The 72,089-nt window shown below is 42.6% G+C and overlaps 3 protein-coding genes and 1 long non-coding RNA gene across 5 annotated transcripts in view; all 4 read right to left on the bottom strand.

Moving 5' to 3' along the window:
* LOC311135142 overlaps positions 1-8,383 on the bottom strand; it is a 10,445-nt gene extending 2,062 nt beyond the window's left edge. Inside the window, exons 1-8 of one of the 2 annotated variants that reach the window (XR_014613744.1) lie at positions 8,211-8,374; positions 7,637-7,794; positions 7,237-7,288; positions 6,977-7,140; positions 3,600-3,740; positions 824-868; positions 431-609; positions 1-52 (exon numbers count right to left, since the gene is read on the bottom strand). The exon at positions 1-52 is cut by the window's left edge and continues 36 nt beyond it. This is a non-coding gene — a long non-coding RNA (uncharacterized lncRNA). Of the gene's footprint in view, positions 53-430; positions 869-3,599; positions 3,741-6,976; positions 7,141-7,236; positions 7,289-7,636; positions 7,795-8,210 lie in introns of both variants that reach the window. The other variant, XR_014613743.1, reaches the window with a different exon arrangement.
* Positions 8,384-17,529: 9,146 nt separating this feature from the next.
* On the bottom strand, positions 17,530-22,551 carry LOC311101286 (membrane-associated progesterone receptor component 1-like). The gene is made up of 3 exons (XM_084142415.1): positions 22,145-22,551; positions 18,829-18,984; positions 17,530-18,331 (listed from the first exon to the last, which is right to left on the bottom strand). Exons 1-3 carry the CDS (start codon positions 22,437-22,439, stop codon positions 18,237-18,239), a joined length of 546 nt encoding a protein of 181 aa, XP_083998541.1. The 5' UTR covers positions 22,440-22,551; the 3' UTR covers positions 17,530-18,236.
* A 10,148-nt stretch (positions 22,552-32,699) lies between these two features.
* LOC311101199 (meiosis-specific with OB domain-containing protein-like) lies at positions 32,700-38,786 on the bottom strand (the record flags this gene model as incomplete). Its single annotated transcript, XM_084142301.1, has 13 exons — positions 32,700-32,804; positions 32,953-33,039; positions 33,155-33,341; positions 33,512-33,656; positions 36,530-36,622; positions 36,793-36,888; positions 36,993-37,045; positions 37,127-37,227; positions 37,435-37,630; positions 37,716-37,788; positions 37,906-38,037; positions 38,472-38,529; positions 38,718-38,786. 13 exons carry the CDS (start codon positions 38,784-38,786, stop codon positions 32,700-32,702), a joined length of 1,395 nt encoding a protein of 464 aa, XP_083998427.1.
* Positions 38,787-71,295: 32,509 nt separating this feature from the next.
* Positions 71,296-72,089, bottom strand: part of LOC311128687 (heparan sulfate glucosamine 3-O-sulfotransferase 6-like) — a 23,740-nt gene continuing 22,946 nt past the window's right edge. Inside the window, exon 2 of the mRNA XM_084160920.1 lies at positions 71,296-72,089. This exon is cut by the window's right edge and continues 515 nt beyond it. Coding sequence (XP_084017046.1) covers positions 71,986-72,089 — 104 coding nt within the window. The 3' untranslated portion in view covers positions 71,296-71,985.

The following is a 72,089-nucleotide window of genomic DNA, read 5'->3' as shown; positions in this document are numbered from 1 at the left end:
TTAATCTCCCCAGTCTCCACACACCACAGCCGTGCCAGGTTGTCAGAAGAGGCTGCAAGGCATACATCACACATTTACTCATCGGTCCTTTAGAGCATACGTCAGAACTGCCCAAAGTCAGTTAACTTAATCTAGCCACACTAGGATGGAAGTCAGTCCCTTTCCAACTGCAAAAACGATCACTTACTCTAGATCAGGGCTCTCCAACCCTGTTCCTGGAGAGCTACCCTCCTGTAGGTTTTCGCTCAAACCCCAGTTGTAACTAACCTGATTCAGCTTATCAACCAGCTAATTATTAGAATCAGGTGTGCTAGATTAAGGTTGGAGTGAAAACCTCCAGGAACAGAGCTCTCCTGGAACAGAGCTCTCCTGGAACAGTACTAGATAAAGTGTAAATACACAACTAATTTAGTAATGATTGTATTATTACCATAATACAACACACAGGAAGGAATGTAGCACTGACATCTCCAGAGAAGACAGTCTCACATCCAGCCTCGGGACGTCTCTCCAGGGTTGTTACTCTTGATACTCAGCTCCGTCATCAGAGAGAAGTTAGATGTTGTCCAGATCTTACACATCTGGTCTGCCGAGCAGGTCGCCAGCAGCCTGTGAGGAAAGACACAGTTAAGTCACATACCTAAACTATACAAGACATGCAATCAAATCTGACTACTACAGATTAGTATATGTTGTATTATGCACACATTCCTTCAAACGTGTGTGTTGTGTGGTGCACTCATGTAGAATCAGGGCTGAATTTGCAGCGGAGGGAATAGCGCTTATGAGCGGGGATCTTGGTTTTGGGGATTAGCTATGTCACCTCGTCACCTATCCCTCCTGCCAGGTTCCACACGTAACAGTTTCCCTGTGAGGTGGAGCGAGATCACAATTACTACACTGAACAAAAATATAAACACAACATGCAACAATTTCAAGATTTTACTGAGTTACAGTTCATATAAAAGGAAAATCAGTCAAATGAAATAAATTCATTAGGCCCTAATCTATGGATTTTACATGACTGGGAATACAGATATGCATCTGTGGGTCAGAGATACCTTTAGAAAAAAGGTAGGGGTGTGGATCAGAAAACCAGTCAGTATCTGGTGTGACCACCATTTGCCTCATGTAGCGTGACATCTCCTTCGCATAGAGTTTATCAGGCTGTTGATTGTGGCCTGTGGAATGTTGTCCCACTCCTCTTCAATGGCTGTGTGAAGTTACTGGATATTGGCGGGAACTGGAACACGCTGTCGTACACGTCGATCCAGAGCATCCCAAACATGCTAAATGGGTGACATGTCTGGTGAGTTTGCAGGCCATGGAAGAACTGGGACATTTTGAGCTTCCAGGAATTGTGTACAGATCCTTGCGACATGGGGTCGTGCATTATCATGCTGGAACATGAGGAGATGGCGGTGGATGAATGGCACGACAATGGGCCTGAGGATCTCGTCACGGTATCTCTGTGCATTTAAAATTGCCATCGATAAAATGCTATTGTGTTCATTGTCCGTAGTTTATGCCTGCCCATACTATAACCCCACCAGCACTCTGTTCACAACATTGACATCAGCAAACTGCTCGCACACACAACGCCATCTGCCCAGTACAGTTGAAACCGGGATTCATCCGTGAAGAGCACACTTCTCCAGCGTGCCAGCGGCCTTCGAAGGTGCGCATTTTCCCACTGAAGTTGGTTACGATGCCGAACTGCAATCAGGTCAAGACCCTGGTGAGGACGACGAGCATGCAGATGAGCTTCCCTGAGACGGTTTCTGACAGTTTGTGCAGAAATTCTTCAGTTGTGCAAACCCACAGTTTCATCAGCTGTCTGGGTGGCTGGTCTCAGACGATCCCGCAGGTGAAGAAGCCGGATGTGGAGGTCCTGGGCTGGTGTGGTTACACGTGGTCTGCGGTTGTCAGGCTGGTTGGATGTACTGCCAAATTCTCTACAACGACGTTGGAGCGGGCTTATGGTAGAGAAATTAACATAACATTCTCTGGCAACAGCTCTGGTGGATATTCCTACAGTCAGCATGCCAATTGCACGCTCCCTCAAAACTTGAGACGTCTGTAGCATTGTGTTGTGTGACAAAACTGCACTTTAGAGTGGCCTTTTATTGTCCCCAGCACAAGGTACACCTGTGTAATGATCATGCTATTTTTATTTTTATTTTATTTATTTCACCTTTATTTAACCAGGTAAGCCAGTTGAGAACAAGTTCTCATTTACAACTGCGACCTGGCCAAAAAAACAACAACACAGAGTTACATATGGAATAAACAAAACGTACACGATCAATAACACAATAGAAAATCTATATACAGTGTGTGCAAATGTAGTAAGTTATGGAGGTAAGGCAATAAATAGGCCATAGTGCAAAATAATTACAATTTAGTATTAACACTGGAGTGATAGATGTGCAGAAGATGATGTACAAATGGAGATACTGGGGTGCAAATTAGCAAAATAAATAACAATGTAAATAACAATTTGGGGATGAGGTAGTTGGGTGGGCTAATTACAGATGGGCTGTGTACAGGTGCAGTGATCGGTAAGCTGCTCTGACAACTTATGCTTAAAGTTAGTGAGGGAGATAAGAGTCTCCAGCTTCAGAGATTTTTGCAGTTCGTTCCAGTAAATTGCAGCAAAGAACTGGAAGGAATGGCGGCCAAAGGAGGTGTTGGCTTTGGGGATGACCAGTGAGATATACCTGCTGGAGCGCATACTATGGGTGGGTGTTGCTATGGTGACCAATGATCTAAGATAAGGCAGGGATTTTCCTAGAAGTGATTTATAGATGACCTGGACCCAGTGGGTTTGGCGACGAATATGTAGTGAGGGCCAGCCAACAAGAGCGTACAGGTCACAATGGTGGGTAGTATATGGGGCTTTGGTGACAAAACGGATGGCACTGTGATAGACTACATCCAATTTGCTGAGTAGAGTGTTGGAGGCTATTTTGTAAATGACATCGCCGAAGTCAAGGATCGGTAGGATAGTCAGTTTTACGAGGGCATGTTTAGCAGCATGAGTGAAGGAGGCTTTGTTGCAAAATAGGAAGCTGATTCTAGATTGAACTTTGGATTGGAGATGCTTAATGTGAGTCTGGAAGGAGAGTTTACGGTCTAACCAGACACCTAGGTATTTGTAGTTGTCCACATATTCTAAGTCAGACCCGCTGAGAGTAGTGATTCTAGTCGGGCGGGCGGGTGCAAGCAGCGTTCGATTGAAGAGCATGCATTTAGTTTTACTAGCGTTTAAGAGCAGTTGGAGGCCACGGAAGGAGTGTTGTATGGCATTGAAGCTCTATTTAATCAGCTTCTTGATATGCCACACCTGTCAGGTGGACGGATTATCTTGGCAAAGGAGACATGCTCACTAACAGTGATGTAAACAAAATTGTGCACAACATTTGAGAGAAATAAACTTTTTGTGCATATACATATGAACATTTCTGGAATATTTTATTTCAGCTCATGAAACATGGTACCAACACTTTACATGTTGCATTTATATTTTTGTTCAGTGTATATTATGTATTAGAGTGTACAGTCCAGTATAACATAATTAACTTGTTAAGCATACTGACCGAGCTATTGACTGCTGCCATGTAGCTGGCGTCAGGGTCGATGTGGACTGAGTTGATGGACACATCTGGTTCAGGAATAAGCTGCTCATTGTGATCAGTCTTCAGATCCCAGATATGGATCACACCGCTCTGGTCCCCAGCCTGGAAAATACACAAGCCCGATTGAGAATCAATTAGATACAATAAGCAGAGTTTAAAGAAGGCAAGGATTAGCCTAGGTGTTTATCAACAGTTACAGTACAACGCTGACAGTACAGTATCAGTAACAGTGCACCCTCTAGTGGTGGCATATATCGAATCGCTTTTGAGACACTGACTTACCTGGTTGGGATCAGAGCATGTGAGCGGAGTGGAGCGGGAGCGAGCGGGGAGCGCGAGCGGACGGATTTTGGACAGAGCGCAGAGCGGCATTTTTAAAAGGACAGAGCGTCGCCCTATGTCCCGCTCCAATTTCGCTCTGCTCACACCACGAGTCTGAAGCATGCTCAAGCCTGACCCAGAATCCATCTGTGTCTTGCACAGTCATCAACAGTAGACTATTTTCAGTCAAAACTCGGCTCAATAATGGAGTTCACCAAGTACTTCAAAAAGGAAAATGAGAAGTCATACAGGTGTACTATTAATATAAAACTAACTAACAATGATAATGTGGTTCAAGAAAAAGAATGTGGTGACATCGTTTCAGTCAGTAAAGATTCATTTTGGAATCTAAAAAGACACATCTCTCGAAAACACGAAAGTGTGCTACGTGAACACGCTGGGAAGAAAGCAAAAGGTTAGCAAGTTGAATAGGGTAACTTGTAACAAAAGTGTAAAGTAAATATAGCCTAATATTCAAACAAATTTGTTTTGTCATTCAAAGTAGGCCTAATATATGGTTTGTTTAATTTAATTTGTGTCGTCCATGAATTTGTATTTTATAGAGCAAGAGGAGCAGCAGCAGCAACAAGAGAAAAGGGTTGAGGAATTCAAAAGTTTCTTCACTGCACGCAAAGGCCCAACCATAACAAGGGAGAGAAAAAGAGAGCTGGATGTAGCATTTTTTAAAATGATTTACATGGACTATGAACCGCTGAGTAAAGGAGAACGCGAAGGGATGCAACACTTCGCCAGCGCAGCTCAACCGGGCTACACCCCCCCATGCTACAACACCGTACGGGACACACTCATGCCACATGCCCTGGAAGAGATGGAAGCCAAACTGCAAGACCTACTGCAAAATGGTGATGGGCTCGTTCTGTCTGCGGACATTTGGACCAGTAGAAGAGGGCACAGCTTCCTTGGCATCGTGGCCAGTTTCATTGATGGGACGTTCCGGGGGCACACGGTTTTGTTGGGCTGTGAGCACATACAGGGGCACCATACCGCAGATCGTATTTACCAAAAGTATGAAAGTGTACTGAAATATTGGAACGTGCAACGACGTGTGATTCGGGTCGTCACTGACAGTGCCAGCAACATGATCAAGGCATTTAACCTCCTCCCTGGCACTGAAGAGGAGGCGGAGGGTGAAGTGACCGCGGATGCCAGCAGCAGTGCAGAACATGAAGAGGAGGATGAGGGACCACCTGCGCCCTCGCAAGTCCATGTGGAAGTGATAACCTCTAATGTAGAAACTATGATAAATCAGTACTTTACTGTGTCAAATTTACATCTGAGATGCCCCATTCACATGCTTCAGCTGGCGATCAAAGACGCCATTAACGAGCACGACAACATTAATAGGCTGTTAGTGAAAGTCGGGCACCTGGTGAAAAGTGTACGCAAGAGCACCCTGAACACAGAGGAAACCGACCAATTAGGTGTCCGCCCCACAAATGCCTGCGCCACTCGATGGAGCAGCCAGCTGCGGATGATTCAGTCGTTAATCCGGTTGTTCCAAAAAGACCCGTTATGGCAAAACAAACTCAAGTCTAATGTTGCTAACATCACCCTGAATCAAGTACAGCAGCTGACGCACCTTGTCAGTGTACTGACACCACTAGCAGATCTCACAGACAAAATGCAGAAGGAACGGGGAACCTGGGGATGATCCTCCCTGCTGTCACAGAAATCAAATCCCTGCTCACCGATGACACTCACGCTGCACTTTCAATGGGCATCGCTGCTTTTGCAGAAACATTGGCAAACAACGTGTCAATTCGCTATGGAATATACTATACTGATAAACATCTCATTTTAGCATCAGTGTTAGATCCCCGTTTCAAGACAGAATGGATAATCCGAGATGAGTCTGTATGCAACAAACTCGGGGAGATCCGCGACCTCCTCATAAAAGAAGTTGAGGCAATGAATGCTCCCAGCGGGACACACGAGACAGACACCCCACCCGCCGCTGACCTGAATCCCGAGCCTGAACCAAAAAGAGCTCGCCTGTTCGGGTCATACTTCAGCGAGCAGCTACGCATAACCGGAGACGCCAAAGGTGAAGTCGAAAATTACCTCTCATCCCCGAGACAGAACCCAGACGCAGATGTTATTCGATTTTGGAAAGAAAACTCCACGTCTTTTCCCCGCCTGGCTAAAGTAGCTCGCATTGTGTTCAGCATCCCAAGCGGGTCTGCGAGCGCAGAGAGGGTTTTCTCCGCTGCTGGCCTGCTGTCAAGAAACCACCGCATGAGTCTGAAGCCTCAGACATTGGCCAAACTTGTGTTCTTGAAGGTGAACTCAAAAGAACTGTAGATAAGGAAAGCAATTCATTTTTTTAAATTTTATTTTAAAGTTTGACAATGGATATAAGACAATTTTAATTTTAATCCACGTGCAAGCTGCGCAAAAGTTCAGTTATCAGAATTTTGGCCTAATAGTTAATTTACTTTTAAAACTTTGATGTATAGCCTGTATATTTTTATTTATATAATTAGGCCCATTGATTCGTTTAATTTTACAGGACTTTTTGTGTATATTCCTTCTTACATAGGCTAGGCCTAATTTGTAATTTGAAATAAAACATTTCTATTTGGAAAATGTTGTCGTTGCTCTTTAGTTCTTTGGGAGGTAAGGCTGTGGTTTAAGCTAAAAGTGAAATACATGCAGATTTTTTTCCTTTTTTGGAGCGAGCGAGAGGGCGATTTGAGTGGAGCGCGATGCAAACTTCGTTGAGCGCTGAGCGATAATGAGCGGACTGGCCTGATGTGGCTTTGAGCGGGGGGAGCGGAGGGGTGAACAGCTCCGTGAGCGAGGAGCTGAGATTCTCACCGCTCCACTCCGCTCATATGCTCTGGTTGGGATGAAGACACACAGTTGATGGGAGCATTGACCTGAAAGATCCTCTGGCATTGCAGGTTCCTTGACCTTGTACCAGAGCAATGTTCAGCTTGGTGAGAATGCCATAACAGGCAGACAGACAGGCAGGCAGACAGTATCATCAACCATACCTCAGGTCCCAGATGCGAGCCATGCAGTCCTCTCCTCCTGTGTACATCCAGCAGCCATCCTCATGGAAGCCCACTGATGTAATGTTCTTACTGACACCATCATAGTTTATGACTGGGTTTGGGTTGTTGGGAGTTTAGATCATACATACGGATGTGTTGATAACCTTAGGAACAGAACACAAGACACACAGTCAAGTCCACGTTAATGATGATGATAATTATGATGAGTATGGTTTTGCATATTTTATTTCTGCACAAACCTGCAGCTGCAATCATACTTCTGTCGGGAATAACTTCGAGGCAGTTCACTTGCTGAAAGTTTTGGTTAAGAAAATAATTAAAGGTAGCTAGCTATAATCATTGTGCAACAACATCCCTATTAAAAGGTAGCTAGCTATAATCATTGTGCAACAACAACCCTATTAAATGTAGCTAGCTATAATCATTGTGCAACAACATCCCTTTGAGCAAAATACATATTTTCAAAGTATTGTGCTCACTGGGATGTTCACAAAAATATCTCCAATGAAGGAGACTTGGAGCACTTTCTAAGTTGTTACGACAAACAACGACTGGGGGTCTAGAAACTAAATGAAGGCTAAATCAGCAAGAAAGGTCTGTCTTGATGAATTTGTGTGAAACAGGTGAAGGTAAGGATACAGAGTCCTGGTGCTGGACTGTCCTGGTTCAGATGCCGCTGTGGGCCTGCCAGAACCGCACTGTGTGGTGATATCCAGCGGTGGCTAGAATCACCGGGTCACTCCACACCGTCCCCTGGACCTGGTTCACGTTCATGCTTGAGTGCAGGTATGTTGTCACTGTCAAACGAGCGATAAACAGCATCAAATATTAGAGGCATTGAAGAGCAATAATGCCAGTGAACAATAACTTTCTATCACTGTTACTTAACGTTAGCTAACAAGTATTTCTGACTCTCCAGACGTTAGCCTAGGTAGCTTTTTTAGTTCTGGTCCATGCGCAAGCAATATTGCGCATCAACCAGAGCTACATTTTGTTTTTCTCCAGCACAGTAGTAACATCTTTACTTGGATGAGTTTCTAAAGTATATTAAACAAATCATTGACAATTTAACGTGCAAGAGCGCAGAGAGGCAACTCGTATTGCTATCGCGCTACGGACCACAGGAAAGTTAGCTAACCATTTGGTGGCATGGTCCAGATGACAGCCACACAAATCGTGTATAAATAGCACCAAGAAAAATATATGATCTTACCTTCAAGATGTGTAGTAATGACACATTTTATGTAAAAACAGTAAAGAATACCCTTGCATGTGTTATTTCCGAAAATACTTAAGGGCGTCAAATAGATCCCCACTACAACAAGTACTGTACACTAAGTTCCGGCCTCAAATCTTTATTTGGTACTGGCTAGGTTCTTCAGTCCCTACTGGTGGTGGTGGTCTTCTTCTATGGTATTATGGCAGTCTGCAAACAGACGTTATAGGTGCATGCCGCCACCTACTGTGTGGGGTGAAAACTGGGGAACTTTAACGCAGAAAAACACGGGGGAAAAAAACAAAAACATACTCATAGTTTGACTTGTACAAGTCATCACCTGCGCAATAAACGCAACAAAATCAACCTTCTACACTTTCAGGATCCCTCAACTGATGAGCAACACTTTATGCAGACTGCGGGGCATCCATTGCCATGTCTTCCACATTTGCTCTCAGTGGTTCAAAAAATACCCAATTGTCAAGGTATCTTTACTTTAAAAGTAAAGATACCTTCAGTGGCGACCCGTCATTCAGGGCATGTTTTGAGCCCCACATTTTTTGCAAAAATCACTGATAGTAGTGGTGGCGCTTGGCTTGCACATGCACATTCAGCACACACAACATTCTATAATATAATTGTGTTATTTGACGTGTCAAATTAAAAGCTTATTTAACGCGTCAAATAGTATTATGTGACGTGTATCTTTTTTGACACGCAAAGACCCAAACGGTGATCCATGTGCCTCACCCTAATAATTTGGTATATTTTCACCTCTTAATTTCGCCGACTGTTCTAACTTGGTGGTGCACATGTAGCCTATAACCTGTTTTAGAGAAATGTCATCATCGAATATTGTACAAGCTTTCATTGTCTGCTTATATGCCCCCTTTATTTATCCTACGGTTCTGACTTGGTGTACAGGGAGAACACTGTAAGAACTGCCCATATTCTGAATTCTGTCGCTGTACATTTCAAAAGTGCTGAACAAATTGTTATATTGACTACGTCCATCGTAGCTCGCTCATTAATGTCTTAATTGATATTACGGATTGCCTCTTATCCTCTTGTTGTCCGTTTATGCCATAGTTTGTACATCTCGATTGTCAGTAGAAACCACATTTGTTTAAGCAAGTCAGCCATATTAGGTATGTTTTTTTTTTTAAGGCAGTAAATTAGGCTGAATGAACTGTTTCGCTGCCAGACAAGGCTCCGCTGGTAGCAGTGGTAAGGTGTCGGGACTGCTGTTGGGACAGCATTATGTAGGCCCTAAAAGTTTGTGGGCACCGTTTGTCTCCGTTATAGTGCAATTCATGTATTGTTTAGTGTTGTGTTGGGTAGTGCCTTTGCTGGCATGCATCCCACTTTATTTATTTTTTTGTCACACCAAGATTTACATGCTAAAATCGCCACTGGATACCTTTATAGAATATCACTCAAGTAAAAGTGAAAATCACCCAGTAAAATACTAATTGAGTAACTGTCTAAAAGTATTTGGCGCAGTGGTCTAAGGCACTGCATCACTGTGCCATTAGAGATCCTGGTTCGAATCCAGGCTCTGTCGTAGCCGGCCGCGACCGGGAGACCCATGGGGCGGCGCACAAGTCGTCCAGTGTAGGGGAGGGAATGTAGCTCAGTTGGTAGTGCATGGCGTTTGCAACGCCAGGGTTGTGGGTTCGTTTCCCACGGGGGGCCAGTATAAAAAATTATGTATGCACTCACTAACTGTCAGTCGCTCTGGATAAGAGTCTGCTAAATTACTTAAATGTAAGTATCAAATGTAATTGCTAAAATATACTTAAGTAAATAATTTCACATTCCTTATATTATGGAATGATTTTCTGGATTTTTTAAAATGTACGAATAGCCAGGGCACACTCCAACACTCAGACATAATTTACAAACAAAACATTTGTATTTAGTGAGTCCGCCAGATCAGAAGCGGTAGGGATGTTCTCTCGATAAGTGTGTGAATTGGCCAATTTTCCTGTCCTACTATGAAATGTAACACGAATTTTGGGGTGTCAGGGAAAATGTATGAAGTACAAAGTACATTATTTTCTTTAGGAATGTAGTGAAGTAAACATTTTAAAAATATAAAAACTAAAGTAAAGTACAGATACCCGAAGAAACTACTTAAGTAGTACTTTAAATTATTTTTACTTAAGTACTTTACACCCCTTTTTGCACTTGCTTGGGCTATTTGCACTGCCTCTGCATAGGAGACCTGGTGGACAGCCCGTATTCTTGCTACTTCGACCACCTTCACCCTTACAGTGCATTCTTGGAACTCGGGAACGTGGTTCCCACCACAATTGCAGCACAGTGTATCCACGGACTCTTCCACAACATATTTATTCCGTCTGCACACACAGTTCATTCAGCCTCATTTACTGCCTTTTTAAAAAACATAGCTGATATGGCTGACTTGCTTAAACAAATGTGGTTTCTTCTGACAATTGAGATGTACGAACTATGGCATAAGGGAACGATGAGCGGATAAGAGGCAATCCGTAATTTCGATTAAGACATTAATGAGCGAGCTAAAATGGACGTAGTCAATATAACTATTTGTTCATGTGGGTTTTAAGGACATTATGAAGGGCAGCTCTGAACAGTTGAAACTGGATTTTAAAGAGCTGATTGACTCTCTGCTAGACACTAACAAAAAACCCATCATATCTGGCCCTGTGCCTTCTCTGAATTGTGGCATTGAACGCTTTAGCAGGATTCTTGCTCTTCACAACTGGCTACGTGATTATTGCAGCTCAATGGGTGTAACTTTTGTTGACAATTTCGATACCTTTTGGAAACAAAACACGTTTTATAAGGAGGATGGGATCCACCCAAATCATTTGGGTTCCTGGATCCTTTCACAGCATTATAAGGCTGCGTTGAGACAATGATTTAGCAATGACCCAAGCCCAGATCAGCTAATCCCTACCATTGTGATGCAGAGTTGTCAAAATGCTTCAGCAAATGTATCAGTGGCGTCAGTAGTCACAATATAAGTAATCTAATTTATGTCCCTCTAACTGCCCTGAATGCCACCGCTGATCCTACAGCTATTGTGTGCAGTAATCATGTGCTTAAGAACCAGATTTATACTGTACAGCACTGATCCGGTGTACCCGAGGAGGCAGTCCACTGTGTGCAGCTCACCCTGCACTAACATAAAGAACATGAGCACATCTACTGCTGCTAAGCTTCCCAGTAAAGCAATAAAAACAAGTAAGCATTCCAGAAGAAAAGTGCTCAAAATAGCCCACGTTCACATATGTAGCTTAAGAAACAAGGTTCATGAAATCAATAATTTGCTAGTAACAGATGACATTCATATTCTGACTATCTCTGAAACTCACTTAGATAATACCTTTGATGATACAGTGGTAGCAATACAAGGTTATAACATTTACAGAAAATATAGAAATGCCAATGGTGGAGGGTGTTGCTGTTTATATACAGAACAACATTCCTGTGAAGATTAGAGAGGATCTCATGTTAAATACTGTTGAAGTAATATGGCTACAGGTTCATCTGCCTCACCTAAAGCCAATTCTGGTGGGAAGCTGCTATAGACCACCAAGTGCTAACAGTCAGTATCTGGATAATGTGTGAAATGCTTGATAATGTATGTGATATCAATAGAGAGGTATCATTTCTGGGTGATTTAAATATTGACTGGCTGTCATCAAGCTGCCCACTCAAGAGAAAGCTTCAAACTGTAACCAGTACCTGTAACCTGGTTCAGGTTATCAGTCAACCTGCCAGGGTGGTTACAAACAGTACAGGAATTAAATCATCAACATGTATTGATCATATCTTTACTAATGCTGCAGAGATTTGTTTGAAAGCAGTATCCAAATCCATTGAATGTAGTGATCACAATATAGTAGCCATATCTAGGAAAACCAAAGTTCCAAAGGCTGGACCTAATATTGATGTAAAGAATATATGTTGGTTGGTGGTGTGTAATGAGGAGCAAACAGACACGGCACTTGACACATTTATGAAATTGCTTATTCTAGTTACTAATAAGCATGCACCCATTAAGAAAATGACTGTAAAAACTGTTAAATCCCTGTGGATTGATGAGGAATTGAAAAATGGTATGGTTGAGAGGGATGAGGCAAAAGGAATGGCAAATAAGTCTGGCTGCACAACCAATAGGCAAACGCACTGCAAATTGAGAAATCATGTGACTAAACTGAATAAAAATAAGAAACTACACTATGAAACAAGGATAAATGACAAAGAATAATAGTAAAAAGCTTTGGAGCACCTTAAATGAAATGTTGGGAAAAAAGGCAAACTCAGCTCCATCATTCATTGAATCAGATGGCTCATTCATCACAAAACCCATTGATATTGCAAACTACTTAAATAATTGTTTAATTGGCAAGATTAGCAAACTTAGGCATGACATGCCAGCAACAATTGCTGACACTACACATCCAACTATATCTGACCAAATTATGAAAGACGTGTGGAAGAGGTGAACCAATTATTGTTGTCTATTAACAATGACAAGCCACCAGGGTCTGACAACTTGGATGGAAAGTTGCTGAGGATAATAGCGGACGATATTGCCACTCCTATTTGCCATATTTTCAATTTAAGCCTACTAGAATGTGTGTGCCCCAGGCTTGGAGGGAAGCAAAAGTCATTCCGCTACCTAAGAATAGTAAAGCCCCCTTTACTGGCTCAAACAGCCGACCAATCAGTCTGTTACCAACCCTTAGTAAACTATTGTAAAAAATTGTGTTTGACCAGATACAATGCTATTTTACTGTAAACAAATTGACAACAAACTTTCAGCATGCTTATAGAAAAGGACATTCAACAAGCACAGCTCTTACACAAATGACTGATGATTGGCTGAGAGAAATTGATGATAAAAAGATTGTAGGGGCTGTTTTGTTAGACTTCAGTGCGGCTTTTGACATTATCGATCATAGTCTGCTGCTGGAAAAACGTATGTGTTATGGCTTTACACCCCCTGCTATAATGTGGATAAAGAGTTACTTGTCTAACAGAACACAGAGGGTGTTCTTTAATGGAAGACTCTCAAACATAATCCAGGTAGAATCAGGAATTCCCCAGGGCAGCTGTCTAGGCCCCTTGCTTTTTTCCATCTTTACTAACGACATGCCACTGGCTTTGAGTAAAGCCAGTGTGTCTATGTATGCGGATGACTCAACACTATACACGTCAGCTACTACAGCAACTGAAATAACTGCAACACTTAAAGAGTTGCAGTTAGTTTCGGAATGGGTGGCAAGGAATAAGTTAGTCCTGAATATTTCCAAAACTAAAAGCATTGTATTTGGGTCAAATCATTCACTAAACCCTAAACCTCAACTACATCTCGTAATGAATAATGTGGAAATTGAGCAAGTTGAGGTGACTAAACTGCTTGGAGTAACCCTGGATTGTAGACTCTCATGGTCAAAGCATATTGATACAACAGTAGCTAAGATGGGGAGAAGTATGTCCATAATTAAGCACTGCTCTGCCTTCTTAACAACACTATCAACAAGGCAGGTCCTACAGGCCCTAGTTTTGTCACACCTAGACTACTGTTCAGTAGTGTGGTCAGGTGCCACAAAGAGGGACTTGGGAAAATTGATGACATGCATGTCAATCTCTCCTGGCTCAGAGTGGAAGAGAGATTGACTTAATCACTGCTTGTTTTTGTGAGAGGTGTCGACGAGCTGAATTACCGAGCTGTCTGTTTGGAATACTGGCACACAGCTCGGACACCCATCCATACCCCACAAGACATGCCACCAGAGGTCTCTTCACAGTCCCCAAGTCCAGAACGGACTATGGGAGGCGCACAGTACTACATAGAGCCATGATTACATGGAACTCTATTGCACATCAGGTAACTGACACACACATACACATGGATGTTGTATTGTAAATATGTGATAGTGGAGTAGTGGCCTGAGGGAACACACTAAATGTATTGGGTTAAATGTTATGAAATATAATGTCATGTCATATTTTAAATTGTATATGGCTGCCTTAATGTTGCAGGACCCCAGGAAGAGTAGCTGCTGCCTTGGCAAAAATACAAAAACTGTGTTCAGCACTTTTGAAATGTACAGCGACAGACTTCAGAACATGGGCAGTTCTTACAGTGTTCTCCCTATACACCAAGTCAGAACCGTAGGATAAATAAAGGGGGCATATAAGCAGACAATGAAAGCTCTTACAATATTCAATGATGACATTTCTCTAAAACAGGCTATACGCTACATGTACACCACCAAGTCAGAACAGTAGGCTAAGTTATGAGGGGGAAAGGGACCAAATTATTAGGGTGAGACACATTGGCTACTAACAGCTTACTACACAACATACACTTAGTATTGCTTTCTTAGCTACAGTATACATATCTCCCTGGCATATTACATCATTTATGCAGCAGCATACAATACATTTTTGGACTCACCGTTGTGCTGTGCTCACTTGAACAGGAAGGTGGTGCCTCGCATTCCTTCTTGTGGGCAAATTTGGTAATGAAACTTTGTCATCAAAGTCTGGCATTCTCTGTATTTATAAGGTGCTTTCAAGACAACTGGGAACTCAGAAAAACAAGGTCGAATCATGACGCCAGTGATCTTCAGGTCAGAGCTCTAGAAAGAGGCCTGTGTTCCCGACTTGGAATTCCGAGTTGGATGACCGTTCAAAACGTACTTTCCCTGTCGGAGATCGTTTTTTTCCGAGTTCCCAGTTGTCTTGAACTCACTGAAGTCTGAGATTTCCCAGTTCTGAGTTCCCAGTTGTTTTGAACCCGGCAGAAGTCATGCTGGATTGACAGTATGGACAATGTATTCAACCTTTTCTGGCCCATGGTGTTGCGTGTGAATGTTTATCCTTTTAAGCTATGAAAAGAGACCCTTAAACCCAGACTTGGACCACACACCCTTTCCACCGAATAGCAGGGGAAGCAAAAATAGTGATTGCTTTGCAACACTTGCCGCTAGCCACTGATTCCTTTCAAACCACTCATTGTTGAATTTGCGATTTCCAACTTGTTGTGTAATGTTTATGTCCAATGAGCACCGATAAGTTTTATCTATAATTTCTCTTCATATGACAAGGATTTTAATTTTTTACATTGTTTGCAAACTGATATGTGACACGTATTAATGCCAAAATAACATGCAAAACAGGCAAGAAATTACGGGTCGCCACTGTTTCTTCCATTCACCATACGGTTCAATGGACTTGCATCCACTACTCCTGGTACGTGGTGCTTTAGATTTTCAGCCTCAATTTCCACCGCGACACCAGAGATGACACCTTTTACTGGTGCCCTGTTCAGAAAATCAAAGCTTTCTACTTCATACTCTGATAATTCCATACCACTCCTGGTCACACCATACCACTCCTGGTCACACCATACCACTCCTGGTCACACCATACCACTCCTGGTCACACCATACCACTCCCGGTCACACCATACCACTCCCGGTCACACCATACCACTCCCGGTCACACCATACCACTCCTGGTCACACCATACCACTCCTGGTCACACCATACCACTCCTGGTCACACCATACCACTCCTGGTCACTTTGATTAACCACCATCTCCTTGACTGCAAATGGATCTCCCAAAAACACATATTTATCTATGAAAAGTACTCCAACAAGGAACAAGGCATTATTAAACCGAGGCCTATCTTCATTAACAACTTTGGCCCGTTTTGCGCCATTTTTCAATGGGACAGTTTTACACTCATTTCCATCAACTTTACTCAACACGCCATCCAACTCAAACAGCGCTTCCGTCATGTTTCTGACCTCGGCCTTCTTCTTCTTCTTTGGTATTATGGTGGTCCGCAAACAAATGTTATAGGTGCATGCAGCCACCTACTGTATTGGCTGTGCATCAGCCTACTATTCTGTAGTATGAATTCATTACACTTTGTGAACAAATTTGCCCTACCAACTAACCCTACACGCATTAAAAGCTACACCACTATTCCACTACTTTGGCCCCATCTGATCCTAAACAAGGCCAGCAGCCTGGGAGGATGGGACACTATTGTTCAAAACACCTTGTAACTCTTCTGCAGTAAAATCTTGTACACCCAAGTACGTCTCTGCAGCTGCCACCACAACATCTATCCTCTGTGATTTACGTTCCATTCCTGTGGTAAAGTTGACAACCAAGGCCGTGAACGCCAAAAAAACAACCTTACTGAAGCACATTATTCCTATCACTCTCTATTGACCTCGGCCTACTCACAGGGATTCTCTTAGGATCCCTCACCATGGACCCATCTTCCTCTACTACTCTCTTCACTGCCTCAGCATATGACACCTTCTGCACTTCTCTGATGCTGGCAACTTCAACCTGCCTCTCTCACCGGACACCTCTGATCTCCAGGACCATGGGTACCCCTACAGTTTACACACACAACTTTTTCCACCGAAAATGCACATTCCTCTGTCTCATGTCCTCCTGCACACTTCTCACATCTAGGAATCTCCCTCCTACACACTGCTGCCACATGACTATAAGCTTGACACCTAAAACAATGTAATGGGTTTGGGACAAAAGCTCTCGTGGGATTACTGACATCATTACTTGACATTATTTGGTAAAAACTCTGCATCAAACTCAGTAGTACAGACAGTGTCTTCTCGGTTTCACCACTCTTCACCTGGTCTGCGACACCGACACCGGGAATCTTCAACTTCATTTGATCCTCCTCAACACTTAACGCCACTCCAGTTATCACTCCTTTCAACGGCGCCCTGCTCCGGAGAGGAAAGTAAGTCACAGTTCTTGTCCCCAGTTGCATGGTGCGGAGAGCACACTCCCTCTGGACGACAGAAACTCAAAAAATAAACACGATTCCACGTCGAGTCACCTTCACCGACCTTACATTCCCCAACCTCTTCTCCACCCAACCTGACACAACATATGGATCTGCCAGAAGGCAAGGAAACGTTCTCTCCAAAAATCTCACTCCCGCTGGGCTAGAATCATCTTTATTATCATGATGAGGCTCAAACTCTGCGGTCTTCACCGCACCTGCCACTGCAGTTAATTCATCCTCACTCTGATCACGTTCAATTTCCTTCTGTAGCTCTTCCAAAAGAAAGTTCTGTGTGATCCACCACTCCATATTCACTCAAAACATTCCACTTTTCTCATTTTTTTCAGTCCGCCATCTTTAACCCCCACCTCATGGCCACACCGGCAGCCATCATTAGGTGGCCTGGTCTGATGGTTCCCCTCTGTGGTATTACAGTCACCTAATTGTTTTATACACAAAAGATTGTCTGATAGGCAGCCCAATATGTTTGCTTTTAAAATGAACAATAAAATATAGACACAATCAGGCAAGATCACATACAAAACATCACCATACACAAAACAAGACAAATGTATAGAAATAAAATAAAGGTGTATACTACCTGTATGGTGCTTTTACAAAGACACTACAGTCTTACAAATTTATTGGAACCTGAACCTAAAATCTGGTGCATTTTGGTAAATTAAAGGGGCAATCTGCAGTTGCTACATCCACCTTTGGACTTATAAATGAATGATATTAACCCCTTGATTCTTGACGAATATAACTTATAAATGCCTCATGAGTTTAGTTCAACTGTCGTACCCATCAGAACCCGACATATAAGCTTGTTTTACTCCAATGTTTGTAAATAAAGTAAAAGTAAACAAACCCTATTTAGCCTCAAAACATGGTTAAAACTATCATTTTATATCATGGATTGTCAGTCCCTGCATCCATAGTTTTTTTGTACCTAAACAGGGGCTCGATAATGCTTTGTTATTGTTTTACCTGCTGATTGCCGCTTTAAGGTCTGTGGCATATTAATTTAGCATAAGAGGTGATGGTCCATGACAATGATATAATACAAAAGCCATCCAGGAGAAAGCATTTAGATCAATGGCCGCAGCACAAGGCAATATGCATCACATTATCAGAAAAAATTAAGGCATCTGAATTTCCCGTGTGCACTTGTGAGTTCTAGTCCTTCTTTTTGTCCTTGACCTCCTCGTCATCAGTGTACTCAGAGGGTTCCTCTCCAGGTTTCAGAAGTTTGCCAACATAGTCATACTTTTCTGTAAAAGGCAGGAAGAAGTAGAAAATAACATTGAGTTCCTGAGAGACATTAGCTAGACACGACACCATAGCCGAGCTCTAGGACATTGTAATCACTGGGTGGAGAATAGCCTTAGCCTACAAAGACTGCCTCCCATGTGTGGGTTTCAATTCACAGCACTACTCAATGTAATGACAGTCTGCGTTGAAAGTGTTAATTTGATGCAAAGTAGTGTTTACGACGTTATGCCCAAGTATGGTGCCATACTGAATGTGCTGTAGCTACCTCTTCTATCTTAGTCAAGTAAAACAACACACAAAAGAGGTGTTGGCTAAAGCATCAACAGACTGGACCACCACAAGGTGCATCAACAGCTTACAATATATTCTGTTGAGTGGAGTGTGTGCATGTGATGTTGACTGCAAGAGGTCCATTTCGCTTGAGGTAGAAAATACAGTATCTGACCGTTAAACAAGTGTTTTGTAGCAACTTCTATCAACTCGTCCATCAACTCACGGGTGAACTGGGTCTCCCATTCGTTGAGGCTCTCCTGTTGCATGGCGTTGAGGTCCGAGAGGTCATCGTGGGTGTCTTTCAGGGCCTCCTTCTCCAGACAGAAAGTGGCCAGGCCCCTGGAGGCATCTTTACCAGCCAACAATCCATATGGACCCACTGGAGAACAACACACACAGACAAAGACTTTGATTTAAAACGTGATTGTGAATAGACAAACTATTTGTCAAGGTTTATAGATTTGCTGAAGACTGCCATTTAAAGCAGCAATCAACCGTTGAAAACAAAATCATACGCCCCGCCCCTGTTTTGGTAAAAAGCTGAAGGATGGGGCTGGAGAAATGTAACCATACTCAAATTCATAGACAGAGCTATGGATGGAAGGATTGACCATCCATGATATTAAAACTATATCAAACTGTTTTAACCATGTTTTCAGGCTATATTGTTTATTTACTTTGTATTCCAAACATTGGAATAAAACAAGCTTATATTAGGGGTTCTGATGGGTAAAACAGTTGAACTAAACTCATGAGGCATTTATAAGTTATATTCTTCAAGAATCAAACTTGTATCTCAATCAATGGATTTATATAATGAATTTAAAAGTTTTAAAAATGGGCGTACAGTTGAAGTCAGAAGTTTACATACACTTAGGTTGGAGTCATTAACACTTGTTTTTCAACCACTCCACAAAGTTCTTGTTAACAAACTATAGTTTTGGCATGTCGGTTAGGACATCTACTTTGTGCATGACATGTCATTTTTCCAACAATTGTTTACAGACAGATTATTTCACTTATAATTCACTGTATCACAATTTCAGTGGGTCAGAAGTTTACATACACTAAGTTGACTGTGCCTTTAAACAGCTTGGAAAATTCCAGAAAATTATGTCATGGCTTTAGAAGCTTCTGATAGGCTAATTGACATCATTTGAGTCAATTGGAGGTGTCCCGGTGGATGTATTTCGAGGCCTACCTTCAAACTCAGTGCCTCTTTGCTTGACATCATGGGATAATAAAAAGAAATCAGCCAAGACCTCAGAAAAAAAATGGTAGACCTCCACAAGTCTGGTTCATCCTTGGGAGCAATTTCCAAACGCCTGAAGGTACCACGTTCATCTGTACAAACAATAGTACGCAAGTATAAACACCATGGGACCACGCAACCGTCATACCGCTCAGAAAGGAGCTTAGTGGTTAAGAGCGTTGTGCCAGTAACCGAAAGGTCGCTGGTTCTAATCCCCGAGCCGACTAGGTGAAAAATCTGTCGATGTGCCCTTGAGCAAGGCACTTAACCCTAATTGCTCCTGTAAGTCGCTCTGGATAAGAGTGTCTGCTAAATGACTAAAACATTTTTTAAATGAAGGAGACGCGTTCTGTCTCCTAGAGAAGAACGTACTTTAGTGCGAAAAATGCAAATCAATCCCAGAACAACAGCAAAGGACCTTGTGAAGATGCTGGAGGAAACAGGTACAAAAGTATCTATATCCACAGTCAAATGAGTCCTATATCGACATAACCTGAAAGGCCGCTCAGCAAGGAAGAAGCCACTGCTCCAAAACAACCATAAAAAAGCAAGACTACGGTTTGCAACTGCCCATGGGGACAAAGATTGTACTTTTTGGAGAAATGTCCTCTGGTCTGATGAAACAAAAATAGAACTCTTTGGCCATAATGACCATCATTATGTTTGGAGGAAAAAGGGGGACGCTTGCAAGCCTAAGAACACCATCCCAACCGTGAAGCACGTGGGTGGCAGCATCATGCTTTGGGGGTGCTTTGCTGCAGGAGAGACTGGTGCACTTCACAAAATAGATGGCATCATGAGGAAGGAAAATTATGTGGATATATTGAAGCAACATCTCAAGACATCAGTCAGGAAGTTATAAATCGGTCTTCCGGTCGCATATCGGTCTTCCAAATGGACAATGACCCCAAGCATACTTCCAAAGTTGTGGCAAAATGGCTTAAGGACAACAAAGTCAAGGTATTGGAGTGGCCATCACAAAGCCCTGAACTCAATCATATAGAACATTTGTGGCCAGAACTGAAAAAGTATGTGTGAGCAAGGAGGCCTACAAACCTGACTCAGTTACACCAGCTCTGTCAGGAGGAATTGGCCAAAATTCACCCAACTTATTGTGGGCGGCTTGTGGAAGGCTACCCGAACCGTTTGACCCAAGTTAAACAATTTAAAGGCAATGCTACCAAATACTATTTGAGTGTATGTAAACTTCTGACCCACTGGGAATGTGATGAAAGAAATAAAAGGTTAAATAAATCACTCTACTATTATTCTGACATTTCACATTCTTAAAATAAAGTGGTGATCCAAACTGACCTAAAACAGGGAATTTGTACTAGGATTAAATGTCAGGAATTGTGAAAAACTGAGTTTAATGTATTCGGCTAAGGTGTATGTACATTTCCGACTTCAACTGTAGCAACTGCAGATTGCCCCTTTAATGAAACAAGTATGCACTGTTTCTTAAACATGGTGAAAATATAGTTAAACTTCCACATGATGCCCTCCAACAGACATACCGTACTCCATTCTAAGATCAGATGGCTTCAAAGATAGCCCCCAACAACAAGCCCTCTATTCTCGATGTTGAGACTGAAGGATAGGATAGTCTGAATCCTTGGAATGAGTCTCAGCCAGTAGGCCTATTATTGCTCTTCAATAGGCCTCAACAAGCCTTACTTTGTGCAACCATCTGGTCTGGCTGAATTGAACATTAAACCTTGTGCAAGGCATTCACCTGTCTATGTCAAGCTATTTGTTCTGAATTGACATGACAGGAACTGAGGCACACCTCAAAAGCAAGGCACAGCAATAAGATAAATAGTATACCCTATTTCCGAACTGAGAATATATTCAATTCCTACATATTTTCAGCGAGGGTGATCCTCGGGAGAGTTTGCGTAATAGCCTAGGGCAAGATTAATCAAATCGGTTAGAGGTTACAACATGCCAACTCGGTTGAACACTCCAGTTACAGCTTGTGTAACCGCATCTCCGCCAGAGCGCTCTGTTGTTAGGTTTCTGATTACCCGGAACAACGATATCGGGATGAACTACGCCCGCCAGCGGTCACACAGCTCGCGTGTTGTGAAATTACATCGCTGGCAATGATTTATGAAGAAGGGGGTGTGACGTTTTAGAATGGTCGTACTAGTTATACGCATACTCAATAGACACAAAGTAACAAACGTATGTATTAAGTTTACTTAGCAAGCCACTTGGCTACAGTTGCGCCAACCATTATTTTGAACAGAAATAACAAATGTAAATAGCCTACAACTTCTTTTACCTGGCCCGTATAATTTCCTTCCTGTGGTTACGTCAAACACCTTTGAATTGACAGCCATGAGAATTCTTCGATTTTGAAGCCCATCGTACGGTTGCAGCTCCGCTAAAGTGAAATCTCTGTTCTTGAGTTTAGGCAGAGGTTCCTCAACCTCGCCCATATCTGCAGGCTTGTCTCCGCAGAAGATTCTGAGCAAAATAAATATGAAGAGGCCAAGCAGACTCAAATTCAACGGGGAAGTGAACATTTCTTGCAAAATTCCTGAAGAAGATTCCTCGGCTTCCTCTGTATCAGCCATGTTTGTTTCTCTATGCTTGGGTGGGACTGTAGGCTACGTATCAAATATTATTTATTATAAGGTTTCTCCTTTCATCTGTGACATGAGGTTTATCGAGGGTGTGTGTCAATGCACCAATCACAGAGGCCAAAAATTCACTTTAATGCTGTTTTGACCAATGGGCTTTGTGTTTTGAAAAACGTATTACATCAATTTGATGCCTTTAACAATCATATATCTATTTGATCAATATAAAATATTCAGTGCATTAATTAATTCAGATCAGAATTTTGGGATCAAATATGACCTTAATTCATTGAATAATGATAATCTTGTCTTGCATGGTGGGTAGGGCATGTATTTATTATTTTTATTTATTTATCAAAAAAGATAATTAAACTGTTATTAATTTATTTTGAATCAAAAGACGAAATGGGACTTTGATAACGACGTCATTCTGATTAATGACATCACATCCTGTAGCTAGCTACTCATTTACTGTCCAATATCTTTATCAAAGATCCTACAGGATCAAGATAGGCAGAAACTGCTTCTCCAGTAGAAATCCCCAATCACACATGTAGGCGATGTCATGGCGACGTTGGCTAGCTAAACTCGTGCCAGAAACATGTCATCGGGTCTAACGGGCGTCTCGTGCCAAAATTGCGCATGTGCGGCCGTCAAATCAAAGGCATTCCTTCGATATAAAATGAAAATGTATCAGGTTGTCACTTTCACGAGGTTGGAGTTGGAGTAATAACATGTTCAACTACTTAAGACATTGGCTCGAATTTAGGTTCTGCCATTAGATTTTGAGAAAATTAACAACTAAAGAATCATTTTTCACCTCAGCCTTCTCAAACCCCAAACCCCGGCCTGGTCTGCTTGGTCTGTTTGCAAGCGTTCACGGAAGTCTCACGATGTTGCGCCTCTGGGTTTAGAAACTCTGTGTCCTCATATCGGTTGAGTTCTTGCCGACTAGATGGGCAGGCGTTGCATTGCATCAGCTAATGGCTTGGTGCCACATCATTGACTGTGCAGTCGGGCATCAGATTGCTATGGCATATGATGTGGTTAGCTGATATGTGAAATACCTATCCAGGCGTTCTAAGATTTGGCATGCATCTGCAATGTAGTTGGCAGGAACTCAACCCCTATGTTCAGAGGTAATATCAGACACCCAAAACTAAAATGTCACATCAAATCAAATCAAATCAAATTTTATTGGTCACATGCGCCGAATACAACAGGTGCAGACATTACAGTGAAATGCTTACTTACAGCCCTTAACCAACAGTGCATTTATTTTAAACAAAAAAAGTAAGAATAAAACAACAACAAAAAAAGTGTTGAGAAAAAAAAGAGCAGAAGTAAAATAAAGTGACAGTAGGGAGGCTATATATACAGTAAAATAAAGTGACAGTAGGGAGGCTATATATACAGGGGGGTACCGTTGCAGAGTCAATGTGCGGGGGCACCGGCTAGTTGAGGTAGTTGAGGTAATATGTACATGTGGGTAGAGTTAAAGTGACTATGCATAAATACTTAACAGAGTAGCAGCAGCGTAAAAAGGATGGGGTGGGGGGGCAGTGCAAATAGTCCGGGTAGCCATGATTAGCTGTTCAGGAGTCTTATGGCTTGGGGGTAGAAGCTGTTGAGAAGTCTTTTGGACCTAGACTTGGCACTCCGGTACCGCTTGCCGTGCGGTAGCAGAGAGAACAGTCTATGACTAGGGTGGCTGGAGTCTTTGACAATTTTGAGGGCCTTCCTCTGACACCGCCTGGTATAGAGGTCCTGGATGGCAGGGAGCTTTGCCCCAGTGATGTACTGGGCCGTACGCACTACCCTCTGTAGTGCCTTGCGGTCAGAGGCCAAGCAGTTGCCATACCAGGCGGTGATGCAACCAGTCAGGATGCTCTCAATGGTGCAGCTGTAGAATTTTTTGAGGATCTGAGGACCCATGCCAAATCTTTTTAGTCTCCTGAGGGGGAATAGGCTTTGTCGTGCCCTCTTCACGACTGTCTTGGTGTGTTTGGACCATGATAGTTCGTTGGTGATGTGGACACCAAGGAACTTGAAGCTCTCAACCTGTTCCACTACAGCCCCGTCGATGAGAATGGGGGCGTGCTCAGTCCTCTTTTTTTTCCTGTAGTCCACAATCATCTCCTTTGTCTTGGTCACGTTGAGGGAGAGGTTGTTGTTCTGGCACCACACGGCCAGATCTCTGACCTCCTCCCTATAGGCTGTCTCATCGTTGTCGGTGATCAGGCCTACCACTGTTGTGTCGTCGGCAAACTTAATGATGGTGTTGGAGTCGTGTCTGGCCATGCAGTCATGGGTGAACAGAGAGTACAGGAGGGGACTGAGCACGCACCCCTGAGGGGCCCCCGTGTTGAGGATCAGTGTGGCAGATGTGTTGTTACCTACCCTTACCACCTGGGGGCGGCCCGTCAGGAAGTCCAGGATCCAGTTGCAGAGGGAGGTGTTTAGTCCCAGGATCCTTAGCTTAGTGATGAGCTTAGAGGGCACTATGGTGTTGAATGCTGAGCTGTAGTCAATGAATAGCATTCTCACGTAGGTGTTCCTCTTGTCCAGGTGGGAAAGGGCAGTGTGGAGTGCGATAGAGATTGCATCATCTGTGGATCTGTTGGGGCGGTATGCAAATTGGAGTGGGTCTAGGGTTTCTGGGATTATGCTGTTGATGTGAGCCATGACCAGTCTTTCAAAGCACTTCATGGCTACAGACGTCAGTGCTATGGGTCGGTAGTCATTTAGGCAGGTTATCTTAGAGTTCTTGGGCACGGGGACTACGGTGGTCTGCTTGAAACATGTTGGTATTACAGACTCAGTCAGGGACATGTTGAAAATGTCAGTGAAGACACTTGCCAGTTGGTCAGCACATGCTCGGAGTACACGTCCTGGTAATCCGTCTGGCCCTGCGGCCTTGTGAATGTTGACCTGCTTAAAAGTCTTACTCACATCGGCTACGGAGAGCGTGATCACATAGTCATCCGGAACAGCTGGTGCTCTCATGCATGCTTCAGTGTTGCTTGCCTCGAAGCGAGCATAGAAGTGGTTTAGCTCGTCTGGTAGGCTTGTGTCACTGGGCAGCTCGCGGCTGTGCTTCCCTTTGTAGTCTGTAATAGTTTTCAAGCCCTGCCACATCCGACGAGCGTCAGAGCCAGTGTAGTATGATTCAATCTTAGACCTGTATTGACTCTTTGCCTGTTTGATGGTTCGTCGGAGGTCATAGCGGGATTTCTTATAAGCGTCCGGGTTAGAGTCCCGTTCCTTTCAGATGCTCGATTAAATTATTGCGTCAGATGCTCGATTAAATTCTGAGGGGAGATGTATGTTAGAAAATGTACTCAGGAGCAGTGGCGATTTTAGCATGTAAATCTTGGTGGGCCAAACAATACATTAATTGCACTATAATGGTGACAAATAATGCCCACATAAAGCTGTCCTAACAGCAGAGTCCCGACACCTTACCACTGCTACACCTGGTTATCAATGGAGCCTTGTCTGGCAGCGAAACAGTTCATTCAGCCTCATTTACTGCCTTTAAAAAAAAACATAGCTGATATGGCTGACTTGCTTAAACAAATGTGGTTCCTAGTGACAATTGAGATGTACAAACTATGGCATAAGGGGACGACGAGCGGATAAGAGGCAATCCGTAATTTCAATTAAGACATTAATGAGCGAGCTAGGATGAACGTAGTCAATATAACTATTTGTTCAGCACTTTTGAAATGTTCAGCGACAGAATTCAGAACATGGGCCGTTCTTACAGTATTCTCCCTGTACACCAAGTCAGAACCGTAGGATAAACGAAAGGGGGCATATAAGCAGACAATGAAAGCTCTTACAATATTCAATCATTACATTTCTCTAAAACAGGCTATAGGCTACATGTGCATAAAAAACAAGGTCGAATTATGATGACGTCAGTGATCTTCAGGTCGGCGCTCTAGAAAGAGGGCCGAGTTCCCGACTTGCAATTCGGAGTTGGATGACCGTTCAAAACGTAATTTTCCAGAGCTAGTTTTCTTCCGAGTTCCCAGTTGTCTTGAACTCACTCTAGTCAGATTTCCCAGTCCTGAGTTTCCAGTTGTTTTGAGCGTGGCAGAAGTCATGCTGGATTGACAGCATGGTAAATGTTGAACATTTATTCTTTTAAACTTGGAAAAGAGACCCTTAAACCCAGACTTGGGACCACACACCAAATCCACTGAATAGCAGGCTAGTGATTGCTTTGCAATGCTTGCAGTTAGCCACTGATTCCTTCCAAACCACTCATTGTTGAATTTGCCATTTCCAACTTGTTGTGTAATGTTTATGTCCGATGGCCGATGAGCACCGATACGTTTTATCTATAATTTCTCTTCATTATTTCTCTTCATATGACAAGGATTAAAAAGCATTTGCCAGTAGATTGTCGACTTAATTCATGATGATGACTGCTGGCTTGCTAGCTAAGATTTTGAAAGTATGATGTTGACATTTTCTGACATGATCAGTCCAATCAAAGCTACTGTAGATATAACGTGATTTGACGTAATTTTATCTGTGGCCAATTACCTTGAGCCTTCTTGGATGGGCACTTCTAATGTAACTCTATGGCAGCACCCAAGGGGCTTGAATTTCTTAGCTCTACCATTAGATCTGGCGGTGATGTAGTGTCCCCATGAGTGACAGAACACTGAGCCAATCACGGCGCAACTAGAGAACATTACCCAATCACAGCGCAACTAGAGAACATTACCAACACCTATGCTCCATATTTTCTGCTGGCTTTCCCACCATCACAGCAAGCACTGAGCTAGGCTGAAACACCTGCATTTTGGAGCTGCCTTACTCAAGAAAGAAAAAAAGATTTATTAATTAAAATTATTTATATATATTCTTTTTACATTGTTTGCAAACTGATATACGACACATATTAATGTCAAAATAACATGCAAAACAGGCAACCCCCCCCCCCCCCCCCCCCCAAAAAAAAAGCTCTATCCCACCCACCCTGAATAACGGGTTGCCACTGCTAAGGAGACTAGGAGGTCTCCATCCCTCTAAAGGGAAACTCAGCCAGATTCTGACAAGTCTATGGGCCAAATTTACCCTTGGATAAATGCTGATTGGTTAAAACATCATTCCAAGATGGCAGCATGTCAAGTCGTTTGTCAAGTCGTTTGTTTGTGACTAGTACATTTTAACCTACTAATAATCTATTTATTTATGGTTGCGTAACTTCGTTGTTGCGTAGTGCAAACTATTTTATTTTTGCTGGTGTAAAGATCACGGGTCCTCCTCAACTCGGAACTTCATTACTTGAAGTTTACCAAAGTAACCCTATCTCTGGCTGGCCTGAGTTCCTCGTTAGTCCGCGGAGTGTCTTGTCCGAGCTGCTCCTTGCTCTTCGCCTGGCTGTCAGTGGCAGCTCAACCCGTTCTCTCTATCGCCCTCAACACCCAATCTACTCACACGCGCAAACACTCACATTGACTCACATACACGCTGTCCCTCTCTCCACTTACCTTCGTTGGCCTCTTGTTTTTTGGTCAGAGAAAATGACAATTTACGTGGTATTGCTTTGTGCACTGACTTTATTGAACTCTGGAGAAAACGAACATTGTCGCAGGGTGAGTACATCTGACAATGTACTCTCGCGTCCATTAGACATTTTGTCTGCAGGAACTCGCTCTTTTTCACTCGGTCCACTCGTCCAAGTGCCGATGCATTTGTGGCATGATGTGAACAGTACGAATTTGTGTCACTACCAAAGTCTAATGGTTTTAAATGACTGTTTTGTATTGTCTGGAAACTCACTTGTAGAATTCGCTTGCAGTAGGTCTCTTAAAAAAGAGAAGCCGTGCAAGGTTATTAAACAGAGGTGCCTAGTTATTCTTCTGTTGTTGATATCAGGTAACGTGCAACCTAACCCTGGCCCTGATATGCAATGTCTCCAAACCCCCTCTGATTTTAAATCAAGATCTGGTTTTGGTATTTTTCATTTAAATGTACGCAGCCTGTTGTCAAAAATTGATGGGGTTAGGATTTGGGCTAAATCAACTGATGCTGATGTAATTGTGTTTTCGGAAACCTGGCTCAGCAAGTCTATTTTTGATAAGGATATTTGTATAAGTGGTTACAATGTTTATCGTGCAGATCGGGTTAAGAAAGGTGGGGGTGTGGCTATATATGTAAAATCTAAATTCCATGTAAGTGTGGCAAAGTCTGAAACTATTTGTAAACAGTTGGAATTTCTTGCTTTGAATATTGAGGTTTCAAAGGGCCTCTCTATAACTGTGATTGGCTGTTATAGACCCCCCTCTGCTCTTGGTGATGCATTTTCTTCTTTGACGCACCTTATGTCTAAACTTCTTTACAGTGAAATGATCTTGATTGGTGATCTCAACTGGTGTTGGTTAAAGCCGGTGTCTGATGATTTAAAAATGTTTTGTAATTCTATGAATCTTACCCAGTTGATTAATTCACCCACTCGCCCAAATCTTAAATGCCCTGATAAATCTACCCTGATTGATTTGATATTGACAAATGTTCCACATAAATATTCTGCGGTTGGTGTTTTTTGTAATGATTTAAGTGACCATTGTGCTGTTGTTGCTGTTAGAAATACTAAGGTTCCAAAGACAAATCCACGTTTTATTCGTAAGAGAAATTTGAAGTGTTTTAATGAGCAGGCTTTCTTTCATGATTTGTTTTATTTTGACTGGAGCAAGATTGAGCTTATCCCTGATGTGGAAACTGCCTGGATATTCTTTCATGATGGTTTTTTCCAAATAGTAAACAAACATGCACCATTCCGCAGGTTCAGGGTTAAAGGGCGGGATAATCCATGGTTTTCTTCTGAGCTGTCTTGTATTATTCACGACCGTAATCTAGCCTGGGCTAAAGCAAGGAAATCTTGTTCTGATGCTGATTGGCTTATTTTTAGGCAGTTAAGAAACAAGTGTTCTTTTCTTCTCAGGAAGGCCAAGTCTGAATATTTTATGTCTGTTACCACTGATAACCTGAATGACCCTAGAAAGTTTTGGAATGCTATTAAGTCTATGTCTGGTAACAGTAATGTTAATGAATTACCGTCATGTGTTTTGAAGGACTCTGTTGCTATATATGACAAAACTGAAATGCTGAATTGTTTCAATGAGCACTTTGTATCATCTGGTAGGCTGTTTGATTCAGTGTCCTCTGTCTCTGTACAACCCTGTGTGGATGAACCAGTGTCCTCTGTCTCTGTACAACCCTGTGTGGATGAACCAGTGAGAGCTGGTCAAACTTTTAGTTTTCTGCCATTCTCAGTGCAGGTGGTACATAAAGCCCTGAAATCCTTAGATCAAAGAAAGCCTGCAGGTCCTGATCTTTTGGATCCCTGCTTTTTAAATCTGGCAGCTGATTTCATAGCTGAACCACTTACATATCTGTTCAATCTAACCCTGGAATGTAATGAAATTCCAAAGATCTGGAAGTCAGCATTTGTCCTACCACTTTTAAAAGGGGGAGATCCAACTCTTTTAAATAATTATAGGCCAATCTCAAAGCTGTCACCCCTGGTGAAAATACTTGAAACCCTTGTAAGTGAACAGCTAAAATAGTTTTTATTTACTAACTCTATTTTATCAATGTATCAATCGGGCTTCAGGAAGAAGCATAGCACAATTACAGCAGCCATGAAGGTTTTAAATGATATCACTGAAGCCCTTGACAAAAAACAGCACTGTGTCTCACTTTTTATTGATCTCTCTAAGGCTTTTGATACAGTTGATCATGCTATACTAAGGCAGAGATTGTTGAGTGTAGGTCTTTCGGAGCATGCAGTTGCATGGTTTGCTAACTATCTGTCTGATAGAACTCAGTGCACTCAATTTGATGGGCTTATGTCTGTTAAATTGTCTGTCCTGAATGGTGTGCCCCAGGGCTCTGTACTTGGTCCTCTCTTATTCACTATTTATATTAATGATTTAGACAAAAATGTCCAAAATGCACAACTTCATTTTTATGCTGATGATACTGTTATTTACTGTTGTGCCTCATCTCTTACAAAAGCTTTCCAGAACTTGCAAACTGCTTTTTATACTGTTCAACATACCTTGTGTCAATTGAAGCTTATCCTCAATACTGACAAAACTAAACTAATGGTGTTTTCTAATGCAAGAAATAGACCTCTGAACCTTTCACCTGTTACTACCTGTCAGGGCAAGGAGATTGAGGTTGTAACCTCATATAAATATCTTGGAATTCTAATTGATGACGGCCTCTCTTTTAAATTGCATATTCAACAACTTACAAAAAAATTGAAGCTGAAATTGGGATTTTATTTTAGGAATAAGGCCTGTTTTTCTTTTGAAGCCAGAAGGAGGCTAGTATCAGCTACATTTATGCCTTTACTAGACTATGGGGATATTTTATATATGAATGCTTCCGCTCAGTGTTTGAGATCAATTGACACTCTTTATCATTGTACTTTGAGATTTATTTTAAACTGCAAAACCCTTACGCACCACTGTACTTTGTATACCAGGGTTGGCTGGCCTTCTCTAGTCACTCGTAGGCTCAGTCACTGGTATACTTTTATTTACAAAGCCATTTTGGGTTTACTACCTTTTTATTTGGGCATTTTTATTGTTCAGAAATGTGGTGGGTACTCTCTTCGTTCACTGGACTTTATCCTGCTAACTGTTCCAAATGTCCGAACTGAATTTGGTAAAAGGTCTTTTATGTACTCTGCGCCATCGTCTTGGAACACCTTACAAAATAATTTTAAACTGGAAGAACTTGTCCCGATTGGTGTTTTTAAATCTCTGATGAAGGATTTTGAGGCTGATTCCCTGACCTGTCAATGTTTTTAATTTGCTATTTTTGATATTGTTATACTCTTGTGAATTCATGAATGGTTTTTACTAGATTACTTGTAGTTTTTCATGTTGTCTGTCTGTAATTTTTTGTAATGACTTGGTGCTGCCTATCTTGGCCAGGACGCTCTTGAAAAAGAGATTTTAATCTCAATGAGCCCTTCCTGGTTAAATAAAGGTTAAATAAAAGAAATAAAATAAAAATACCCACCCCTTCCGAAATTCGTAAGAAGCGAGCACCTGCGAAATCGTGATTTGTTCAAATTATCAGTGATGAAAAATCAGCATACCAGAACAAAGTTCCACGTTAGTCGTTACATCCCACAGTCTGTCGTCAGATGCTACTACCATTTGTTTGTGCAGCTGTCCACAAGAGCTTATGTTCAGAGAGGTAAACTGTCTCTGGCAGCCAAAACAGCATGATACTCCATCTAAATGTGAATTGATTCTCAATCGCGATTCGGTTATAGAAACATAAAGTCCTTAACTTTCATATCACATCAAAATAATTGCACAAATGCAAAATATACACTTACTGTACACAGTTGCAGCCAACAGTATTTTCAGTTACTACATTTTTCTGACGTCCTTCCGTTACACACAGGTGTTCAGAGACGCTAGATAGCTAATTAGAACATGTGGTCTCCTCTCTCTTCCATAAACAAGCCGGAGAGTGATGCCTTGTCACCCCAAAAAAGATTTATTGAAGATAGGAAACTAATGTTCCAAAAGGTTTGCAAAACCGTATCGCAAGCGACAATTTTTTATGTGTAGACAGAGCGTCAGGACTTTCGTACATTGGCCGCACCGTTGTCAATGCTTGTAATGAGAATCCAAGGCCTGGCAAGCATGGCCCCTTGAAATCGCAAGAACTAGTCTGATAGGCATCTGACTGTAATGTATTAATCTTGGACACGCAGAACTATCTTGCATAATTGCGTTAGATCCTCGATTAATGCTACTACCTTTTATGTCATGTGCATCTGTCCACAAAATATGCTTCGCATTAAACATGACTGTTCCAGAATCTTGTCTCATCGTTATTTCGTATATCTGCACAACAAACTGGACAGGCCTCCAAGCTCATCAGAGAATAAAGCAATGGTTTCAAAAATATTTTTATACTATATATATATATATATATATATATATATATATATATATATATATATAAATATATATATATCACTATACACAGAAATAAAAGTACATTACAGCACATATAGAATACCAAATAAATAAAGGGAAATAAATAGGAAAAAAGGGAAATGTGTACATTCTATCTAGGCCTTGCTACAGAACCCACAAGCCATATCAAAAGTGCATCTCAACCATTATCCATCTAATATGAGAAAGCTACTGAAGGACTCGCCACACTTGGACCCAACTACATGGCTGGTGAACGAGACTACTGCAGGGCAGACATGTTCTGCTTCACTTCTCCTGGATCAGCGAGGGAACACTGCAGGACATTGCCTCTCATTCCACTTCTGGTTTTGGGAGAGGGAGTGATCTGAAAGATACAGTAGAATGGGATAGGACATTTTTTAAGTTCCTCAGCTCACAATTCTGAGAAGAATACTTGACAAGGCTGCCACTGACTGGTTCATTCAAAACTTTTTAAAGCTAGTCAGTACCAACGACATATGGATTTTATATACCTTGATATATACTTTGCATCTTTCTAAGAGCATCTTCCATTTCATCGCCGTTCGCTCATCCTCTGTTAAACTCACAAACTCCTCAGGCTGCAACAAAAGAGGGCAGGCATCATTATTTGAAGCTGTCAACCATGGTCACATATTAGGGCAGTTGCACAAATCCAGGATAAGCCCACTTATAATATACTATATTTCCACTCACATTGCAGCCCAGAGTCTTCTCTGCGACAGTGCCGTTCAGGGAGCAGGACTGCAGGGTTCCTGTGTGGTCTGTCACATCTACCAGAAGATCAAACCCTGTGGTCACAGTCAGAGGCTGGTCTCCCCCAGGGCAGGCTGTGTTGGAGCAGCTCTGAATCTCCTCGTTCACCTGGTACCTGCATTTGGAACTGAGCAGGGAGGAGACCAGCACCAATATGTAAATCAGGAAAAAGAAATGGTGCTAGTGTAGTTAAGTTTCAATGAGATGAAATGTGTAGTCAGAAAATGTGGGATTTGCTGAGAAATACAGATGAATTCAATAATCATGTGTCGACGTGTATCCACTGTAAAAACTTACCACCTGCTTCTGATGACTTTGGAGACAGAGGCGTCTAGATCCAGTTTGGAGACGAAGCTGTAGGTGATTCCACAGAACACCTCTGGGTTCTCCTGGGCTTTGAGTTTGAGCTGGCTCACTGTGTACACATCACTGATAGAATCCACTGGAGAGAGGAGAACAGTGATAGAGAGTGACCGCTCTATAGGGTTGCAAAATTCAGGGAACTTTCAATAAATTCCCTGGTTTTCCAAAAATCCTGGTTGGAGGGTACCGGATCTCCAGCTTATTTCCTCCTGATATCCAGGTATCATCCAACCAGGATTTCGGGGAAACCAGGGAATTTATTGGACGTTCTTGGAATTTTGCAACCCTACTGCTCTAACAACGGAAATACAGTGCATTTGGAAAGCATTCAGACCCCTTGACTTTTTCCACATCTTGTTACGTTACAGCCTTATTCTAAAATTGATTAAATTGATTTTTTCAATCATCAATCTACACACAATACCCCATAATGACAAAGCAAAAATAGTTTTTTTGAAATATTAGTATTCAAACCCTTTACTCAGTACTTTGTTGAAGCACCTTTGGCAGCGATTACAGCCTAGAGTCAAAATCAAATCAAATCAAATTTTATTTGTCACATACACGTGTTTAGCAGATGTTATTGCGGGTGTAGCGAAATGCTTGTGCTTCTACCTCCGACAGTGCAGTAATATCTAACAAGTAATATCTAACAATTTCACAATATATACTTAATTCAGTAGTCTAGTAAGGAATGGAATTTAAGAATATATACATATATGGACAAGCAATGACAGAGCGGCATGGACTAAGATACAGTAGAATATTATAGAATAGAATGCAGTATATACATATGAGATGAGTAGTGCAAGATATGTAAACATTATTAAAGTGACTAGTGTTCCATTTCTTAAAGTGGCCAGTGATTTCAATAGGCAGCAGCAGGCTCTAATGTGCTAGTGATGGCTATTTAACAGTCTGATGGCCTTGAGATAGAAGCTGTTTATCATTCTCTCGGTCCAAGCTTTGATGCACCTGTCCTGACCTCGCCTTCTGGGGCTCGGGTGGTTGATGTCCTTGATGATCTTTTTGGCCTTCCTGTGACATCGGGTGCTGTAGGTGTCTTGGAGGGCAGGTAGTTTGCCCCCGGTAATGCGTTCAGCAGACCGCACCACCCTCTGGAGAGCCCTGCGGTTGCGGGCGGTGCAGTTGCCGTACCAGGCGGTGATACAGCCCGACAGGATGCTCTTCTTGGGTATGACGCTACAAGCTTGGCACACCTGTATTTGGGGAGTTTCTCCCATTCTTCTCTGCAGATCCTCTCAAGCTTTGTCAGGTTGGATGGGGATCGTCATTGCACAGCTATTTTCAGGTCTTTCCAGAGATGTTCGATCGGGTTCAAGACCGGCCTCTGGCTGGGCCACTCAAGGACATTCAGAGACTTGTCCCGAAGCCCCTCCTGCGTTGTCTTAGCTGTGTGCTTAGGGTCGTTGTCCTGTTGGAAGGTGAACCTTTGCCCCAGTCTGAGTTCTTGAGCAGGTTTTCATCAACGATCTCTCTGTACTTTGCTACGTTCATCTTTCCCTCGATCCTGAATAGTCTCCCAGTCCCTGCCGCTGAAAAACATCCCCACAGCATGATGCTGTCACCACCATGCTTCACCGTAGGGATGGTGCCAGGTTTCCTCCAGACGTGACGCTTGGCATTCAGGCCAAAGAGTTCAATCTTGGTTTCATCAGACCAGAGAATCTTGTTTCTCATGGTCTGAGAGTCCTTTAGGTGCCTTTTGGCAAACTCCAAGCGGGCTGTCATGTGCCTTTTACTGAGCAGTGGCTTCCATCTGGCCACTCTACCATAAAGGCCTGATTGCTAGAGTGCTGCAGAGATGGTTGTCCTTCTAGAAGGTTCTCCCATCTCCACAGAGGAACTCTGGAGCAATGTCAGAGTGACCATCGGGTTCTTGGTCACCTCCCTGACCAAGGCCCTTCTCCCCCGATTGCTCAGTTTGGCCGGGCAGCCAGCTCTAGGATGAGTCTTGGTGGTTCCGAACTTCTTCCATTTAAGAATGATGGAGGCCACTGTGTTCTTGGGGACCTTCAATGCTGCAGACATTTTTGGGTACCCTTCCCCAGATCTGTGCCTCAACAGAATCCTGTCTCGGAGCTGTACGGACAATTCCTTCGACCTCATGGCTTGGTTTATGCTCTGATATGCACTGTCAGCTGTGGAACATTATATAGACAGGTGTGTGCCTTTCCAAATCATGTCCAATCAATTGAATTTACCACAGGTGGACTCCGATCAAGTTATAGAAACATCTCAAGGATGATGAATGGAAACAGGATGCACCTGAGCTCAATTTCAAGTCTCACAGCAAAGGGTCTGAATACTTATGTAAATAAAGGTATTTCTGTTTTTGTTTTTTTATACATGTGCAAAATTTTTTTGTTTTCGCTTCGTCATTACAGGGTATTGTGTGTGGATTCATAAGGATTTTAAAAAATGTAATCCATTTTAGAATAAGGCTGTAACGCAAAAAATGTGGAAAAAGTCAAGGGGTCTGAATACTTTCAGAATGCACTGTACATGTCCTCAAAGATGGAAGGCAGGCGGGAGGAAGCGAGATCAGGTGGGACCATTCTAGCCAATGAGAGGGCAGATACGCGTGTGAACAACAGGCAACATTCCGATTTAAAGTAGTTTTTTTCAGAAGTTGACGAAATGCCACGTGCATCCACTTATATCAGTGTGCATTCGTACCAACCTAACCATTGCCAAACTTCTATTAGATCAAATAAACCTCATGTAGCAAATTAGCAATTACATTTTTTGTTTAAAAAATGTGAAATTCTTTCATTGACTTATAAACATTCCTCACTTCATGGTCTTATTTTCGTGAACAGATTTTGGGTGGAGTAAACCCTCTCGCTTCGCCTCTTCCTCTCTGGCCTAACTCATGATTGCAAAGTCTCAACTGTATGATAATACTATACAGTCATAGTTGTTACCTACCAGGCACATCTCCAGGCTTGTCATCCTCATCCAACACACCAGACTCAGAGACCTCTTTGACATAGCTGAACAGAAGGCTGGCTTCCTTCGTATCTTATGTATCTCAAAACAGAATCACATTAATTACAGTATTAGGTACTGTATTAATAATGTGAAAATTAAAATATTATCTTAGAAAAACAATTGTCTACTGTTTCTCAATGCAGAAAAGGAGCATGTGTTGTAAACAGATATGATCAATCCAAATAAAGTGATATCCTTACCCGGGTTGACGGTGATTATGGTTTTAGAATTGACTGTAGCTGTCATGCAGTTCCGGAAGCTGTCAAAACCAATCCTGGCGTCTGAGATGAAGAGCACTTAAAGTACAGAGAAAAGTCTTATTCAGTCAACGACATTTAAAAACAAACACAAAATCTCACATTTCCATTTCACAAAGAATAAGAGCCCACTGTATACCAACCTGTTTCTCTTGGTATCAGAGTCTGAACTAGCTGAATGGCCTCTTTGTCCCAGCTGTGTGATACAGAGGTTATGTTTACTCAGGGGAGAGGATGGGGATATTGAAGACGTGGGGTACAGTGGTACAGTTCCTACCATACTAAGGGAAAAGATGTGACAGAATCATCAAAGAGCTTCACTTCCAGCCTCTGCCCTTTGCGTCCGTCCGCCGTGGTGAAAAACTTTGGCTCTGCAATCTGGAGGGCAGGAATAGTGTTATGGAAACGCTTTTAGCTTTTCCAATACATATGGTACTTATGCCACTGGACATGTGACGATAGAGTCTAGTTTGTGGCTCCTATATCAATAGATACAACTACACAATGATAGTCCAAAGTCACACTAGTGTCCCAGATACTACCCTCCTCAAGACCTACTTTACTCTATGCACTCTCAGATCTTACCGACCGAACGGCGGCGAGTATGTTAATGACGATCCCGTCCAGGCTCTGTCCGTTGGCCACGATGTCTCCCAGAGAGTAGAAGTCCCTGGAGTCCTTCACAGGCAGGTGGAGTAGAGGCAGCAGCCTGTTCATCATCTCTATGTCAGAGCATATTGATAGCTGGGAGTGAGCTTCACTCACCAGCAACCTGTAGAAGCTGAGACAGAGAAATTGGTTTTGTTACTTGTATTACTAGAGTATAGTCATGTTTAAAAGAGAACTAACCACTTACTATACCGTACCTGGGAGTTGAGGGGCAGAATCTGTCCTCTTTCTCAGGATCTTTGGTAGCAACTAAAGGATTTTCTATAATAACTGAACGTGGGTAAAATACAGATAAATTAGTGTAATTATGAAAAAGACAGACACATTGTTTCTACATGATGTATTATTTTATATCTTCATATAATTGAATTGAATGCATAATCTTACCACAGTCTCCGATGCTGAAGCTGTTAGAGAGCCCATTGATGTATCCATCGTTGCCCCACGAGGATACATTAATAAAATAGTCTGGCGAGTCCTTGATTGTGAAGCCGAAAGTGAATCTGTCAAAACCAATACCTGAAACGACAGAGAGTTCAGTTCAGAAACCTGCCAGAAGAGGGTTCTAGTGAGCAAGACATTAACTTGAGCACAGTAGGCTCCAGTGTAGGCTACATACCAAAGATAATTTATTATAAGGTTTCTCCTTTCATCTGTGACTACTGGGACATGAGGTTTATCGAGGGTGTGTGTCAATGCACCAATCACAGAGGCCAAAAATGCACTCTTATGCAGTTTTAACCAATGGGCTTTGTGTTTTGAAAAATGTATGACATAAATTTACAGTGTAGCCTTGGGGATAAGTCTATGTTTGGGGAGGACAGAGGCAAGAGGCTGTATTTGATACCAGTGATACTTCATTAATACTTGGACGTTTGTATGTAGACTATTTGATGCCAGTATGCAACAGTATTAAATGATGGGGGGAAATATAATGAAATTCAATCCACAACTTTTCCTGTCTGGAAAGCTTTTGACATCAGTTTTTCCAATGATGACTCCGGCCACTCTCTGAAAAACAGAATAGATATTTCAAACCAATTTAGCCTAATAAATACAACAGTCATGATTCAAAATGATTGTTGTAGACTTGACAGTTTATTTCACTTCAAGATATCAAAACTGGTTGAATCATCATGACGGTGTATCCACCCACAAGTTACGCTACTGTAACAATTGAATCATATCACGTGACTCACCGGATGTGTTGTGTTTGGATGTAAACCAGAAATGGCTACAAAGTCCTTAGCTTGCCTGCTGTATGCCATTTTCCAAATGTTTATCCAGTTCTAAGGTCTAAGTTGCTGAAATAAAATGAATAGAAAACACACCTGTCAGATATCCTACCTGTGTGAGTTAGTAAATGGGTCGTTCCACCAATTCGCTGCCTTTTGAGAAGTGAAACGTTGCCAAAACAAACTTCTGATTTTACCTAATTTTAACATTGTCACAAATAACAAATGTTCAACTTCATAAAAAACATGTTTTCCCATCTCAAGAGGATAAATACAAAAATGACTACAGTAAGTGCCAAATAAAGTAACACGGTTGATCGTAACAGGGTTGACCGTAACAGGGTTGACGATTTATTTTTAGATCAGCCATGAATCTAATCTTAATAATTGTTAAAACATTTATAGCCTGTCTATGGGTAACAGGGTTGACTGTTACGCTCAACCCGCTCAGTTTTCCTCCACAAAACACCAGAAAATGTACATAAAGAGTAGAACCAGCTCACCTGCTTTTACTCTATGATTTAACTATTAGATGTTCATTGTTTTTGAAAAAAATACTTTAAAAGTACTAGTTTCACCATATCACCCCACCTCTTTAAGGAATACCTGGGATAGGATAAAGTAATCCTTCTACCCCCCCTTACCCCAACCCACTGTCACGATCGCTGGAGGAAGTGGACCAATGCGCAGCGTGATGAGTGAACATACTTATTTATTAATTCACCACACGAACAAAACAACAAATGATACGAAACGTCCTTGGTTACAAACACTAACCATACACGGAACAAGATCCCACAACACACTGTGGAAAACAGGCTGCCTAAGTATGGTTCCCAATCAGAGACAACAAGCAACAGCTGATACACGTTGCCTCTGATTGAGAACCACACCGGCCAACATAGAAACAAAAGAACTAGATAATAACCCTAGCACACAAAACACATAGAAACCACACACCCTGGCTCAACATAACAGAGTCCCAGAGCCAGGGCGTGACAACCCCCCCCCCCCCCCCCCCCCCCCCAAAAAAATGAAAATAAATAAATAAATAAAAAATACATTGTAAAGTGGTGATCCCACTGACTATAAGGTGAATGCACCTATTTGTAAGTCGCTCTGGATAAGAGCGTCTGCTAAATGACGTAAATGTAAAAAAATATTAAAACGAGAGAGATCAGTTCATGAAACAGGGTTTACCTTAAAATGAGGGACAGACATCAAATGAATCACTAATCACATGAAATAAATAATAATCTTCAGAAATTACTTTGTCAAAGCAACAAAATAACTATTGGAGAAATGTTGGGATTAAATGGGTTAAAATATTCCTAGAAGAGACAGGGTTGACAGAGGGCATGTAAAAATGCAGAATTTTTGTGTTTTAGCAAGCCTTTATTCATATTAAAAATCTAATTGATTGAATTGTACATGTGGTCTATTTTAAAGGGCACTTCAATTCATATAACAGGCTTTAAAAAATGCAATACTAGGTGCACAATTTCTACTTAAAATATCAACGGGACGCAAGAGGCACACTTTTAGTGGAACACCCCAAATAAGTATTGGCAACTGGCTAGCTAGCTAACGTTAACTACTCTGGAGACCCTTTGCTTCCTGCCAGACTACCTGCCACGACTCACCTTGCAAGCTAAAAGCCAGGTAAGGCAAAACTATTTTCTCTAAGGTCAGAATAACAAACGATGTCAAATTAAATGCCGGTAATAGATACATAACAAGTAGGGCCTACTGTTAGTATTTGTTAGAAAAGCCATTGAGATTACCTGGTTCCGTTTACCTCAGGAGTTAGTTCAGTGAATTTCGCGGGCGAAAAGCCCGCGATGCTCGAGACATGTATTTACCCCATTCTGTGGTTCACCCGCCCACCGCACGCGGCCCTTGTGGATGGATGACAGACTAGAAGCAGTTTGAAATGATAGAGTAGCCTTGTTGTTTTTGCAGCCTTGTTTACAGTTAAAGTGTCCATTTTGGTGGTGGGGGGTGTATAATTCTGTATGGTCTATGCTGATATTCTTGTCTCATCTGCATTGAGAGAGCCTCGTTTTGCAAAGCTTTTTCAATTTTTGTGAAACTGGATTTACTCTTGTTCATGCAGGCAGGCAGCCTAGCGGTTCGAGCGTTGGGCCAGTAACCGAAAGGGCACTGGTTCGAATACCGAGCCGAAACGTGAAACATCTGTTGATGTACCCTTGAGCAAGGCTCTTAACGCTAATTTGCTCCAGGCGCCGTATTACAATGGCTGACCCTGTAAAACACCTATCTGGTGTGTATGTGACAATAAAACGTATTTTGTTCTGGTGGTGGGGGGTGCATAATTCGGTATGGTCTATGCTGATATTCTTGTCTCATCTGCATTGAGAGAGCCTCGTTTTGCAAAGCTTTTTAAATTCTACATCATGTGCTTTTTCTATTATTGTAGGGCTAATATGATGACTGTTCCTGGCACACACCTTCCTGTATTGTTCTTCTCCACCTCCCCCTTTCTTGGCAATAATTTAAAAAATAGATACATATTTATCAACAACATCTGAGGATTTCTCACCTGTCATTGGAAGGTTTTATGACTTGTGGTTGAGTATGATTACATTCCCTCAGCTATTGACAACTTACAGACCTAGTCCTAGACATGGAGAATAGGTCTATGGCCGGTTACTTCCAGACCCTTCCAGACCCTCTTTAGCCAGCCCCTTTCCACATGTAGACTTTAGGCTACCTCAGTGGTAAATACACTAGTACAGTGTACTCAGTAATAGCCAGACATTATATTACACTATCATAGAGGACGCTAATCCAAAACATATTTTTTACGAGGTAAATATATACTGTTTCTTAATCACTGATCTGTCTTTTGCATGTAAAGACAAAGAGGTGTGATTTACAAGCAGGCAAATCTTTATGGACTATGGGCAAACAAAATATGTAAAGGCTATGCCTATCCACCTTTGATTCACTCAGTTTGAGATGTTACTCTAACTTTTATACTGTAGATCTATCCACAGTAATATTCTGGCTAGACTTAAGCTTTACCTTTCAGATACAACAATGTTCAATACACCTTCCAAAGAACAGTCAAGTCAGGCAGCTGTGCAAACACATAAAACTGACAGGAACAATGACGAACTGCTAATGATGCACAGGTGCATTCTACAAGTAGAATTTCAAAGCCTTATTTGGCACGGCCTGTCTGTTCTGTTCCGTAGTGTTGACATTCTAGATGTTTCCATTACAAAGAGGGGATAGCCACAGTGCTACGGTATTGTCCCTATTCTGAGGCCTAAGATGATCCAACCTGCCTCTGTCATTGGTGTGTGTATTTGATGAGACAGCTATGACAGCTCCACCCTTCACCAGATGCTGGGAGTTGTGTTGATACACTAAGCCAGAGCTGGAACACGATACAGTGTGTTACACAGCTGAATGGTTATCAAAAGGTGTAACTGGAAACCGCATTCAGGTTATCCTCAGTCAAGTTCCTTACTGTAATCCTTTTCGCTGTGTGTTGTGTTTTTGGATCAGATCCTGACTGGTGTTGGTTTTCATAGGTTGAACCATGTTTTTCTGTTTTTAGCTTAGCCTTATGTTATAAATGGCAAACATAGTTATTCTTTGACAACTTTAAAGTAATGATCAACATTATAATTCCATACAAAGGTGTGTAGGCCGACATTCGAGAGTAAAGAACGGATTTGTCATTTAGGTAGGCCTATTCAATTATCACATTACAAATTGAGGCTCCTGAGTGGCGCAGTGGTCTAAGGCACTGCATCGCAGTGCTAACTGTGCCACTAGAGATCCTGGTTCGAATCCAGGCTCTGTCGCAGCCGGCCACGACCGGGAGACTCATGGGCGGCGCACAATTTGTCCAGGGTAGGGGAGGGAATGGCCGGCAGGGATGTAGCTCAGTTGATAGAGCATGGCAACGCCAGGGTTGTGGGTTCTATTCCCACGGGGGGCCAGTATAAAAAAAAAAATATATTCACTAACTGTAAGTCGCTCTGGATAAGAGCGTCTGCTAAATGACTAAAATGTAAATTCAAATTTCATCAGGCATTTCCTGACAGGGTTTGTGATTCCATTGTTCGCACAGAAAATGTATCATGTGAAATCTACATTTTGGATTGCATGGTTGATTCATAATGAATACAGTATGTTTTCATGGATTTCATATTCAACATAATGGAAAATCAATGTTTACTCGACCCATTTATAAGTCCCTACACTTTAATTCATAATGTGTGTTAATTAGAAATTTCATTTTTCACCTATTGGGTGTTTTGGAATGCCACTTGTGACATTTACTTACATGACTCATTCTGAGTCGAGCAGCAAATACACAGGCTTCCAAACAGAGTCACTGATGGAATACTCTGTGATTGGCTGGCCCCTCGTCCGAGGGTCGGCTCCCATGAGTCCACAACAGGGAGGGCCGGAGCGGTCCACTGACCCCTGACCCTCCTGAACTATTAATCAAACCAGTTGACCTATTTCAGTGGCCTAGAGGGCAGCCATGTTACACCTGACTCTGACTAGCCCAGAGCCAGGTCCATGTTGTCAACTGGGACTGTAACAGTCTCTATGGTAACACTATTGTCAGAGTTGTCCTCACCCGACCCTCCACTGAAAGTATTTTACGATAAGTATAATCTGATTTTTGAACAATTGTTCAAGGCAGTTTTTATCTTGGTTATTTGACTAATACCGTTATCTGCCACTCCATATTCCCAAACAGAGGAGAGAGAAGGAAAGTTGTTTTATATTCATGTGCCATTTGGAAACTGGAGGGAGAGCTGGACTATTTAACATTCTCAGGTGTTTGGTTACAGGTGGAACAAAGAGTTAGAATCCACATATCAACAATGGAACTATTGTCAAGAGTCAAATCAGTGGTGCAAAATGTTAATACAATGATGCTGAAGAGATCAAATCTAAGCAATCATGATCGTTTTTTTATATGGGAAAAACATACATTTGCAGAATGCATAGCCTAATGAACGAATGAAGGCAAAATGTAACAACCAGAAAATATAGCATTTTACAAGTATTGGCCAAGGAGCATGGTGGTGCGTGCATGGGCGTGTGTTTCCAAAGTGGAACAAGTCTAAAGTCCTGTAGAGGTTGGCTACTATGTGTGCACATCTCTCGAATATTCCTAACACCTGTGCAACTGCTGTTCTTCAGGCTGACAGTATAGTATATAGGCCTAGGCCTAATCCAGCTGGGAGCTTTAGTAGAACAATGCTCTCTGTCTGTTGTCCATCAGGTCCAATAGACCTGGTATTACTCTGGCTGAGGCCTGAAATAGTCTTAATAAGGTGCTGATGAAAACCAGTGCGGAGGGAGTGAGCAGTTACATTACACTGCATGATATCAGCAGTCAGCACATCAATACTGAGACTTTAGCTGGTCTAATTATAGGTTTCAGTGTGTGTGTGTGTGTGTGTGTGTGTGTGTGTGTGCTTGTGAGCATGTGTGTTAGGGAGTATGCCTGTTTGTGCTTGCTTGCATTATGTATTTGTTTATACCTGTATAAACGCCATCACCTTTCCTCAATTCTCACACAAAACAAAACTCCAGCTTGAAATGCAGTGACTGTCTGTCAGTATGACATTACCCAGAGAGATTTCTCTCTATTTGTCATCTTCACTGTGGAAAGACCAGTGCAGTATTTCAGGAACATCAAAGGCTGGACGCCTGTCTCAATCTGATATGCATTCAGAATCATAACAGAGAATGTTTAGGTTTGTTCTCCACAGAACGGCCTTGACAGACAGAAACATCTCTCTCCAAGTTTGACCCCACAGTTTTTTTTTTCCTCAATAAAACAAGCCTTTGAAGTTCCAAATAAGCGGGAACACACATTTGTTCAATTATATTTGGGAGAACATATGAAACAGAAGCTTTAATTTCTCTCTGCTGCATGTGTTCTGCTGAACATTGAGTCCATTTAGTTCTAGAACACAAAAAGGAGGGAATGAAATGGGACATGGTGAGTTAGTCTACTTACAATAATGTCATTCAATAACAGGATGTGGAATTATTACACTGTTAGTGAGCAGATTCAATATAGTAGCTTAAGTATGTTACATGTTTGAAAATATTAATCACCAATTATATTAATGTTATAGTGCATTAAGTTGTATAAGAAAACTTTTGCGGAGGTATAAAGCTACTAAGCTGAGGCAAGCATAGACGCAAGTGAGGTGGTGCCTGGATCCAAACACTGTGTTGATGCTCACAAAGGGTTAAATACATAATGCTATGAAGATCCCTTAACCTATCGATATTCAGTATTTCTAGCATAATCCGTCATTCACTTGAGCAAAGCTATGGAGGGTTTTTCTCAGCATTTACTCTAGATCTCCTCTGCCTGTCACCCCCAGTAGCTCCTCAGGGAGTTGGTTAGGGGAGTCATTAAGTTTCACTGTAGCTCATGTTGATGTATCACACCAGCCCAAAACACCCTGAGGACATCACAGGCTCTGTGTGCTATCTTTATTCCAGGTTATCCATCCAGGTCTCTAATTAAAGGCGGACGGGATCAGTTTCTGTGTTAAACTGGAAATAATACCGAGAGGGCATCTGTGAATCTCTTATTGGTGAGGTTGTGAAAATGATGGTAAAATATGGAATCCTGTAGTAGCATCGACATGTCAATTCTCCAAGAACTAAATGTCTCACTAATTTGCCCTTTTCAATGACACATTGGCTTCTTTCAAATCAAACTCTGCTATTAGAAGGAAAGGGTCGGTCTCTAACGTCTCTTCCAGTTCATCTCCTGCTGGATGCTCGGATTGGTCGCTATGCCACATATGGTAGCTATCACATTCTGTTACAGGCAACCCTTCATGAAGCATTAATACCAGTGTGGCTTGGGTTTTAATAAAAAAGCATGGAAGGAATTATGGACTTATCCCAGTAGAGCAGACGTGTGGCCAAAAGCCATTCCAGGGATTGGAGAGATGACAGAGCGCAGGAATTTGACTGGTGCAAGGCTTCTCAGTAATTACCGACCAGGCCCTTGGGATTGATACAGTGGTTACGGAGGAGAACACACAGCAAGCCTACAGACATCACAGACCCTAGGCAGGCTCGTCAGAAAATACATAGTGTAAGAGCTAAGCTGTGCCATTGAAACCATCTTAGTGGGTGGGCGGAGAAGCCCTCACCCCTGCCCCTAGAGGGAGTGACATCTCTGTCGTTAAATCAGCATCCATTCTGTGAGGTGACAGGTTAGACCTACAGCATGGTAGGGTGGGGCCCTGGCTCCACTCTCCCTCATAGATTGTCTGTGTCACGTTATAATGAGTCCCTAAATGTAGTCTTTATGTCTTGCTGAGCGTCACATTATATTTGGTCTCCACCCTGGCTGAATGGATCCTTGGTGCCAGTCTCTTTCTGCGTTAGACACCTTGTAGTTTCCTTACCAAGTAAGGCAAAAATATGTTGCTCATGTTATTGTCATGTTATTAGATGACATGTTGTTAAATATAATAACTCATCACCAGGCTTGTAATCACATTAAAATCTATTGTAGTGAAGGTCCACAGTAGTGAATCTATTGTGAGTCATGTACTGTGATTGTTGACTTCCATCATATGCACTGTAATGACTGCATTCAGCACTGCTGATGAGCTATCCCATTAATCAGATGTGGGTGTGGCTACTGTTCAGTCTGGTTTGTCTTGAGTAAGTGGAATGCACTGCTCTTATTAACAGCACGCTCTCTGTCTCATTGATTTCCATTAGTCTGAACACACCAATATGTCAGCTTGATCAACTCAGGCAAGATGGAACTGAGCAAGTAGCAGTTAGAAATGCATTGGAATGTTATTCTGTGTGAAGATACATTTACATTGTTAAAAGACACATTAAGTTAAACACACACACACACACACCAACCCTTCTCCTTATCCCCTTGTCACTGGGAGCCCATCAATATCATATTACCTGTTCTTTTAGTTGTGTATTGATCACAGCAGGCCCTGAGCCTGGTCATGTGTGGAACGACGTGCTCCAATTCCTGAGCCTGACTGTCACTGTGTCAGATAATGGCCTGGACAATGGACAGCATTATGGCCGTCAGGTCATCCTGACTAGCTGCTGATCGATCGCTGGGATTGTGAAAGACCTCTGATTGCAGTGTGTCTCGTCTCCATGGTTACCTATTGTCACTGGGGAGTTCTTTCTGTTTAACCCCTTGGTACTAGGGTCATCTCCATGTAAAAGGACACATTAGCACCAACATGTGAAGTTCATAGGAGCATGTCAAATTGGGTGTCAAAAATGAAAGCTAAGAGTCTATATGTTTGAGAAATTAAGGCATATATACATTTTTTCCAACCATTTTCCATCCTACAAATTAGGAATAAGCAAAGGCTTTGATTTCTGGTGAAGCAGATGGGAAAGGGGTCTTAGACAACATCTAGCAGAAAAAGTCTTACAAGGTATTAGAAATACATCAAAACACATTAATGTTGAAGTAAAGACCCCTGCCAACTGATATCAACACTTAGATTTAGTTTTGAAGTCTTCTGTAAGTTTAAGAAACATTGCCTAGTGCCTTGAAATTCTGTTACCAAAACCCCACATATCTTTAAGATATTTTCTCATTTCTCTCTCTCATGAGGAGTTCACAGAAGTAACAAGGTCAGTTAGTTATAGTGTTTTTACTGATAGCAATTTTGTTTGTGAAATATTAAGTGATTAAAACTCTCAATTCCGTTACCAAATCGGTAACGGAATTTCTGAACAATCTGTAACGGAGTTTCTGCAATTGAATTGGCTACAATGGGAAATCATAGTAGTCACACACCACAGTTGGGTTCACAAGTTTGGACAGTACAGTTCAGTAGAGTTCAGTACAGTATAGTTCAGTACATTTGAGTTCAGTAGAGTTCAGTACAGTAGAGTACAGTACAGTACAGTTCAGTAGAGTTCAGTACAGTAGAGTTCAGTAGAGTTCAGTAGAATTCAGTACAGTAGAGTTCAGTAGAGTTCAGTACAGTAGAGTTCAGTACAGTAGAGTTCAGTACAGTACAGTTCAGTAGAGTTCAGTACAGTAGAGTTCAGTACAGTAGAGTTCAGTACAGTACACAGTAGAGAACACTAGAGTTGAGTACACTATAATGTGCAGTCGTGGTCAAAAGTTTTGAGAATGACACAAGTATTGGTCTTCACAAAGTTTGCTGCTTCAGTGTTTTTAGATATTTTTGTCAGATGATACTATGGTATACTGAAGTATAATTACAAGCATTCCATAAGTGTCAAAGGCTTTTATTGACAATTACATGAAGTTTATGCAAAGAGTCAATATTTGCAGTGTTGACCCTGCTTTTTCAAGACCTCTGCAATCCGCCCTGGCATGCTGTCAATTAACTTCTGGGCCACATCCTGACTGATGGCAGCCCATTCTTGCATAATCAATGCTTGGAGTTTGTCAGAATTTGTGGGTTTTTGTTTGTCCACCTGCCTCTTGAGGATTACCACAAGTTCTCAATGGGATTAAGGTCTGGGGAGTTTCCTGGCCATGGACCCAAAATGTCGATGTTTTGTTCCCCGAGCCACTTAGTTATCACTTTTGCCTTATGGCAAGGTGCTACATCATGCTGGAAAAGGCATTGGTCGTCACCAAACTGTTCTTGGCTGGTTGGGAGAAGTTGCTCTCGGAGGATGTATTGGTACCATTCTTTATTGGTGTTGGTACCCCCCTGTATATAGCCTCCCTACTGTTATTTTATTTTACTGCTGCTCTTTAGTTATTTGCTTTTATTTATTTATTTTAATTTTTTTTACTTTGCATTGTTGGTTAAGGGCTTGTAAGTAAGCATTTCACTGTAATGTCTACACCTGTTGTATTCGGCGCATGTGGCAAATAACATTTGATTTGATTTGATTTGATTGATTCATGGCTGTGTTCTTAGGCAAAATTGTGAGTGAGCCTACTCCCTTGGCTGAGAAGCAACCCCACACATGAATGGTCTCAGGATACTCTACTGTTGGCATGACACAGGACTGATGGTAGCGCTCACCTTGTCTTCTCCGGACAAGCTTTTTTCCGGATGCCCCAAACAATCGGAAAGGGGATTCATCAGCAGTCCAATCCCTGTACCTTTTGCAGAATATCAGTCTGTCCCTGATGTTTTTCCTTGAGAGAAGTGGCTTCCTCGCTGCCCTTCTTGACACCAGGCCATCCTCCAAAAGTCTTCGCCTCAAAAGATCCACTCACACCTGCCTGCTGCCATTCCTGAGCAAGCTCTGCACTGGTGGTGCCCTGATCCCGCAGCTGAATCAACTTTAGGAGACGGTCCTGGCGCTTGCTGGACTTTCTTGGGCGCCCTGAAGCCTTCTTCACAACAATTGATCTGCTCTCCTTGAAGTTCTTGATGATCCGATAAATGGTTGATTTAGGTGCAATCTTACTAGCAGCAATATCCTTGCCTGTGAAGCCCTTTTTGTGCAAAGTAGGAGTGGGCGATATACCGGTTTGATAGTAAAAACCGGTATTGTGCCGCGCCATGATATGGATTTAGCAATATCATGGATACCGCGATTTATTCAGAATTCATAAATTCGAATTTTGCATCAATATTTTTTTGTTCCAAATTTCAACTGAGTGATAGTACTAAGTAGCTACATCTTTTTTTTATTTTTTTTATCCAACCTTTCTTGGTTCTTACGAATAAAAGAATGTATGTTAATATGTTGACCTATTTTTATGAGCGCACGTCGCATGCACTTGTTGCACGCATGTAGTGCTAGCAACAAAGAAGTGTGCAGGCAGCTGCAGTTAGGAGGCAGGTTAACTATTGGGGGAAAACTTTACAATCCAGGATGAGCGAAAACACAGAAATTGATGTTGCTCAAGAGCAGGAGGATAAATTGGTTAAGAAGAAAGGGGGCACCTCTGTTGTTTGGAACTGGTTTGGCTTTAAAATCTCCGACCCCGACCAAAACACTACCCTATGCAAGTTGTGTCGTCGTGTTGTCTTAGCAAAAGGTGGAAACACGACCAACCTGTTCAATCACTTAAAAAACATACATGTCCGTGAGTATGAACAATGCACCAGAATGCGTGAGACAGTAAGCCCAGGAGCTCGCCCGAAGACAAGCCAGACTCGCACTCAACAATCAATTATATCATCATTTGCTGCCGGTACTTGCTATGAGAAGACGAGCAAAAAATGGATAGACATCACAGCTGCGATTACAAATCACATAGCGAAGGACATGGTACCGATTCAAACTGTGGAGAAAGAGGGGTTCAGAAAGTTGATTCAAACTCTGGACCCAAGATATGAGATCCCGAGCCGCAAATATTTTAGCCAAAAATGCCTGCCACAGCTTTACACAGAATGCTGGGACAGAGTTTACAGTGAGATAAATAACATTCCATTCTTCTCCACTACTGCCGATCTATGGTCAAGTCGTACCACAGAACCTTATATAAGCCTCACAATCCATTACATAGACGGTGACTGGAAACTGAAAAGTAAGTGCCTACAGACGTCTTATTTCCCAGACGACCACACCGGGGAAATAATTGCAGGTGGGCTGAGGGACATACTGTCGTCCTGGGGATTAAAAGAGTCGCGTCAAGTTTGTATGACGACCGACAGCGGATCGAACATGATCAAGGCATTGCAGCTGAACAAGTGGGCAAACCTTGGATGTTTCGGACACAGGCTGCACAATGCTATTGGTAAGTTTCAGGACTGTAGCCTAGGCCTACCCTGTATGATGCTTATTATTAAGAAAAAATACAGCTCACATCAGCCATGTACCGTAGGCTAAATCTAAGCACATCAGATTTGTAAAATGTGTAACAGTTGAATGTAAATGCCGTAAATCCTCAAACAAAGATTAAAAGTTATATTGTATTGTGATTTCTATATAAAAATGCATTATTATTAATTATTATTGTATTGTGATTCGATTATTTTTCACCCTATTATTTTGATTTCTTATTCCCAATTTCCAGAGAGGAGTGTCCAAAACGCTCCCGGGCCACAGGGGTGTGCGATTTCCCGGGCCACAGGGGTTTGCAAAAAGGTGGTTAGCACGTTCTCATACAGCTGGAAAAAGCAGAAGGCCCTGATGACAGCACAGAATGAACTAAGCCTGCCCCTGCACAAGCTCATCACAGAATCTCCGACAAGGTGGGGATCTCGTCTGAAAATGATGGAAAGAGTCCTGGAGCAGGAAAAGGCCATTACACAGGTCCTGGCAGGGGACAAAAAGACACGGCACCTTGTACCTACCTGGCAAGACATCCAGGTCTTGGAATCAGTCACAGCAGCACTGAAGCCACTCCAGGACTTTACAGATGCCCTGTCAGGAGAAGCGTATGTGAGCGTGTCCTATTTGAAGCCTGTCATCAATCTGTTAAATGCAGAGGTTCTAAATCTGAGCAAGGACGATACAGAACTGACCAAAGAGATCAAGATCAAGGTTCTTGATTACTTGAATAACAAGTACACTGACCCTGCAACAGATGAGCTGCTCTCCATGGCTACCTTTCTAGATCCAAGGTTCAAGACCAGGTACATGTCCGCTGAGAAACTGGAGGACATTAAGGTATTTATTCATTTGTTCTTGTTTTATTGCTTCAAATGTAAAGCACTTTGGGCTGCATTTTATGTATGAAAGGTGCTATACAAATAAAGTTTAATTATTTTCATTTTTTAAGGTGAGAGCTGCCTCAGAGACCGAAGCCCTCCTGGTGGAGAACACAGCCCTGGGAAAATCGTCTCTTGCAGAGGATCACACTGACAGGGAGAAAGAAGCTTCCACTGCTCATCAATCAGGCAAGAAGCCCAAGAAGAGCCTTGGGAGCTTCTTTAAGCAGACCAGCAGTGCACCTGCCTCATGTTCAGAGAGGCAGATCATTGAGCAAGAGCTGAATAGCTACATTCTGGCAACGGCAGCAGACAGCGAGTCTGATCCTTTGGAGTGGTGGCGATTTCACGGATCTAATTTTCCACGTGTGAGTTGTCTGGCAAAGAAATACTTATGCATCCCTGCCACAAGTGCCCCCTCTGAGAGGGCATTCAGCACTGGGGGCAATGTGGTGACATGTCACAGGGCAGCACTAAAGCCAGAAACAGTCAACATGCTGGTATTCCTGGCACGGAACTTGTGAAGAAAGTTCTAGTGAAGATTTGTTGATATTGTTGATAATTGATGGTTGAGGCTTGAAAGGTTTAGTTTCAAACGGTTAGTTTTTTACATATCTACGGACCGTAGCCAAAACAAACACACGTATTTGAATTTGTAATTACCTTATTTTCTTTATCTCCTGTTATTTTTTATTTAATTTTACTTAATATCTAATTTATATATATATATATATATATAGGCCTACCTACCTCATGTTTACGGAATGCATGTTTGCACAATACAAATAAAAACTTTTCAGGTCCATACGGTCCAATGCCTCACTCTTTCTGGTTATATAAGGTTCAAATACATATTTTTCCTTAACTAATATAATTTAACCAAGAAGGGATATTAAAATGTGATTCATATTTTTTTACGTCATATATCGTGATATCATATCGATATCGTCTGGACAGTGGAAAATATCGTGATATGAATTTTAGCTCATATCGCCCACCCCTAGTGCAAAGCACTGATGACGGCACGTGTTTCCTTGCAGGTAACCATGGTTAACAGAGGAAGAACAATGATTTCAAGCACCACCCTCCTTTTAAAGCTTCCAGTCTGTTATTCTAACTCAATCAGCATGACAGAGTGATCTCCAGCCTTGTCCTCATCAACACTCTCACCTGTGTTAACAAGAGAATCACTGACATGATGTCAGCTGGTCCTTTTGTGGCAGGGCTGAAATGCAGTGTAAATGTTTTTTTGGGATTAAGTTCATTTTCATGGCAAAGAGGGACTTTGCAATTAATTGCAATTCATCTGATCACTCTTCATGACATTCTGGAGTATATGCAAATTGCCATCATAAAAACTGAGGCAGCAGACTTTGTAAAAATTAATATTTGTGTCGTTCTCAAAACTTTTGACCACGACTGTATTGTATTGTAGTGTACTGTGCTCTACTGTACTCTACTGTACTGTGCTGAACTATACTCTACTATACTATACTGTACTGTACTCTACTGCATTCTACTGTACTCTACTGTACTGAACTATACTCTACTCTACTATACTGTACTCTACTGTACTGAACTATACTATACTATACTCTACTGTATTGTACTCTACTCTACTGCACTCTACTGAACTCTACTGTACTGTACTAAATTATAATGTACTGTACTCTACTGTTCTGGATTGGCGCCGGAGAAGATGGCTGCCGTTTTACAGCCCTCTAACCAATTGTACTATTATGTGTGTTTTTTCGCGTTATTTGTAATTTATTTTGTACATAATGTTTCTGCCATCGTCTCTTATAACCAAAAAGAGCTTCTGGATATCAGGACAGCGATTACTCACCTCGTATTGGACGAAGATTTTTTCTTCAACGAGGCGGCCGCGAAGGATATCATACAGACACCCGACAAGGCCCAAATCCCCGTCATTCGCGTGAGGAAGAGACGGAGATATCGTGGACGTAGATCGGGGTGCCTTGTAAGGATCCAACGGCGAGCGAGTAAACTGCCTCTTCCATCAATCCTATTAGCCAACGTTCAATCATTTGAAAATAAATTGGATGACCTAAGATTACGGTTATCCTACCAACGGGACATTAAAAACTGTAATATCTTATGTTTCACCGAGTCGTGGCTGAACGACGACATGGATATCATACAGCTAGCGGGCTATACGCTACATCGGCAGGATAGAACGGCTGACTCCGGTAAGACAAGGGGTGGCGGTCTGTGTATATTTGTAAACAACAGCTGGTGCACAAAATCAAATACTAAGGAAGTCTCGAGGTTTTGCTCGCCTGAGGTAGAGTATCTTATGATAAGCTGTAGACCACACTATTTACCAAGAGAGTTTTCATCTATATTTTTCATAGCTGTCTATTTACCACCACAAACCAATGCTGGCATTAAGATTGCACTGAATGAGTTGTACAAGGCCATAAATCAACAGGAAAACGCTCATCCAAATGCAGCGCTCCTAGTGGCCGGGGACTTTAATGCAGGGAAACTTAAATCCGTTCTACCTAATTTCTACCAGCATGTTAAATGTGCAACCAGAGGAAAAAAAACTCTAGACCACCTTTACTCCACGCACAGAGACGCATACAAAGCTCTCCCTCGCCCTCCATTTGGCAAATCTGACCATAACTCTATCCTCCTGATTCCTGCTTATAAGCAAAAACTAAAGCAGGAAGCACCAGTGACTCGGTTAATAAAAAAGTGGTCAGATGACGCAGATGCTAAGCTACAGGACTGTTTTTCTAGCACAGACTGGAACATGTTCCGGGATTCTTCAGACAGCATTGAGGAGTACACCACATCAGTCACTGGCTTCATCAATAAGTGCATCGATGATGTCGTCCCCACAGTGACCGTACGTACATACCCCAACCAGAAGCCATGGATTACAGGAAACATCCGCACTGAGCTAAAGGGTAGAGCTGCCGCTTTCAAGGAACGGGACTCTAACCCGGACGCTTATAAGAAATCCCGCTATGACCTCCGACGAACCATCAAACAGGCAAAGATCAATACAGGACTAAGATTGAATCGTACTACACTGGCTCTGACGCTCGTCGGATGTGGCAGGGCTTGAAAACTATTACAGACTACAAAGGGAAGCACAGCCGCGAGCTGCCCAGTGACACAAGCCTACCAGACGAGCTAAACCACTTCTATGCTCGCTTCGAGGCAAGCAACACTGAAGCATGCATGAGAGCACCAGCTGTTCCGGATGACTATGTGATCACGCTCTCCGTAGCCGATGTGAGTAAGACTTTTAAGCAGGTCAACATTCACAAGGCCGCAGGGCCAGACGGATTACCAGGACGTGTACTCCGAGCATGTGCTGACCAACTGGCAAGTGTCTTCACTGACATTTTCAACATGTCCCTGACTGAGTCTGTAATACCAACATGTTTCAAGCAGACCACCATAGTCCCCGTGCCCAAGGACTCTAAGATAACCTGCCTAAATGACTACCGACCCGTAGCACTGACGTCTGTAGCCATGAAGTGCTTTGAAAGGCTGGTCATGGCTCACATCAACAGCATTATCCCAGAAACCCTAGACCCACTCCAATTTGCATACCGCCCCAACAGATCCACAGATGATGCAATCTCTATTGCACTCCACACTGCCCTTTCCCACCTGGACAAGAGGAACACCTACATGAGAATGCTATTCATTGACTACAGCTCAGCATTCAACAACATAGTGCCCTCTAAGCTCATCACTAAGCTAAGGATCCTGGGACTAAACACCTCCCTCTGCAACTGGATCCTGGACTTCCTGACGGGCCGCCCCCAGGTGGTAAGGGTAGGTAACAACACATCTGCCACACTGATCCTCAACACGGGGGCCCCTCAGGGGTGCGTGCTCAGTCCCCTCCTGTACTCTCTGTTCACCCATGACTGCATGGCCAGGCACGACTCCAACACCATCATTAAGTTTGCCGACGACACAACAGTGGTAGGCCTGATCACCGAAAACGATGAGACAGCCTATAGGGAGGAGGTCAGAGACCTGGCCGTGTGGTGCCAGGACAACAACCTCTCCCTCAACGTGACCAAGACAAAGGAGATGATTGTGGACTACAGGAAAAAAAAGAGGACTGAGCACGCCCCCATTCTCATCGACGGGGCTGTAGTGGAACAGGTTGAGAGCTTCAAGTTCCTTGGTGTCCACATCACCAACTAACTATCATGGTCCAAACACACCAAGACAGTCGTGAAGAGGGCATGACAAAGCCTATTCCCCCTCAGGAGACTGAAAAGATTTGGCATGGGTCCTCAGATCCTCAAAAAATTCTACAGCTGCATCATCGAGAGCATCCTGACTGGTTGCATCACCGCCTGGTATGGCAAATGCTTGGCCTCCGACCGCAAGGCACTACAGAGGGTAGTGCGTACGGCCCAGTACATCACTGGGGCCAAGCTTCCTGCCATCCAGGACCTCTATACCAGGCGGTGTCAGAGGAAGGCCCTCAAAATTGTCAAAGACTCCAGCCACCCTAGTCATAGACTGTTCTCTCTGCTACCGCACGGCAAGCGGTACCGGAGTGCCAAGTCTAGGTCCAAAAGACTTCTCAACAGCTTCTACCCCCAAGCCATAAGACTCCTGAACAGCTAATCATGGCTACCCGGACTATTTGCACTGCCCCCCCACCCCATCCTATTTACGCTGCTGCTACTCTGTTAATTATTTATGCATAGTCACTTTAACTCTACCCACATGTACATATTACCTCAACTACCTCAACTAGCCGGTGCCCCCGCACATTGACTCTGCAACGGTACACCCCTATATATATAGCCTCCCTACTGTTACTTTATTTTACTTCTGCTCTTTTTTTTCTCAACACTTTTTTTGTTGTTGTTTCATTTTTACTTTTTTTGTTAAAAATAAATGCACTGTTGGTTAAGGGCTGTAAGTAAGCATTTCACTGTAATGTCTGCACCTGTTGTATTCGGCACATGTGACCAATACGATTTGATTTGATTTGATTTGATTATGTGCAAACTTTGATGTCCAAACTTGTGAAACATAGACATCTATGATTGGTTCAGATTTGGTCTGGTCCTGACCAACCAAATGTGGTCTTGTTTGGGGCAGAGCTCATTAAAATAATAGCCAGTGTGTAGAATAATACCCAAATGTGGATATTGCATATTTATACCTTTGTGTACCTATTCAGGATACATCACCATGAGGAGAATGACATTTACAGTATATCATTATGATAATTATGTATTTATGTATAGTACATAAAAGCCTGAGGGGGATTTTAGCGTAATTCTGTTAGCAAACTTTGCATCTGTATAGCTCTTCCAGTAAATGTGTTTTTGTAAAATGTTCAGTGTAAATTGTTAAAGGTTGTCCTTGTGCATAGAGTTGGATGGTTTGTTATACTGTGGAATTGCCCCTAGTCAGTGTGTTACAGTGGACTGATGTAGTTTTAAGATACTTCATAACCAGGGGCCAAGGTACACTATATATACAAAAGTATGTGGACACCCCTTCAAATTAGCGGATTCTGATATTTCAGCCACACCCGTTGCGATGCAATATACATAGACAAACATTGGCAGTAGAATGTCCTTACTGAAGAGCTCAGTGACTTTCAACGTGGCACCGTCCTAGTCAGTTCATCAAATTTCTGCCCTGCTAGAGCTGCCCTGGTCAACTGTAAGTGCTGTTATTGTCAAGTGGAAACGTCTAGGAGCAACTACGGCTTAGCCACTAAGTGGTAGGCCACACAAGCTCACAGAACGGGACCGCCGAGTGCTGAAGCACGTAGCGCGTATAAATCGTCTGTCCTCGGTTGCAACACTCACTACCGAGTTCCAGACTGCCTCTGGAAGCAACTTCAGCACAATAACTGTTCGACGGGAGCTTCATGAAATGGGTTTCCATGGCCGAGCAGCCGCACACAAGCCTAAGATCACCATGCGCAATGCCAAACGTCGGCTGGAGTGGTGTAAAGCTCATCGCCCTTGGACTCTGGAGCAGTGGAAACGCGTTTTCTGGAGTGATGAATCACGCTTTACCATCTGGCAGTCCGACGGACTATTCTGGGTTTGGCCCCAATGTATAGTGCCAACTGTAAAGTTTGGTGGAGGAGGAATAATGGTCTGGGGCTGTTTTTCATGGTTCGGGCAAGGCCCCTTAGTTCCATTGAAGGGAAATCTTAACGCTACAGCATACAATGACATTCTTGATGATTCTGTGCTTCCAACTTTGTGGCAACAGTTTGGGAAGGCAATTTCCTGTTTCAGCATGACAATGCCCCCGTGCACAAAGCGAGATCCATACAGAAATGGTTTGTCGAGATCGGTGTGGAAGAACTTGACTGGCTTGCACAGAGCCCTGACTTCAACTCCATCGAACACTTTTCGGATGAATTGGAACGCAGACCACGAGCCAGGCATAATCGCCCAACATCAGTGCCTGACCTCACTAATGCTCTTGTGGCTGAATGGAAGGAAGTCCCCGCAGCAATGTTTCAACATCTAGTGGAAAGCCTTCCCAGAAGAGTGGAGACTGTTGTAGCAGCAAAGGGGGGACCAACTCCATATTAATGCCCATGATTTTGGAATGAGATGTTGGACGAGCAGGTGTCCACATACTTTTGGTAATGTAGTGTAGCTAGCCTATACAGTGGGGAGAACAAGTACAGTGAGGGAAAAAAGTATTTGATCCCTTGCTGATTTTGTACGTTTGCCCACTGACAAAGACATGATCAGTCTATAATTTTAATGGTAGGTTTATTTGAACAGTGAGAGACAGAATAATAACAAAAAAATCCAGAAAAACACATGTCAAAAATGTTATAAATTGATTTGCATTTTAATGAGGGAAATAAGTATTTGACCCCCTCTCAATCAGAAAGATTTCTGGCTCCCAGGTGTCTTTTATACAGGTAACGAGCTGAGATTAGGAGCACACTCTTAAAGGGAGTGCTCCTAATCTCAGTTTGTTACCTGTATAAAAGACACCTGTCCACAGAAGGCAGCTGGGACATAGTCACCAAGAAAACAATTGGTAACACACTACGCCGTGAAGGACTGAAATCCTGCAGCGCCCGCAAGGTCCCCCTGCTCAAGAAAGCACATATACAGGGCCGTCTGAAGTTTGCCAATGAACATCTGAATGATTCAGAGGAGAGCTGGGTGAAAGTGTTGTAGTCAGATGAGACCAAAATCGAGCTCTTTGGCATCAACTCACCATCGCCATGTTTGGAGGAGGAGGAATGCAGCCTATGACCCTAAGAACACCATCCCCACCGTCAAACATGGAGGTGGAAACATTATGCTTTGGGGGTGTTTTTCTGCTAAGGGGACAGGACAACCTCACCGCATCAAAGGGACGATGTACCATCAAATCTTGGGTGAGAACATCCTTCCCTCAGCCAGGGCATTGAAAATGGGTCGTGGATGGGTATTCCAGCATGACAATGACCCAAAACACAAGGCCAAGGCAACAAAGGAGTTGCTCAAGAAGAAGCACATTAAGGTCCTGGAGTGGCCTAGCCAGTCTCCAGACCTTAATCCTATAGAAAATCTGTGCAGGGAGCTGAAGGTCCGAGTTGCCAAACGTCAGCCTCGAAACCTTAATGACTTGGAGAAGATCTGCAAAGAGGAGTGGGACAAAATCCCTCCTGAGATATGTGCAAACCTGGTGGCCAACTACAAGAAACTTCTGACCTCTGTGATTGCCAACAAGGGTTTTGCCACCAAGTACTAAGTCATGTTTTGCAGAGGGGTCAAATAATAATTTCCCTAATTTAAAATGCAAATAAATTCATAACATTTTTCACATGCGTTTTTCTGGATTTTGTTGTTGTTAGTCTGTCTCTCACTGTTCAAATAAACCTACCATCAAAATTATAGACTGATCATGTCTTTGTCAGTGGGCAAACGTACAAAATCAGCAGGGGATCAAATACTTTTTTCCCTCACTGTATTTGATACACTGCTGATTTTGCAGGTTTTCCTACTTACAAAGCATGTAGAGGTCTGTAATTTTTATCATAGGTTGTCACGATCGTTGGAGGAAGTGGACCAAGGCGCAGCGTGATAGGCGTACATCTTTAATGGAGTACTTAATACAATACAACAAAACGATACGTGAAGTCTACGGTCAATTACACAGAACAAGATCCCACAATCACACATGCCCAAACGGCTGCCTAAGTATGGTTCCCAATCAGAGACAACAAGCAACAGCTGATACTCGTTGCCTCTGATTGAGAACCACCCCGGCCAACATAGATACACATTGAACTAGATCCTGAACAAAGAACACAAACACATAGAATCTACACACCCTGGCTCAACATATAAGAGTCCCAGAGCCAGGGCGTGACATAGGTACACTTCAACTGTGAGAGACGGAATCTAAAACTAAAATCCAGAAAATAACATTGTAAGATTTTTAAGTAATTAATTTGCATTTTATTGCATGACATAAGTATTTGATACATCAGAGAAGCAGAACTTAATATTTGGTACAGAAACCTTTGTTTGCAATTACAGAGATCATACATTTCCTGTAGGTCTTGACCAGGTTTACACACACTGCAGCAGGGATTTTGGCCCACTCCTCCATACAGACCTTCTCCAGATCCTTCAGGTTTCGGGGCTGTCGCTGGGCAATCCGGACTTTCAGCTCCCTCCAAAGATTTTCTATTGGGTTCAGGTCTGGAGACTGGCTAGGCCACTCCAGGACCTTGAGATGCTTCTTACGGAGCCACTCCTTAGTTGCCCTGGCAGTGTGTTTCGGGTCGTTGTCATGCCACCCATCTTCAATGCTCTTACTGAGGGAAGGAGGTTGTTGGCCAAGATCTCGCGATACATGGCCCCATCCATCCTCCCCTCAATACGGTGCAGTCGTCCTGTCCCCTTTGCAGAAAAGCATCCCCAAAGAATGATGTTTCCACCTCCATGCTTCACGGTTGGGATGGTGTTCTTGGGGTTGTACTCATCCTTCTTTTTCCTCCAAACACGGAGAGTGGAGTTTAGACCAAAAAGCTCTATTTTTGTCTCATCAGACCACATGACCTTCTCCCATTCCTCCTCTGGATAATCCAGATGGTCATTGGCAAACTTCAAACGGGCCTGGACATGCGCTGGCTTGAGCAGGGGGACCTTGCGTGCGCTGCAGGATTTTAATCCATGACGGCGTAGTGTGTTACTAATGGTTTTCTTTGAGACTGTGGTCCCAGCTCTCTTCAGGTCATTGACCAGGTCCTGCCGTGTAGTTCTGGGCTGATCCCTCACCTTCCTCATGATCATTGATGCCCCACAAGGTGAGAACTTGCATGGAGCCCCAGACCAAGGGTGATTGACCGTCATCTTGAACTTCTTCCATTTTCTAATAATTGCGCCAACAGTTGTTGCCTTCTCACCAAGCTGCTTGCCTATTGTCCTGTAGCCCATCCAGCCTTGTGCAGGTCTACAATTTTATCCCTGATGTCCTTACACAGCTCTCTGGTCTTGGCCATTGTGGAGAGGTTGGAGTCTGTTTGATTGAGTGTGTGGACAGGTGTCTTTTATACAGGTAACGAGTTCAAACAGGTGCAGTTAATACAGGTAATGAGTGGAGAACAGGAGGGCTTCTTAAAGAAAAACTAACAGGTCTGTGAGAGCCGGAATTCTTACTGGTTGGTAGGTGATCAAATACTTATGTCATGCAACAAAATGCAAATTAATTACTTAAAAATCATACAATGTGATTTTCTGGATTTTTGTTTTAGATTCCTTCTCTCACAGTTGAAGTGTACCTATGATAAAAATTACAGACCTCTACATGCTTTGTAAGTAGGAAAACCTGCAAAATCGGCAGTGTATCAAATACTTGTTCTCCCCACTGTATATGCACGTTGCAAATGCGACCATTGCGCAACGCCAGAGCTTAATGTCAGTTTACAGTCTGTTTACTATTTTGTGTGGTGAAAGGATGTCATTGCAATTGTCTGTCTTTGGACATATGGAGTGACAGTTAAAGTCTTGGGCAATAGTAGTATTCATATATTCAGATTTTTGTCTTTATCAATGTCAGATTTTTCTCATCCCTGAAATCACAGAATGTCAGAGTGATGTATTGCCCTTGGGATGACTCGTTTTCCAAAGTAGGACCATGGTAGACAGAATGGAAGTCAGGCCTGTGTATGTGTGTGCGTGTGCGTGTGTGTGTGTGTGTGTGTGTGTATTTGAAAGTATAGAAGGCACGAGAGAGTGAGAAAGACTGTGATAGAGAGAATATGAATGAGCTTCAGTGTGTGTGGTACCAATCTATGACGTGTGTTTTTCTCAATCGAGTGTCCCCGTCTCTAGAGATGATGATCTCCACACACACTCCACACACACACACACACACACACACACACACACACACACACACACACACACACACAGCAAATGCACGCAGAAATTCCAGTGCTTCAAGGCTATATGTGACACAGGTCTTACTGAATATCATCAAAAGTCTCTGACCCCCAAAGAGCCTCTCAGAGAATATTAAATAATGAGAGTTGGGGAGGTGATCTCTGCTATATTTCAAGCCCTGGGGGCTAGATGTGAGATATTTTGCATGTCTTTTTCTTGACCTAGAGATGTGGGAATAAACCGAAGCCTAGTCTCCCACCAGTTCACAGGAAGTGGACATTGTCTCAGATTTGGTCAATAATCGCTGGAGAAAATACTTATTCAATGTAAGCAGAGTGTCAGCATTTTGTATGGGCCTCTGGTGATATGAGGATGAATCTTTAATACCTCAAAATACATGATAAAATAAACACGCACAGGAAGTCGTTTTGAATTAATCATCTTTGACTTGTACACCATCTAGTGAATCTAGTCAATTGAAAACGCTCATGTTTATATAACCGGCACTGTGTTGTGAATTAGTTGAAACATGCCCCTGTGTCAGGTCCCCTGTGTCAGGTCCCCTGTGTCAGTCCCCTGTGTCAGGTCCCCTGTGTCAGTCCCCTGTGTCAGGTCCCCTGTGTCAGTCCCCTGTGTCCGGTCCTCTGTGTCAGTCCCCTGTGTCAGTCCCCTGTGTCAGGTCCCCTGTGTCAGTCGCCTGTGTCAGGTCCTCTGTGTTAGTCGCCTGTGTCAGTGTCAGTCCCCTGTGTCAGGTCCCTGTGTCAGTCCCCTGTGTCAGTCCCCTGTGTCAGGTCCCCTGTGTCAGTCCCCTGTGTCAGGTCCCCTGTGTCAGTCCCCTGTGTCAGGTCCCCTGTGTCAGTCCCCTGTGTCAGGTCCCCTGTGTTAGTCGCCTGTGTCAGGTCCTCTGTGTCAGTCGCCTGTGTCAGGTCACCTGTGTTCAGCTTCATCCACTGACTGACCTAGGTTCCCTCTCTCCTCTCCTCCTCTCTCCTCTCCTCCTCTCTCCTCTCCTCCTCTCTCCTCTCTTAGATGGAAATGAAGAGGCTGGAAGCTGATCAGGCAGCTCTCCTCCTCAGAGAGAAATAGAGTGCCCATCTCATCAAGACCATAGAACGTCAGTCTGAGACATCCATCCACCAGACCAGAGGAGACATGGCCTACCATCCACCAGACCAGAGGAGACATGGCCTTCCATCCACCAGACCAGAGGAGACATGGCCTACCATCCACCAGACCAGAGGAGACATGGCCTTCCATCCACCAGACCAGAGGAGACATGGCCTTCCATCCACCAGACCAGAGGAGACATGGCCTTCCATCCACCAGACCAGAGGAGACATGGCCTTCCATCCACCAGACCAGAGGAGACATGGCCTTCCATCCACCAGACCAGAGGAGACATGGCCTTCCATCCACCAGACCAGAGGAGACATGGCCTTCCATCCACCAGACCAGAGGAGACATGGCCTTCCATCCACCAGACCAGAGGAGACATGGCCTTCCATCCACCAGACCAGAGGAGACATGGCCTTCCATCCACCAGACCAGAGGAGACATGGCCTTCCATCCACCAGACCAGAGGAGACATGGCCTTCCATCCACCAGACCAGAGGAGACATGGCCTTCCATCCACCAGACCAGAGGAGATCTGACTCCCTCTCCAATGCACGCTGGACATCTGTTAAGTGGCATGGCATCTAATTGACCTTTTGGAGGGTGACCGGTTTTGAAAGGGGTGAGGGAAGCGGGGTGAGGGTGTTGCTTGTCCCCTCTGAGGAGTGTGGGGGATTTGCAGTGAGTAAGTGATCAGAGTAGAGGACATGTGGTGAACGTAGGCTTTGGAAACAGCTGTATAATCGCAGGCTGAACGGAGACAGAGGCTAGTAATAATAGGTACTATAAGGAAGCTGTTCAACAGGTCTTGTCCTTCTACCTTCTACACACACACACACACACACACACACACACCAGAGAGGGCAGAGATCTTTATTATGCACTAAAGAGGTCAGAGGTCACTCATGAATAGCCACTCAGGGGTCAGCTTCATTTACTGTTAATGACTCTCCCTGTGGGCAAGCTGTCTGCTGGACTCTCTCTCTCTCTCTCTCTCTCTCTCTCTCTCTCTCTCTCTCTCGCTCTCTTTGTCTCTCTCCCTCCTCCTCTCCTTCTCTCTGGCTCTCTTTTTCTCTATTTTTCTCTATTTTTCTCTTTCTCTCTCTCTCTCTCTCTCTCTCTCTCTCTCTCTCTCTCTCTCTCTCTCTCTCTCTCTCTCTCTCTCTCTCTCTCTCTCTCTCTCTCTCTCTCTCTCTTCTCCATCTCATGTAGGGTTGAATCAGCTTTTAGCATCAATTAACTCAGATTCTCCTCTTGTCTGATGATCTGTTGATCCCTGTGCTGATATTTCTCCATTGCTCTTACTTCCTGTTTCTCATGTCTTACTTCCTGTTTCTCATGACTTTGATTCCTCTTCTAAAGGTCAGTGAAGTAACCAGACATGCACATATAATGGTCATGAAACCCCAATGCCCACTGCTCAACATATGGACAAATCAATGAGAGGCCTATTCATTAACATTCTGCCATCATGGAGGTCCTTCAATAACACTGTAAATGGCAATGGCAGTGTAGGAATCATTTCTTTCTTGGTTGATTCATAATTACAGCAGATGTTTGACTGACTTTCTGCTTTTGATCAGCTAATTATAAAGGAAACACGGCTGCTAAATAATCTTCTGGTGCACAGAGGAATGTGATCTTAGTTTCCACCAGCCTTAATGTTGTAATTAGAGACTAGAATCTTCAGTGGAGAGAAGGAATCTTCATATTATCTTCACAGATAAATACTTGTTTGCCATCTGCTCAGGCTGCCACATTCTTGCATTTGGAACGCTACACGTTTTGAGGCCAGTTTTGATCTAGCCTACTTGTTTGGGATTCAGAAGGATTGTGAATGTGTCTCTTCTTGTCCATAGGTAGATTTTCCCTGCGTCTTAAATCACTTTACATGTTGGCCATAACTAACCATAACATCTCCAATAGAGATACTGTAGCTGACTTGTTCATAATGTGGTCCGTGTTTTGAGTAGCTGTACGATGTCTAACATATCCATAATGGTGCAGGTATGTCTGCCTGACAGGTGACTCTCACTACCCCTGACACTGCTAGGCACAGATGTTAAATAGCAACAGTTGACTCCTCTCTCCCCTCTCAGGCGAGCTGCAATACAGAAATACTGTACATCTAATTATCATGGTCCTTTAATGTAATCTATTTATTCCTATTACATGTATGTTATTGTAGCATATGTAGAAACCTGTGAAAGAATACCAGAATGCTTTACAGTAATGTTCAACAGTCTACTTAAGCAATAAGGCCCTAGGGGGTGTGATATATGGCCAATATACCACGGCTAAGGGCTGTTCTTACGCATGACGCAACGTGGAGTGCCTGGATACAGTCCTTAGCTGTGGTATATTGGCCATATACCACAAACCCCCGAGGTGCCTTATTGCTATGATAAACTGGTTACCAACGTAATTCGAACAGTAAACGAGTAGTTTTGCGTCATACCGTGGTATATTGTCTGTTATAAACTGTGTGGTTCGAGCCCTGAATGCTGATTGGGTATGACAAAACATTTATTTTTACTGCTCTAATTACATTGGTAACCAGTTTATAATAGCAATAAGGCACCTCGGGGGTTTGTGGTATATGGCCAATATACCATGGCTAAGGGCTGTATCCATTCACTCCGTGTTGCGTCGTCCCTAAGAACAGCCCTTTGCCATGGTATATTGGCCATGTACCATACCACCTCGGGCCTTATTGCTTAAATATACCACAGCTTTCAGCCAATCAGCATTCTGGACTCAAACTACCCGGTTTATAATACAAAATATAAAATATTCAGCCATAATCAAAAAAGCAATTTCCTTCCAATTTCCCCCCTCATTATTTCAGACAATTCATCAGAGTAAATAGTTTGTTAGGACACCCTCAACAGATTTGTCACTTTCTCCCTGTCTCTCTGAGAATAGCCTGGCCTGTAGAGGTTATATGGGTCAGAGAGGTGACTTGGTGGTGGAATGCTCTCTCCCCCTGACCTCCAGGCCTCAGGGGTCACCAGGGCCAGATCCCCACAGAGAGGGCTCTATCCTGGACCAGAAGAGACCGAGGAGTGGGCAGTTGCTCCAATCAGTTGAAGGGTGAAGAGTAAAGACTGTGTGTCGCAACTCAATCAGGGAAAATAGTAGATTTGTCCTGTAGTATGTGGACCCTATGATATGTGACCATATATTAAAGAAATACATGCTGGGCTTATAGATGGGGAATACTGTGATTTAATGAATTTCCTTGACTGAACAAACCCAGAACCAAGCTTCAGTCCAGTACCTGTATTGGTCAATGTGACATGACTTTTGACCACTTGGACACAGATTGGAACCATTGGGCTGGCATTCTAGTGGCTTCTAACAGTAATAATAGTCTTGCCAAATGCCCCTTCCTGCTACAACAGCTGCTCTAGTGGACTGATGTAAGCTAAGCAGTGTCCATAGCAGACAGACAGTTAGACAGAGAGTCAGACAGGCAGACAGACAGGCAGGCAGGCAGTCCTGAAGTGAAGAATGAGGATTATATTAGCAGCCCTGTGTGATGTCACATATTAGAATTGATAATAATGTCTGTTTCTCTAAATGTGTTATGTTGAAGCAGAGTGTCCATAGCAGGCAGACAAGCAGGCTGGCCTGAAGTGGCCATTCACCACTACCATGAATACAGCTACTTGACCTCCACTTAAGGGTCAACAATTGCTTTGATCTGAGGTGATCTGAGGCTTAATCACTGCCTGCATGAGCCTTATTCATGGGTATTATTCACCGACTATGGCCTCACAGCAGTCAGGCCTTCACAGGAACCTCCAGGGAGATGTATGGGGAGAGGTGTATGAGAAGAGGTCTCAGGACCCGCTCTACAGACCCCGTGTTGAGCCCGCCTGGGTGTTTGCATATCATTATGGTCGAGCCTCAATGCAATGCATCCAGTCAGCTGGTGAATAGATAGCTATCTGCTTTCAGGGCTCTAGTACTGAAACATAAAGGCTCTAGTACTGAAACATAAAAGCTCTAGTACTGAAATATAAAGGCTCTAGTACTGAAACATAAAGGCTCTAGTACTGAAACATAAAGGATCTAGTACTGAAACATAAAGGCTCTAGTACTGAAACATAAAGGCTCTAGTACTGAAACATAAAGGCTCTAGTACTGAAATATAAAGGCTCTAGTACTGAAACATAAAGGCTGTAGTGCTGAAACATAAATGCTCTAGTACTGAAGCATAAAGGCTCTAGTACTGAAACATAAAGGCTCTAGTACTGAAACATAAAGGATCTAGTACTGAAACATAAAGGCTTTAGTACTGAAACATAAAGGATCTAGTACTGAAACATAAAGGATCTAGTACGGAAACATAAAGGTTCTAGTACTGAAACATAAAGGCTCTAGTACTGAAATATAAAGGCTCTAGTACTGAAACATAAAGGCTGTAGTGCTGAAACATAAATGCTCTAGTACTGAAGCATAAAGGCTCTAGTACTGAAACATAAAAGCTCTAGTACTGAAACATAAAAGCTCTAGTACTGAAATATAAATGCTCTAGTACGGAAACATAAAGGCTTTAGTACTGAAACATAAAGGATCTAGTACTGAAACATAAAGGCTTTAGTACTGAAACATAAAGGATCTAGTACTGAAACATAAAGGATCTAGTACGGAAACATAAAGGATCTAGTACTGAAACATAAAGGATCTAGTACTGAAACATAAAGGCTCTAGTACTGAAACATAAAGGATCTAGTACTGAAACATAAAGGATCTAGTACTGAAACATAAAGGATCTAGTACTGAAACATAAAGGCTCTAGTACTGAAACATAAAGGATCTAGTACTGGAACATAAAGGCTCTAGTACTGAAACATAAAGGATCTAGTACTGGAACATAAAGGATCTAGTACTGGAACATAAAGGATCTAGTACTGAAACATAAAGGATCTAGTACTGAAACATAAAGGATCTAGTACTGAAACATAAAGGATCTAGTACTGAAACATAAAGGATGTAGTGCTGTCCTCCCGATTCCAGTATGAAGAAAAAAAAAAATTTATGCACTTACTAACTGTAAGTCGCTCTGGATAAGAGCGTCTGCTAAATGACTAAAATGAAACATAAAGGGAGCTTTTAGCTGGGGGAACTCTCAAAGACATTCCCTTCCTTCTCTCTCTCTCTCCTCTCCTCTTCCATGAATGGAATCCTCTGACTTTCAACATGCTATACCCAAAGAGCAAGAATACACTATTGTTGCTGTTCTCTGTGGGGGTTTTCTTGTTCCCCACTTGTATAGTCCCCTTTTTCATCCCCCAGTTCTACATTTTAGTCATTTAGCAGACGTTCTTATCCAGAGCAACTTACAGTTAGTGCATACATTATTTTTTATACCCCCCGTGGGAAGCGAACCCACAACCCTGGCGTTGCAAACGCCATGCTCTACCAACTGAGCTACATCCCCGCCGGCCATTCCCTCCCCTACCCTGGACAAATTGTGCGCCGCCCCATGGGTCTCCCGGTCGCAGCCAGCTACGACAGAGCCTGGATTCGAACCAGGATCTCTAGTGGCCTTAGACCACTGCGCCACTCGGGAGATATACATTGTTGAACCATGGCCTGCCCATTCTAATCACCAGTCTCTCCTGTTTAGTACAACCAATGATTAGATCTTAAAACACACCTTTTTAGCTTTGCTTTTCCTTAGGGTGCTTTTTAGTCATTCTGTTTTTATTGTTATTCTTTTGTTTGTTTGTTGTGTAGTAAATATTAAAGGTTTTATTTTCATTGTTTTGTATTCGTTTTTCCTGTGAAGCACATTGCGTTGCATTCCATGTCTGAAATGTGCTGTAAAAATAAAGCTTGATTGTATTTTATTTGATGATTGAAAATTTGACTATTTTTACATTTTTAGTCATTTAGCAGACACTCTTATCCAGAGCGACTTACAGTTAGTGAGTGCATACATTTTCATACTGGGCCCCCATGGGAAACGAACCCACAACCCTGGCATTACAAGCGCCGTGCTCTACCAACTTAGCTACAGGGGATTATCAGGGCAAATGTATCATGTGTCAGCTTCCTTAAATCCAGTAAATTTTCAGCGTTACGAGATACCTAGATAATTGAAATGGAGGGACTAATGGCAATAAAATGAACATATAGTGTAGTCAGTAGTTTCTAGCTTGCTTCTAGCTTGGTGTTCATATAGTGTAGTCAGTAGTTTCTAGCTTGGTGTTCATATAGTGTAGTCAGTAGTTTCTAGCCTGGTGTTCATATAGTGTAGTCAGTAGTTTCTAGCTTGGTGTTCATATAGTGTAGTCAGTAGTTTCTAGCCTGGTGTTCATATAGTGTAGTCAGTCGTTTCTAGCCTGGTGTTCATATAGTGTAGTCAGTAGTTTCTAGCTTGGTGTTCATATAGTGTAGTCAGTAGTTTCTAGCTTGGTGTTCATATAGTGTAGTCAGTAGTTTCTAGCTTGGTGTTCATATAGTGTAGTCAGTAGTTTCTAGCTTGGTGTTCATATAGTGTAGTCAGTAGTTTCTAGCCTGGTGTTCATATAGTGTAGTCAGTAGTTTCTAGCCTGGTGTTCATTGTGGGCATACTGGATGTGAATTGTGTAAATTCCACGTCTATTGTCACGTCTACTCCTGCTCCTCCCCTCCGGCGTGCGACGTTGCCGGAATACTAACCACCGGTCCTGGGATTTATGTTTACGCACACTTGGCATCCATCATTACGCGCACCTGCAGATCATTATGATTCACACCTGGACTCCATTACCTTCCTCATTACCTCCCCTTTATCTGTCCCTCCCTTACGTTCATTCTTCTGTCGGTATTGTTCCTGTGTTCATGCTATATTGCCACTGTTACGCTGTCTCGTTTCATGTTTGTTTTATTGTAAAGGGCTATTTTACCAAGAAGGAGAGTGATGGAGTGCTGCGTCAGATGACCTGGCCTTCACAATCACCCGACCTCTAACCAATTGAGATGGTTTGGGATGAGTTGGACCTCAGAGTGAAGGAAAAGCAACCAACAAGTGCTCAGCATATGTGGGAACACCTTCAAGACTGTTGGAAAAGCATTCCAGGTGAAGCTGGTTGAGAGAATGCCAAGAGTGTGCAAAGCTGTCATCAAGGCAAAGGGTGGCTACTTTGAAGAAACTCAAATATCAAATATATTTTGATTTGTTTAACACTTTTTTGGTTACTACATGATTCCATGTGTTATTTCATAGTTTTGATGTCTTCACTACTATTCTACAATGTAGAAAATTGTTAACAATAAAGAAAACCCTTGAATGAGTAGGTGTGTCCAAACTTTTGACTGGTACTGTATCTTGTCCATATATTCTGTTTATTGTGGCAGCACCATTTCACTGAGTCAAATTCCTGTACATGCAAATGTATTTGGCGAATAAAGGGGATTCTGATTCTGCTTAAATAAGAACTTTGATGACTACATACTGTAATTAAGACACCAAATGAATGAAGTACAAACCAAAAATAGGCAGTAAGTATATTAGTATGTAGGCCAGTAAAGATAAGGGCCCATATCACGGACCAATATGAATATCCTCATGCATATGTATAACAAATCACACGTTAAAGAATATTTTACAAATGTGTGATAGCGACCTGGGGCCGACCCTGGTCTAAATCACCGTGACACGGGGCCATGGTAGGTGTAAGCACATATCCCAGAGCCTATAAACTAAACAGGCAGTTATTGATTCTGCTCAGCCATCTCCCTTCACCCCGGATCCCGAGGTTAAGTTTACAATATTAATGGATCCTCTAGAATAGGGAGTATGTCTGCTTCCCAAATGGCACTCTAACCCTTCTGGTCAAATGGCTATGGTCAAAAGTAGTGCACTATATAGGAAATAGGGTGCCATTTGGGAAGCACCCAGCGAGTGTGGCTGGGTCTGGGCGGCTCCACTGGCCAACGCCGCAGCACTGGAGTGGTCAGCAGTTTATGATGGTAAGGACAACAGGTCAATGGGGAATCAGGGGTCAAAAATTGCCATCCCAAAGGTCTCCACCCCGGCCAATTGATTGCTTACTCATCAGAAAGCTTCCTCTCTGTGTTAACTTCACATTTAGCCCTGGAGTCTACAGGGCTATATGACCCCTACCACCTCACACCACCCTCTCTGCCTCCCCTCTCTCTACACGTCCGCTGGAAGACTGTGGTCTGACGTGACTGAACAGTGTTTAACCATTTGGTTAAGCTGTATCTTATGTAGATCATATGGTGTGGATATTTCATAAAAATGTATTTCATACTGAAATGTTGACTTAGTTGATGAAAACAAGACAGTTGTTTTTTAATAAAAGCTTTAGTAGAATATCAGCATTTTGAAATACAGAATAGTAGATAAAACATTGTCATTTTATAAATGATGCTTTCCAGAAATGTGCAGTCAAAGAGAGGTACAGTTTATTAGTTCGATTTGAAACAAAAACAGAATGCAGAAAACCACAGATACACATATAAGATGTATCACAATTCTCAATAGCATAACACTTGCAACATAAATAATAGCAATTTTACAGCACATAGAGTAAACCAATAATATATATTTTTACCCCCAAAAAAGAGCATAGCCCAGCACTTATCCCAGCAATAGTCTTCTGTTAAAAAAAATGTCACCTAAACATCGTTGGGGTTGCATTTTAAAACCCGGAAAATGGGACAACAGTAAATAATTTGTGAACTAAAATAATTTAAGAAATGCACTTGGCTTATTGTAGTCTAGCTTATTTAAATAGTATTAGCATATTTGGGATGAATTTCTCAGATAAAAAGAATTGTCAGGCTCGTGGAGCAGTTTTGTCAGAATATAAACGTTATTACATTGTAGTGAGACAACAATCATACAAGAAAAATCACATCTGTTATTCAAGGAGTTTTAAACCCTCTCTTTAAAAACCAAAAGATACTATCAGTCTCTCCCATGGCTTGGTTACATTGGTAGCGCAGCTCTAGCCAGTCCCAGCCGAAGTCACGAAGACCTGTCATCTGGTAAAACATCAGGTTGAGTGGCCAGTACAAGGCCTGTCGATCCTCTGGAGACCCATGTCTATGCTCTATCCCATCCCATTTCCATCAGTCCCAGCCAAAGTCATGGCCTGTCATTTGGTAAAACTTCATATTGAATGGCCTATAGAACTCCCTGAGCCTGAGCAGCACCTCTGGAGAGATCTGTGGAT

Source organism: Coregonus lavaretus (assembly GCF_964263955.1).
Source record: "Coregonus lavaretus genome assembly, chromosome: 1".
In the NCBI taxonomy this organism is placed as follows: domain Eukaryota; kingdom Metazoa; phylum Chordata; class Actinopteri; order Salmoniformes; family Salmonidae; genus Coregonus; species Coregonus lavaretus.
This window is presented reverse-complemented; position numbering and strand designations above follow the sequence as displayed.

Coding starts and splice junctions, on each gene's coding strand:
- LOC311101286 (XM_084142415.1), bottom strand. CDS start 22,439: ATGGCTGATACAGAGGAAGCCGAGGAATCTTCTTCAGGAATTTTGCAA. Junction 18,985..22,144: donor AAGGAAATTATACGGGCCAG/GTAAAAGAAGTT, acceptor GTTGTTCTCCAG/TGGGTCCATATGGATTGTTG. Junction 18,332..18,828: donor ATGGGAGACCCAGTTCACCC/GTGAGTTGATGG, acceptor TGCCTTTTACAG/AAAAGTATGACTATGTTGGC.